General features: G+C 35.6%; 1 protein-coding gene across 1 annotated transcript; it reads left to right on the forward strand.

Annotated features, from left to right (window-relative positions):
- The first annotated feature begins 11,231 nt into the window (after positions 1 to 11,231).
- On the forward strand, positions 11,232 to 60,688 carry Idh3a (isocitrate dehydrogenase [NAD] subunit alpha, mitochondrial). The gene is made up of 8 exons (XM_089107124.1): positions 11,232 to 11,335; positions 24,311 to 24,430; positions 26,580 to 26,752; positions 28,798 to 29,061; positions 44,173 to 44,284; positions 51,610 to 51,747; positions 56,364 to 56,507; positions 60,512 to 60,688. The coding sequence occupies exons 1-8, from the start codon at positions 11,318 to 11,320 to the stop codon at positions 60,599 to 60,601; spliced, it is 1,059 nt and encodes a 352-aa protein (XP_088963250.1). The 5' UTR covers positions 11,232 to 11,317; the 3' UTR covers positions 60,602 to 60,688.
- Positions 60,689 to 60,948: the final 260 nt, after the last annotated feature.

The raw sequence follows: 60,948 nt of genomic DNA on the forward strand, positions 1-60,948 counted from the left end.
GGCCAGCGAGGTTGGCTCTAATATCTATTAATAGCCACAACTGGCAGTAAGTTTTCAGACAGATTATCATATCCTGTTTTCTATTTTTTAGTTTTAGTTTCTAGTTTCTTTTTTTACGCTGAAGACGTTTTTTTACCTTGTTATATACGGGCGAAATATTTCACTGGATTTTTATTGTTTCTCTTGGCTTTAATTTACTGACCATAGACCCGTTTGTTATCTTTATATCAATTTCTTTGCTTTTGTCATGGCTGGCCAGTTCAGCTTTAGATCTTTTATTCGTTAAATTGTTGAAACAGTGCTAGTATAGAATAAGTTAGAAAATAATTATATTTTCAGTCTGACATCTTCCAGTCTTTGTAGCTAGATTCTCTTATACACCAGCTAGGCTTTTCGCTGAGTACTCGGAACGCAAATGATTTTTTGCTGTTAAACCCCAGCTACCCGCGAATATCTTACAACTTTATAGCCTGAAAATTAACTGTCACACATTTGGCAACTTGAACGTTGAGCATCAGCGTCTATAAGTGTCTATTTGCACATTCTATTGCATATTCTACACCTGCTGAAATGAAATGAGGCTCCCCGAGAGAGTTCTTCAAGTTGTTTTTTGAAATCACCACAACTCCAGAAACGAGCAAACCCAAAAAACTGTAATCTAAGAAATTTTATTGAATCAGTGGTATTAGAACATAGAAGAAAGAAGAAATAAAAGTTAGAACAAATTTTAAAATAAAAACACTGAGCAAGTCTTCCCTTTGTCTTTTCTCTTTCTTCTTTTTCGTAAGCCCGGCTGCCATTAACCAAATTCTTGGATAGTACCCCTTTTCATATCCCCTTTTCCATACTTTCGCAAAGTTGTCCTTAGTAAAGTAAATTCTAAAGTAGAAGGGGTTCAAGCACCCCCAATAAACTAAATACGGTCTAGATCCAAAATTTTTGAAAAAATTAATACTGTTAGGCATTCCCAAGAGGACATGGTCGAGGACGCTGTGTATATTTGTTTTTGACTAAAGAGGAGAGGAGAGGGTATTTTCTTGGTTTCAATACCCGGACCACATGGCTATAAAATTGAACTCAATTTCTAAGGGTTTTTTAGTCTTTTCCGACTCTCCTTAGTAGAGATATTGATAAACAATGTTCACACTTCACACAGATTGTCAATTTTCTGACGCAAATTTAATGATGGGAATAGCTGACTTCCTCCCTTTTAATTACTTTTCCAAAGACCCCTAAAATTAGTGTCTATGACACCTTCTGATGGTTCCCCATTACTCATGGTGTTGAATTTCAATACCTTAAGGGATTAGTAACTTTCACTCTCAACTAAATACCAGAGTTTATGATGAGAATTATTGCGACGTTTGCTTGTGTGACCTTTCAAAAAAAAATTTTAATGTGAAATTAGTAAAATTGTTAATAAAAATAAACAAATGGACTAACAATATAAAGAAAACAGGCATAATAGTCTATTGGCTCGTTTAGATACGCCCACACCAGATACACGGCTAGGGTTTTCAGCAACTGGGGACAATATCGATTTCAAACACCCCCCCCCCCACACACACCATAAGCTATCACAGTATTAATAGATCCTAGTATTGTCAACACACCTCATTTTGGTGCCCCTTCGGAGGCTATAATTTTCAATGAGGTGGGCAACTGCCCCCTCCAGACCCCAGTTACCCCGCTAGATGAAGTCTGAGACTAAGATAAGTCTGCATATTTCAACCATCCAGAGAAACAGGACAATTTTTTATAGTACATTTTTGCCTTTATAGTACAATATGGCTCATTTTTCATTTTTCACTGTCATTTCGTCTTTATTTGGGAAAATCAGCTCCAACTTTGCCCCCCCCAGGGTTTTGAGGAAATTACGCCACTTTTATGCCTCTGACCCACATACATAGAACCTGCCTGGCCTCAAGACCACATAGTTTGATCCCAATTTATCTGTAGAAAAAATTATTTTAACTCTTTTACGATTGACGTTATGTCCATTTTATTTTAATATAATTTGTTAGTTTTAATATTTTTTGCTTTAATTTAACCCACTCCCTCCCTCCAGTATTGAAACTAGGGCACATAGGGTCCTTCCCCCTTACTTTAGGTGAACTGTAATTTATTCAATTTTTACTTGTATTTATATGAATATATAAAGCCAAAATGAGTTTACCAAAGTTTTAGCTCCGTCCCAAAGTTCTGGTTCTGTCAAACCTCTCTTCCCCCAGGAAGAAATCCATGTGATCATGTCTGTTTTTTTTAAATGTTATTTATCTGTCAATCTACAGATGTTTCCACTAAATACTAAAATGGTGAACAGTTGAACAAGTGAAAAAATTAAAAGTGTTCGTGCTAGTAAACATAAAGTAAAGAGCTAGTGTATTCTAGTTACCTTTTCTCGTAGAATATCAAACTCAAAAGCAGTGCTGACTGCATGGTGGATTATTAGTTCTAAATACGATTGTTTTTTTTGTTTTTTTTACCAACAGCGCTCACATGAGATCGCAGTGGAACATTTTGTCTCACTTTAAATATCAGTAATAATTCATGAAAAGCACAAAATTTCAAAAATTAGAAAAAACTTTTCGGGCAGCTCCAGAATTCTTAATAGATGGACTCCCTCCCCTGCTTAATTATTCAAAGATTTCTAGAGACGATAAAACCGTAAATTTTAGCAAACTCTTTCCATAATTTCTGTGTTACTACTACTACTGCTAACAACTCATTGCACCACAAAGCCGCGTGAGGCCAACAAAGCTGCCCAGGATTATCCTCTTAACAGTTCTGTTCAAAGCTTCAGTCTTTACCCCCTCCAATGCACAGGTGCCAGTTTAGTTGAATTTAGGTGAGGGAGGGGGAAGTTATGTTTCAATTTTTAAGATGAAAATGCAAGTAATATTTATTTTTTAAATCCTAAAGATTTACTCTATTTTTTAAGTTTTTTCATAGAAGTACCAAAAAATATATTTTTCAAATTACAGAAAGTGATTCCCTGTACCTTTCCCCTATTTGGCACCCCTGCTTCCATGAAGTTCCTTCAGGGAAAAATAATTATTAAACAATACCACTGGAAAACATCTAGTTTAGCTTCCTCAGCTTTCAAAGTGACATTTTTTTCAGAGCCATTCTCAATCACTTTAAATATTGTGGCTTCCAATGTTCTCATCTTCGTTTGAAGACATTTTTCTTCCAAACATCTTCAACTCCGAAAGAAGACCCTGCACCATGGCTATTTCTTTTTCATATGCCTCCATCATCTTTACTAGAGCTACCTAGGTAGGTAAAGCTATTCATTAATGAATTTTCATAGCCATGCTCAATCACTTCATATATTGTGGCTTCCAATGTTCTCATCTTTGTTTGAAGACATTTTTCTTCCAAACATCTTCAACTCCGAAAGAAGATCCTGCATCATGGCTATTTCTTTTTCATAAGCCTCCATCACCTTTATTAGAGGTGCCTAGGTAGACAAAGCTATTCACTGATGAATTTTTATATCCACCTAACATCATCTATTAACCCTCACTTTTTTCTAGACTATTTGACTTTGTCTTCTTAAAATTATTTTCAAACATATTCTCGCACCTTAAACTCTCAAAACCTCCGAAAATTCAGTAATTTCACCAACATTTTTATCTAGGACACTCAAGTTTCATCTGTATAGCCAGAATCTTAGAGAACATTACCTTCCCTATACTATATTCTATGTTAAATACTATGATACTATGTTTTCCCATAGTCTTTGATGTGCTCCTTCAAACATTCCATACACGCCGAACCCCTTATTCCACAATCTGTTAACTACTAGCTCCACTTCCCAGCTTAACCGCAGCAATATTGTTCAAATCACTTTAAGGAACTTATCTGGTTACCACACAAGCATAATGCCTTCATTGTAGCTTTTTATCAACTTAATCAAATTCTTGTTCATAATCTATAAGACTGAGGTCGAAAGAGGTCTTAAGACACAGGTGCTTCTAAATTATTAATTTAAGTGTGAAAATTGGTCAACGGATTCTCTTCCATTCTTAAAATTTTATTATTTTTCTCATTAAACTTTATCTATAGCATCTGTTAGTTTGATAAGTACCGTCCTGCTAAATAATTTTCTTACTTCAGATGCAAGACTGATGCCTCTATCATTACTACATTCAATCTTTTTTCCGTTTTTATATTGTGGTAATTTTTGTGGAATGTAACTATAGTTTTCCTAAAATCATTTTATCAAAGACCATATTCATAAGTTTTGGTATATTACCTCTAAATTCGTAACCACAATATTTGAATTTTATTTCGCAATTTTTACCTTATTCAAATCTTTGAAATTATAATGGCCTCAAAAAATTTTATGGACCCCATGAATGCAGGGCAGGGACAAATAGCTACGTTTCAAGTCCACAGGAAGTGCTTGAGCTAGCCTACAGTCAGACAGCACGAACACCCTGGGGTCCCCAGAAAGGAGGATTTGTGCAACCCTGGTTCCATCTTGGTCCATACTTGGTTTTAAGTACTTGACGATACATACCTTTCAACAAGAGTCAACACCCTGCAAAAAGTATTTCAGGTGTATCATCTCCACCTCCTTAGGTAATATACCTAACGTATCTCAACATATCTGCAAATATTATACTACCACGAGGAGGCAGCCCATAATAAACAACATAGTTAGAAAGAGGTTATTAGCCCAAAAATACCTATCAAAATTAACGAAACCCAGGAGAACTATCAATTATTCAAAATAAAATACGATATCGTATCGTTTATAAGGCTATAATTTCCTCGAGTGCTGCCACTCCTCATGTCACTCTCCCTATAGGGCTGTTTCCAATCATGGTTTTGGTCAGGTAAATTCTTGAAGATTTCCTCCCGATACCACTCTACGGTCAGAAGGGCTGGGTTCCTCGACCGAGAGTTAGGAAAGAGGAAGGAGCTGATGAAAGAGTGGAAATCACTAACCGTCTTAAAACACCAGACCATCTCCATTTTTTTTATTTTTGACCTATCCTCGTCAGGGTGTTTCAAAGCAAGAAGCAGCATTAAAATTTATAATCATCTAGACTAGTCTAAATGATATAACTAGCGTCTCAAACCGATGACTTTGCACCAGAGGTTAAACTAAATTGCAGGTTTTTTTCTCATCTATTCCTGTAAAGAGTTTTATTCAAATAATTTTTATATCCAGGGAGATATTAAATACAAATGTATACGTCCCAGTCCCCTTCAAAAAACTTAAAATCGGTACTAAATACTTGGCCTTCATCCTTTATATTGACCTAATTTTCTAGTTTACTATAAGAAGAATTGACATTGTTTTAAAAGCTTTAAAATTTTAATATTTCACAGAAAGAGCTGTATACAGGTTGAAACGTTAAGGAAGAAAGTGCAGCTAATTCTTCTACGTTAGAGCCCAAATTTTAAAGCCCAAATTTTCAGGGAAATTCCTAAATGGATAGTGTTTAAAAACGTTTCACCAAGGATTTATTCTTTATTCTATATGTATTTTATTGTTGTTTATTTTATATTTTATTTTATTGTTGGTGCATTTTGTTCATCGCCTGGGGAACAATGTTTATAAGAGGAGTAAATAAAAATATTCTGAAACACAAAACAAAGTTTCGTTCGCTTCTCTTTTTTTGTAAAGCCTTTGTGTTTTTGTTTCTTATCCGAATATGAAACCGAGTTTTTCTGGCCTTTTATTAAAACATACGCATAAAAAGAATGTCAACATTCACTACAGTAAAAAAATGTACCTGTTATTATTTTTTCATTTTATTTTAACTATTAGGGATTCCTTGTATTGTTAATTTATGGAAATTAGTTTACCTATGTTAAATTGGATTCTCTAATCATCCCTGCCTTGAATAATAGATAGCGCAGATGTGGTTAGGAACAAAAAACTAGAAAGCTCATATTTCAGGGTTTCAACAGAGTAAGAAAATTCAGTAAAAGTAAAAAAAGCGTAATATAATGTTAATTCAGGAAAATTTGATCCGTATTGGCGAAGAGCCCTCCAAACTGTGGAAGAATAGCAAGGCTGTCAAAGCTCCGAGCGCCAGAATGTCTGAGCAATTGTTTCTATATTTTGAGAGCAAGTTCAGTACACCCAACAAAAGTACAGAGAAGTTTTTTTAAAAAAAAAACGGTTGGATCTTGTCTTTTAAATAAGAAGAAATCTTAACTCATTGTGTCGTCAAGTGAACAGTCTCTAATTCAATTATTAAAGAAAATGCCTTCTTCTGGCTTTGATTCCTTTTCAGCAAGATACCTGCAACGTGCAGGTCCTTTAATCGAGCAACGTTTAGCTCTTATGTTTCAGATGATCCTGGTCCATGGTGTCGTCCCTGTGTAATTTTGTATTGGTCAAAAAACTCCCATGCTCAAAAGGGCGAAGATTACGCGTTTATGTGCAGTTTTTTCTTCACATTTCCGTCTCATGCACTACTTTTAAACTCCTCCAGTCATTTGTGATAGGAGACGTTGAACAAAAATGTCCCTCCCTCCTCACTAGTTCGGGCATCAGCGAAGCTTATGTGAGAACACGCTCTCTTTCAACTTATGCATGTACTAAAGGATATTTAAGACCAAGGGGAATTTTTATTTTATATCTACTTGATGTCAAAAGAGCTTTTGACACCTTTATATTCGCTCATGTTTTGCTTGAGGCTCATATAAAAGGTATCGATCTCCAGTAATTATTTGTCTAATATATATGTACAGAAATCTAAAAGCTAAAATTAAAGATGGTAGTCTGTTATTTCTAATCCTGAAACGTTTTCTTGATCACCAAAGAGCTTTGACTTCTTCAGTTCTCTTCAATAATTGTGTTACCGCTGAAAAGGATAAGTTAAATTGTACTTTCTTTTTAAAGAAGCTGCTCTACCGCTAATCACGTTTGGCAATGATGTACTGAACTTGATTTGCATGTTCCAATGAAAACCTTAATTAAGCCACTTTATAAGAAAGGTGATAAAAGTGAGTGTGGAATTATCGAGGCATTAGTCTGGCCTCTTTAGGTAGCAAATTACTTAGTAATATGATACTTTTAAGACTGAGGGATGCCGTAGACAAAGTAACAATAAAAGACCAGTGGAGTTTTAGAAATGGCAGAGGATTTGATGATCAAATTTTTACTCTTAGGCTAATAATTGACGAGTGCCCGAGTTTTCAAACACTTTTGATCCTCAGTTTTCTAGATTATGAGCAAGCGTTCGATTCAGTTGATAAACGAGCTTTAGTAAAGGTTTTATCCTTGTATGGTATACCAGACAAACACATTAAAGTGATTATCGCTATGTACGAGAATAACACTGCTGCGGTTAAAGCAGGAAATGAGGTTAGCATCTGGTTTTGTATTAAAATCAGGAGTTAAGAAGGGTTGTGTTCTATCCCCCTTTATATAGGTTACTTTGATGGATTTTGTCTTGAGGAGCACAGGAAAAGCAATGGGAGAAAACGGAATCAAATGGGGAGTTAAAAGTCTCCTGGACTTGGATTATGCTGATGATTTAAGCATCCTAGATGAAAGTGTGAGCAATATGAATGAACTTTTAGAGGTTTTGGGAGTTCGGGGTGCTAGAATTGGTTTGAAGATTAATGTTAGGAAGACTAAGTCACTAAGGCTAGGAATAAGTGAAGATGAAAAGGTGACGTTGGGTAATGAAAAGACTGATCAGGTGGGCAGCTTCACTTACCTTGGTAGTATTATTAGTAAAGATGGTGGGAGCAGTGAAGATGTCAAAATTAGAATAGCCAAGGCTCAGGGTGTTTTTCACAGTTAAAAAAAAATCTGGAAGAATAGGAAGATAAGTCTGCAAACCAAGATTAGAATATTAGAAGCTACAGTGGTCAAATATGGCTCTGAAGCATGGACGCTCCGAAAAGCGGATGAAGATTTACTAGATGTTTTCCAGAGAAATTGCTTAAAGATTGTTCTGGGTACCCGGCTGACTGAACGTATTTCAAACAATAGGCTACACAAAAAATGTGGTTCAATACCGCTCTCTAGAGCTATAGTGAAAGAAAGGTTGAAGTGGCTAGGGCACGTTGTCTGGATGAAGCATGACAGATTGCCAAAGATTGTTCTTTTCGGCCAACCATCTAGGACTAAACGGAAAGCAGGTCGTCCCCGTCTGGGATGGGAGGACGTCATAAAGAAAGATTTAAAGGAAATGGGAATCTTCGTGAGCGGGTGTAAAAAGTGAGGCTTTCAATAGGTTGGGGTGGAGGAGGAGCGTGCGTAGCTGTTTTGGCCTCAGGCGGCTTGGTGCTGCGGTGAGTTGTTAGTAGTAGTAGTAGAAGTAGTACTAATAAGGTAGTTTGCCTACCTGAAAGAAACTTCATACCTGGGGCTGAAAAATTATGCTTGTAAGATCTGGACTGTGTATGAATTTCTAGCTTCGAACGTTTCGTATCTGATTGGAGGACATAGATATCAATTATATAATAGGTTAACAGCTCCAGACCTACTCGCTTTTGCTCCTCTCTGGTCTTTTTAATTGTGGTAAGAGGGAGCAAGTTCACCACCTTTATTTGAATTTGCAAGTGATGGAGCTGGCAGCATGCTCTACTAACTCTTGCTTATAGAGAAAGTATCAATTGGAAAAGTTAGGATGTGTCGACCAAATTTTCACTCTTAGGGTTAATAATTGAGAAGTGCCTGAGTTGTCAAACACCTCAATAGCTAAGGCTCGGGGTGTTTTTTCACAGTTGAAAATGTTTGGAAGAATAGGAAGATAAGTCTGCAAACCAAGATTAGAATATTGGAAGCCACAGTGATGACAGTTGTCGAATATGGCTCTGAAGTATGGGCGTTCTGAAAAGCGCATGAAGATTTGCTAGATGTTTTCCAGAGAAATTGCCTACGGATTGTTCTGGGTACCCGGCTGACTGACCGTACTTCAAACAGTAGAATGTACAAAAAATGGGGTTCATTCCTGCTTTCTATGGCTATAACGGAAAAAAGGTTAAGATGGCTAGGGCACATTCTGCGGATAAAGGAATGACAGATTGTCGAAGATTTTCCTTTTTGGCCAACCGTCTAGGACTAGACGGAAAGCAGGTCGTCCTCGTCTGGGGTGGTTGGATGTCATAAAGAAAGATTAAAAGAAAATGAGGACTTCCCAGATTGAACTGATTGTTCAGATGAACAGAGGGTTTTGAACAGATTGGGTTGGAGCAGGAGCGTAAGTAGCTGTGTTGGCCTCAGGCGGCTTGGTGCTGCGGTGAGTTTTTACTAGTACTAGTAATAGTAGTAGTAGTAGTAATATATTCGTTTGCTTGAGGCGTTTGCATGTTTTGCTTGAGGTCTTATATGAAAGGTGCCGATCTGTGGTAAGTATTTGTAACGAACTGTAAGTAAGGAGCGACCCGGCTCAATAGTAGCCAAAACTGTAAAAAACGGAATTTTGATACCAATAGATACATCAAAAGAAGTCAAATTTTAATGCTGATTTCAAATATATAAGTTTCATCAAGTTTAGTTTTACCCATCACAAGTTAAGTGCCTGAGAAAATTTGCTTGATTTTCGAAAAAAAGGGGAAACACCCTCTAAAAGCTATATAATCCTAATGAAAATCATACCCTCAGATTCAGCGTATCAGAAAACCATGCTGTAGAGGTTTCAAGCTCCTATCTGCAAAAACGTGGAATTTTGTATTTTTTGCCAGAATAAAGATCACGGATGCGTGTTTATTTGGGTTTTTTTTATTGTTAGTTTTTTTCCCCAGGGGTGATCGCGTCGACACAATGGTCCTAGAATATCGTGGGAGGGCTCATTTGAATGGAAATTAAAAGTTCTAGTGCCTTTGTAAGGGACCAAAAATTGGAGGGCAACTAGGCCCCCTCCCACGCTCATTCTTTTCCCAAAGTCACCCAATCGAAATTTTAAGATAGCCATTTTGTTCAGCATGATCGAAAATATAATAAATATGTCTTTTAGGAGGACTTAATCCCCCAAAGAGGAGGGCTGAAAGTTATGAACTTTATCCAATGTTTACATATAGTATTGGCTATTTGGAAGTATACAGATGTTTTCTGGGGGAATTTTTTCTGGTAGTGGGGGGGGGGGGTCAGGGATTATGTGGGAGGATCTTTCCATGGAGGAAGTTTCTATGGGGGAAGGTACATTGCTATGAAGGGGGCACTGGATTTCCCAGCATTATTTAAAAAAAACGATCAGAAATTAAATATTTAAAAAAAATAGTTTTTCAACTGAAAGTAAGGAGCAACATAAAAACTTAAAACGAACAGAAAATATTACGTATATGATTGGGTTCACCACCTAGTCAATGCCTCGCTCTTTAAGCCAAAGATTTTTTTAGTACTTTCATAAGAGTTACTTATTCTAATTAACGGCCTTTGTGATTAAGGGGTCATTTTCAAAGAATTGGAACAAAATTCGAACTTTAGCGTAAAGAGCGAGGTATTGACTAGTGGGCGAACCCCCTAATATACGTAGTAAAAATATTTGAATATAGAAGTTCGTTACGTAAGTTAATTCGTAAGTTACGTATATTTATTACTAATAAAAACGTTCGTAAATAAATTTAAACAGCTTCCGAGAAAGCCATTTAACCAAAAAAATATAAAACAATTTCTTTTCGTCCTAAGTTTTAATGTCGCTCCTTACTTTCAGTTTAAAAAACTTGTTATTTTTATTTAATAGCTTAACAGCTCCATACCTACTCGATTTTGCGCCCTCTGGTCTTTTTAACTGCGGTAAGAGGAAGCAAGTTCGCCTCCTTTATTTCAATTTGCAGGTGATGGGGCTGGCAACAATCAAAATCTGCATTAATTCAAAAACGTTCAAAAATTAAATTAAAAAAACAAGTTTTTTAGCTGAAAGTAAGGAGCAACATTAAAATTTAAAACGAACAGAAATTATTCCGTATATGAAAGGGGCTGCCCCGCTCCTCAACCCCTCGCTCTTAACGCTAAAGTTTTATATGGTTTAAAAAACAAAGTTGTGAGACAGAGTCAAACAAACGCGTAAAGAGCGATGGGTTGAGGAGGGGGAGCCCGTTTCATTTACGATTAACTTCTGTTCGTTTTAAGTTTTAATGTCGCTCTTTACCTCTTCAGATGCGGGAAACCACACGGGGGTGATCCCAAGCGGATTGGCCAATATTCTTAATTTAAAAAGCTTGTTGACATAAGCGCGAGCGACGCCAAGCGTTGCGAGCTGCAAATTTTAGGAAAATGACACTTTTTATACAAAATTGACACTATTTTGCCACCATAGTGGCACCAAAATAACCGGCTTAGTGGCAATCCTGTGTACGTTGGGAGAAAAGATTAATTATAAAACACCAAAAAATGGCTCTCAGAAAATTGGTATAACTCTTCTTATTATTTGTTGATCACTCATTTCAGTTAAATACAGTTGGCTCTAGGTTTGTGATTCTTCTATAATACAATAAAGTTGGTCTCTTATTCCTTAATGCCTTTTTGGTAACCTATAAGCTTAGAATTGGGGCTGTTGAGAAGGAAACCCACTGTAATATGTTAACCCCCACCCTTAATATGAAAATATATTTTGACCAAATTGTATACTTCCTATGCCTTTAGCCATGTTTCACTCTTGTTTCAACCCATGTAGGCTACCTGTATATTGAATCAATGCTGATAGGGTCAAGGGTAGGCCTATATTTGCAGTAGGCTAGGCCTATAGCCTATAATTTAGCTAAGATGAAAGTGAGGTAAATAGGCTATATACCAAATCATATTATTGAGTTAGGAATAAAGTGAATACACCATTCTATGTCTTTTTTTATGCTGATTATGAATATAATAATCATTTCTATCGGAAATGAATTTTAGCCCCCCCCCCCCTATATATGCCAATTCAGGGGTAGGTTAGGTATATATAGGGGGGCTGAAATTCATTTCCAATAGAAATGATTATTATATTTGTAATCAGCATAAAAGGCATCAAATGGTGTATTCGCTTTAGTCCTAACTCAATAATAGCCTATGATTTGGTAGAATTTTACCTTGAGTGGTATATTCACTTTATGCATAAGTCAATAATATGATTTGATAGAACTTTACCTAGGCCTATATTTCTACATTAGGGGGGGGGGGGAGTAATTATCTACCAAATCATAGGCTATTATTGAGTTAAGAATAAAGTGAATACACCATTTGATGCCTTTTTTTATTCTGATTACAAATATAATAATCATTTCTATTGGAAATGAATTTCAAAGCCCCCCCCTATATATGCCAATTCAGGGTTAGGTTAGGTTGTAGAAATATGTACCCTAAATTGGTATATATAGGGGGGGGGGGAGGCTGAAATTCATTTCTGATAGAAATGATTGTTATATTTGTAATCAGCATAAAAAAAGGCATCAAATGGTGTATTCACTTTATCCCTAAATCAATAATAGGCTATGATTTGGTAGATATTTACTGGGGGTGGGGGTAAAGTTTAAACTTACCTCCTATTTACATCAGAAACAAAATTTGCCCCCCCCCTAACTTAGAAATATATACCCTGAATTGGCATATATAAGGGGGGAGGGCTGAAATTCATTTCCAATAGAAATGATTATTATATTCTTAATCAGCATAAAAAAGGCATTGAATGGTGTATTCACTTTATTCCTAACTCAATAATATGATTTGGTATATATTTACCACAAGTGAAAATATCTTTCGATGCCTTTTTTATGCTCTATCATAATTCAAGAATTGTTTCTGAGGCTAATTGCATCTTTAGTCTTTAAAGGGTCCCTGAAGGTATTTTAGCCTGTATGAATAATGAAAAAGCATAGAAAACCATTAAATGATGTTTTCATTTTCATCCTATCTAAATTATATGGTCCACTGCAAATTTACCATGAAATCTACTCACCCCACCCCACTAATGTATGTATACCATGCAAATGTATATCCTGAATTGTCAACAGCAAAGTTTTGAATCACAAAATTCAGCACTATTTTTATCAATAGCATCCAAAAAACTCAAAATGGTAGGAAAGTGGTTTATATTAGAGTTGCCTAATAAATGAGGTTTGAATTGTTATAAATAAGTATTTTTAAATATATTACTCTTGGGCAACTTATTTATTAACTAGTGTTAAATACCTCTTTGTGTGGTTACAAAAATGAGAGGCCCCTTTAAGGGCTCAAGATGCAACTAGCCCCAGAAGCAATTCTTGAATTATGAAAGAGCATAACAAAAAGGCATCAAATGCAGGGTTCAGACTCGCCTATAAATTCCAATAAATTCCTATATTTTAATGCACTCCTGTAAAATGCCTATATTTTGGCCAAAATCCTATTATTCCTATATTTTCGGCTGAAGAGCACCAAGAACATTGCTTGTGATTTGCAATTTTCACTGCTTGTTAAGTAAGCCAAGATGTGCTTTTCTTTGCTTTTGACTCTGCTTGTAGACTGTGCTGTCTTTTGGTGTAGATCGATAACTAATTACAACTGTTGAGCAGTTTGAACTTAACTAATGCTTTGTGTTGGGATTAGTAAGCTGCTTCTGCCTGGGCTATGCTGTTGTGTTGACTTAGTAACCTATGCTTTGGTTTTTGTCATGCTGGGCCTGTCTGAAATGAGTGAAGATCAGTGTATAGGTTAGCAGTCTCTGCTTAATGAGACTGTGAGTTCTTGCAACTTATGCGTTTCCTGGCTGAATGCTATAAAAGGCTGATGCAAATACGGCCCAGTTTTGGACATATCCACTTTTTTCTTTTTATGGCCTTATAATTACGGGATGCTATTTTGCAGGTGATGCTTGGTAATTAAGTATGGGGCCTACCAAGTTCAATAGTTCATGGCTTGCTAAGACAGATTGCAGAGGTAGAAAGATTGGCGAATGGTGTAAAACTGGGAACAACCATTACTCGTTCTTTTGCAAACTATGCTTGAAAAATCTTGGTTGCACAGCTGGGGTTGCTCAGCTAAACCAACATGTGCAATCTTCTGAACACAGAGCCACATTTACTGCTCAACCAAATCCACTACAGCTTCACCTGACCGGACAATCTCGAGTCGATGAAATCACCAAGGATAAACCATTAGTTGGTACAAACATGTTTTGTGAGTGTGATACTGCTTATAAAGCTGAGTTAATATGGGCACTTCAGACAGTACAGAGTTCCATGTCTGCTAGCTCTTCAGACCATATTGTTGCAACCTTCCATGTGATGTTCCCCGGTAAGATCCCCAACGGAATGTCCCTATGTGCAAAGAAACACATGTATCTGATCACGGATGTGCTGTATCCTTACTGTAATCAAATGCTTTTGAAGAACATTCAGTCATATTTTGTACTAGAATATGACAAGACAACCAACAATGCTGGTATAAAAGAGTTACAGATACGTGTTCAAAATTGGTCCTCATACAGAAATGAAATCCAGAGCAGACATTTATGCACAAGTTTTATGGGCCATGCGACAAGTGGTAACCTGTATAGGAAGATTATATCAGCCATTGAGTAGAATCAGCTGCCACTTGAAAAACTAATCACGCTTGGAAGTGACAGACCAAAAGTCAGCAAAAGCCTTTGGAACAAGTTCAATGCCGAAAAAAAAGTGATGGGAAAGGGAATGTTGAACATTGGTACTTGCAACATCCATATAATTCATAACGCTTTCTTGAAAGGTCTCCAGGTGTTTGGAGAAGAAAATACCAACTTTGTTATTCTTGTGCATTCATTTTTTGACGGTTGGCCAGCACATTTTGAAGACTATCGGAAATGTTAAAAGAAAGTGGGAGTGCCAGAGAATGCTTTCATGAAGCATGTCCCAAGCCATTGGCTGACGATCGGACGTGCCCTTGCTAGAATCATGCAGCAGTGGCCGGCAATCTTAGAGTACTTCCTGAACTTTGTGCCAAGAGAGAAAAAACTGAAGAATCTTCTGTCCACTCCCAAATTTCTGAAGATTGTGGCTTATATCAAAAGTGCAATGATGAAGGCCCAACTTGAGTTTGTTCTAGCCTCAGCAGAACTGTTCATGAGTTTCATCCAACTGTTCCAGAAAGAAGAGCCTCTCATTCATGTTCTGCACTCAGAGATCAAAAGACTAGTTCTGACGCTTTGCAGAGGGGTCTTTACTTTAGATTTTGTGACCAAGACTGAATATTTCTTACCAGAAATGTTGAACCTTGCTGAAAAATTTGCAGAACAGCTCATAGTTTCAGAAAATGTGGAACAAGCTTTTGGTGAGAAAGCAACACTGAAAGACAAGGCCATTTTCTATATCAATGTACGAAACATTTTATTGCGGGTATTTGCCATATTTTGAACAAATGTCCTCTGGAAAAGGATTTTCTCAAGGCTTATGCTGTTTGAGTCCGATCAACATGAAGGATTCAAGAAGCATTGCAGACACGTCACCCAGGCTGAGTGGCTGCTTTTGCAAAAGGAAACTGGACCCCATGAGGACATTACTTGGATCAATCATTTTTGGAGCCATTATTTTGGACTGGTGAATGAGTGCAGGCACAGCAAGTAGAACTTACCAATCTTATCAAAGCGGTGCTGACATTGGCGCCTGGCAGCGTAGATGTTTAGCGTTGGTTCTCGCGTTCTGATAGGATTCTTGGTGAAGACCAGGCCTTGATGTCTGAACGCGTTCTGGATGCAAGACTCTTGGTATATGACACGTTGAGGCTTTATGGAGGAAAACCAGAACGGTTTGTTATTACAAAAGAGCTGTTGAATCTTGCACGTTCCACACAGTCTCGGTATCAACAATATCTGGATGAAAAGAAAAAAGAAGAGCTATCTGAGAAGGAAAAAGCAGCTTTCGAAGAGGACAGCAAGGGGAAGTTGCAGGAGGTCCACAGCAAAAAGAAAGAAATAGAAGACCTGGAAAGCAAAAGGAAAAAACTTAGAGCATCAGAGCAAGAAAAGAGAACAGTAGCAGATACTCTACTTCAGGAAGCGACCGACAGAATGAAGAAGGCTGCCAAGTCCAAGAGTTCCATAGACATTGCCCTAACTGTTTCTTTGCTCGAAGGAGCTGAGAAGTCCAGAACAAGTGAAAGAGAGCAGATGGCAGAATCTGCGAGAATGGAGCAGTCTCTTGCAAAGAGAAAAACTGACCTCATATCAAAATTGATGCCCAAGAAGCAGCAAGAGTGATTCCAAATATTTTAACTCTATCAGTCAATCGTTAGCACAGTATGTGTATCTGATTTTGTACAGTTTGTACTTAAAAAAAAAAAAAAAAGCACAAAAACTCGGGAAATGACGAATTTATGTGACCAGGCACCCCACGCCATCTACTACAGATCTGATCCCGAGGGTTTCCGAATCCTATATTTGGGCCTGGGAAATCCTATAAAAATAGGACAGAGCCTATAATTTGAAACAAACAGACCTGTCCAAACCCTGCAAATGATGTTTTCACTTTCATCTTACCCAAATTATATGGCCCACTGCAAATTTACCAAATCAAGAATCAGAAAAAGAGGATGGTTTTTCTTTAGTTGTTTGCCTCCTCAAAAATTCTAGAAAAAACTTTGAAAATTCCAAAATACTGACTTAGGTCCTATATCATACCTAAAAGCACTTTACTTTAGTTTACCCCATCTCTCCCCTTAATGGTTAAATATATAGCCCAAAATACATAATTTCCATACATAATTCTTTTATTCAAAATTTGATAGCAAACAAGCAAAACTGACAGCATTAAGCAGCTGGATATGAGTAAAGTAGGCTAAAGTGAAGTTCTTTTAGGAATAATATAACTAGACTATGTTGGAATGTTAAAAGTAGTGTCCAGATTTTATGATGTTTCCTTCTGAAAAGGCAAACCACTAAATCTATACCTACATGCAAGGCTGTATACAGGATATTTTTTTTTGGAGTGTTTTACAAAAGGATTTTTTCAGGGAGGGAGATCTGCACAAAAAAACCTAAAATAACACATAAAAAATTTGTCCATTCATTTTTATTAGGTTTTTGCAACTTGGACATTTTTTGGAGGGGGATTCAAATTCCTTAACCCCCCCCCCCTGAATACAGCCTTGCCTACATGACTGTTTTTGGCTTTGAACAAACCTACATCCTAGTGTTCTATATGGTGTCATTAGGGGAAAGGGTGCATTTGTAAGTGAAACATTTATTATATCTGAAAGACCACAAAAAAGGCACAATCAGGTAGTTACACCTTGTCCTAACATGAGTAACTGAATTTTTTTTTATAAATATCTATGATCAAGTTTAGTACCTTATATTTAGAAATGATATAGAATGATTTTAAAATGTTCTAGTTTCCAGAATTTTAAAGTGTTTCCTTCTACAGAGTAGGAATAAGGTGAGCATAAAATAACAAGTCTAATGGTACTACTTATTTTAATACCATGTTTCCTTAGGAGTATCTACAACTCTCTAGTGCACTCTGTTCAGTTCCAAAATCAACACTCTTTTCAAACGTAATGGTTATAATTATGATAATGCAATCCCTTTTTTCTAATGGTGCCAGATATGGCCCTATGTCATAATTTTTATTTATTGTCTTTCATTTACTTGAATGGTTGAATTTTGTTGTTGGTGGCTGGTTATAGGCCCATTTTTAACTTCTGGTGTATTTGCTTATTTTTGTAATGTGTTCAGCCTATGGAGTTTATTAGTTAATTTTGTTACCAATCAGTACCCAGGGTTTCAGTTCTTGTCTATTGTCTTTTGTGTATTGTTGCCTATTGTTTTGTTTACTGTTAATTACAGTAATGGATTACTCCATTTTTTGTTTAAACTCAAAAATAAAATAAATATGAAAATCTGATAAATAGACACATGCTGCAGCTATGAAGAAAAAGAGGGAGGAGGGGGTCTGTGGTCATGGTAGCAACTATTATATTTAGAAAAAGTTTAAGTTGGGGAATCAAATAGTGATTTTGTTTTGTTATCATTGTTTCCTTCTGAAGAGCCATGATTCTACAGCAGTATCAAAAAGCAGGCTAGACCAAGACATTATCAGCAGACTTTGGCCTCATTAGGTGAGAGGGGGGCACTGGGATAGAATTACACAGTAATTATCAACATACTCAGAAAAATGTTAAATAGGGAATCAAATGATTACTCCTCAAGGTAGAACATGAGCACACCATTTGATGCATCTTTTTATGCTTTTTCCAAATGCAGCCTACAAATTGCTTCCTCTGCAATTTTGAGTTTGCAATTTGCAGTTTGCAATCTAGAATTTGCAGTAAAATTACTGCAAAATAAAAACCTGGTCAGTAAAATTGGTAAAATAAGGTATTCCCCAGAAAATATAGGGTAAGATTACTGTTTTAGAGTTAACCTGTAGCTAGAAGACCAGTTAAGCTTATTTTTTTTTGTCTTATCATTTTTCCAGCTTTTAGTAATATCTTTGAAAGATTTTGATTTTCCTAGGCTTAAAAAGGCTTTGATTTGCTTAGGGTCCAAGGCAGGGGGTAATTTGTGCCCAATCCCCTGACACTTCAAATTTCTTTGAATTTCTGGACAATCCCAGTCTAAATTTTCTAGCATTTTCTTTTTTTTAATTGTACTCTCTCTTTCCAGGAAAAAAAAAATTCATTTATGACTTCCAATTTACTTTTTCTTGTTTGATATACCCTCTGCAAACACACTCATTCATCAGCAGTGAAAAAAAAACAAGTGTGCCCACTTTCATTTTGTTCTGCTTCCATCTTAGTGTGGGCATTAAAATGAATAATTGTTTGTTTTGCCCTATGTTTATTGTAGTGGCAATAGATAGCTGCATTGAATCCATTAATGTTTGTTTTACCAAGATTTTTTTTTTTTTTTTTTTTTTTTTTTTTTTTTTTTTTTTTTTTTACAAAGCATATCAGAATGCTAAAGTGTATTAAAGTAGAAGTAGCTAAAAATTTTAAATATTGGAATATTACCTGAAATAAAGTTCTGTGTGCAATTAAAGATAGTCTAGAGTCTTCACTGTACTCATAATTTTACTTCAGGTGATATTCCAACATTTGGACATTTCATACTGAAGAGAAGGAAATTGGTGCCAAAAACGGTTTGTGTGTTCTAGGCTTTAGACTGGGTAACATTGCTACAGATCCATAGGCCAAATGATATTCCTTTCTGAAACTTTTTTAGTGGAAACATTACATAAACTGTTCATTAAAAGAGAATAAGTATATGTAAATAAGGTTATATGCTGTTGGAAAAGTGCTCATCAAATACCAATTTGACAAGCACTTTTTTTCAATTATGTTTTTAGTGAAAACACAAAGATGTTTTTGAAAATTTGGGGGAGGGGTGGCGATTTTGTTTCTTTCCAAATTATTTTTTCATTGAAAGTGCTGAAAAATGTATTTTCAAAATAGCTTGTATAGGCTACTTGGTGAGTTTAATAAGCAACAATATTGATTAGGTGTCTGGAAATAGAAAATTAAGTTGGTTTGAAGCAGAGGCAATGGAATTTAAGACCGTCTTTAATGAACATATTGTCCTTTTTGAAGATAAATTCTTCATGGGATGTACCATTTTGAAGATTTTAAGAGGTTGCCAAATATGACATTTAATTTTTGGCAAAGTAAGAAACTCAAAACTCTTGCAACCAGAGCACTTCTGTTGGCAAAGCCAACCAAACATTGCTGGACACTTCTATCCAATATTAAACTGAATTTGGATTCTAGAGATACCCCTTATTTTTTTTTTGACCTGACTAAACTACTTTCTCAGGTAGCACCAATCCCCTCATCTGAAACATTTTGATAGTTACTTCAAAAAATTTCATTAACATAACTCAACTACCTTCCTGGCGAGTCACCAAAAAGCAATATTCTTTCCATTTATCTTCATGAAAAGATACAAGAAAGGGTACTTTACCTTGAGCTTCATGTTGCAATGCCAAATAGAGCTTTTTAGTTAGTTTTCAGAATCAGAAAAGTAATCTGGGGGAATTGCCCCTCTTTATTCCCTGGATAGCAAACAGTGCCTCATCTAGAATTTTACCAAAGATGTACATGTTGTTCAGTACTATGGTATCTGTTGTCCATTAAAATGACAAAAATTTCTCTTCCAACACTTCTAAAAACTTGAACTGCTGTTCAATCTAATATTTCTTGATAAACAAGTCATCACTCACTTTCCATTATGTTGTCTTGCCCTGTTATCCTGCCCTTTCTCAAATCTTGCCCTTTATGCTAAAGTCTTAAAGCTCTTTAAAAATACATGTCATTCAAATTCAACAATTCTTGTGTTTAAGCAGTTTTTCTTAAAGGATTGTGACAAGAAGTTGAAATTTAGCATAAAGGGTAAGGGTTGAGGAAGGAACAGTCCCTCTCATATATGGAATAATCTCTGTTTGTTTTTAGTTTTATTGTTGATCCTTACTTTCAGTTTAAGAAAACTTGTTCTTTTTGTTTAATTTCTAAGTGTTTTTCAAATCATGCCCGGATATCCCCGGCCCTCCACCTTGTACAAAATTTACCCTGCCAAATCCCTGATGGAAACTTTCCTCCCCATAGAAAATTCTTCCCATGGTAAGTCTCCCCCCCCAGAAAAAAATATCTGTATATTTCCAAATAACAAACATCATAGCCTATGTGAACAATAGGCAAATTGCATAACTTACAGCCCTTTCCTCAGGGACTATGGGAGTTGTCATCCCCAAAGGCATAGCTATTAGGCCTTTCAACTATGCTGAATCAAATGGCTATCTCAAAATTTTGATCAGTTGACTTTAGGAAAAAAGCCTAAGAGGGGAGCTAGTTGCCCTCCAATATTTCTGGTCACTTAAACCTGGCACTAGAACTTTTGATTTCCAATTTAACAAGTCCTCTCCCAATATTCTAAGAACACATGTTCAATGTGATCAGTTCCGGGAAAACCAATAAAAAACAACAAATAAATATGCATCAGCAATCTTTTTTTTTTGCAAAAATTGTAAAGTTTCCTATTTTTGTATAATAGGAGCTTGACCTTTAAAGTATGGTTCTGTGATATCCTGAATCGGATGGTGTGATTTTGATTAAGATTGCTTGACTTTTTGTGTGTGTTTCCCCCCTTTTTCAAAAACTATGCAAATTTTCACTGGCTAGCTTTTTATAGGTAACATATTATATATTTTGAATCAAAATAAAAAGCCAATTCTTTCGGTGTATTTATTGTTTTCAAAATTTTGTCTCTAGAGTTTTGTTCACTATTGAGCCAAGTTGCTCCCTACTTACAGGTTGTTGCCTCAGAATGTTTAATTAGAAGTTTCTGTTCTTTTTGTTATCTGGTGGCATGATAGACTTATTGTCCCACAGCAAAAAGTCAAGGTTGAGTTGATAGAGTCAAATTAAATCAATCAAAATTCATGTTTCTAAAGATAATTAATTATGAAATGTCTATTACTGTCTAACTGGGAGGTTGCTTAAGCAATTCTCTTTAATTTTTATAAGTCAGATTTGGGCTGAGAATGCTAATCCAGGTTGCTACTAGAAAGTATTCTTGGGTGGTAGTTTTTAGAATGATTCAGAATGAAAAATTTGTTGTTGAGGTTTTTTTATTCAATATTCTGAATTTTCATCTTGGTTCTCACAATTTCAGCTAGGGATTTTGTTTTCCCCTAAAATGTATGTCATAAGGGTGATTTCGCAAGTTGACGTTCCTTCCTGTTTACATTCATTGTCAGCAGAAAGCTGCCAAACAAACAATTGTACTTTGGTAGCAATTGGCTGCACAATAAAGGCAAATCTGTGTTGGCACAAAATTTCTAAGGACAGTGTTTTTTTTTAGTTTGAATTTTTGACAAGACAGTTTTGTCTAATATTCTTTTTTGTCCATTAACACCTCATGCAAAAGCACCTTAAAATTTTGATTTTTTCCAAGCTAGCTAGCTAAGTTTTTTCAAGAATTCAAAGAAACAATGTATGCACTTTTGCAAGAATTTGCTTGACTAAAAAAGTCAGTCATGGTAGAAACTGTTTGTGGTCTTTAGGGGTTTATGTTGCCTCCCTCTGCTTGCTGTAGATGACAGCTCAAGGCCTTTGCCAATGCACCCCCTCTGTCCTTGTTGGCCCCTGCTTTTCTTAGATAGTGTTTGAGCCTATGGCCCCACCAAATATATCATTATTTTGCTTTGGTGTTAAGTTCTTGCAGTTTTTGGTCACTTTGCTTACCGTACTGCAGTTGGCAGATAATGCTTTAAAATTTCGAGGGGCTTTCTGGATTATTTTTTATTTGTTCTGAATTTTTGTGTAATTTATAACCACACTCTGGACTCCAAGACTGTTGTCTAGAAAATGTGCGTTTCTAGATAGTGTAGCAGTTACCTCAGTGTTCATTCACACTAGATCCTGGCACCGCGTCGGCTTATGCATCGAACTCCACCAACGAGATGCTTGGCCGACTGCCACCGACAAGACGCTCGGTCGAGAGCCGCCCAAGTGTCGTAACGCCTCGGTGCGCCACTGCCTGATGAGCTGGTGGCGTTTGGCTAACTTTGAATTAATTTGCGCCAATTCTTTATTGCGTCAACTGCAATGTTGGAGCTTTTCTTTTCTCATGTGGTTAAGGATTTCGTTTTTCCTGCTTAGAAATCGGGTGTGGTTTTCAAAATTAAACAAACAAGTTCGAAAACAAATAGTTTGCAAGAATTCCTTGTGCTTCCAGGGTGAGTTTTTATTCAGTACTAGTTCTTTTACTGCACCCATTAAATAGACAATTGTCTTTTGAATAGACACCAGATTAAATTACAGGTAGGAACTTGAGATTTAAGGACGTCTCTATTTCAAGACTCCTTGGTATAGCAAAGAATCAATATTTCTAGAGTCCTTACCATAGGCAGGTGTTTATAAATGCTTTCATGTACTAGATATGACCTGGCTTTTCCACTCACTTTCACACATTATATCTCCCACCATTCATAGTCATCACACGGACCTTTGCAGCAGGTTCTAAATTCTCCCCAATGGCTCTCATGTATGACTTTTACAAAGTTGCCAACTGCAACCCAAATCGAAACTTAAGTCCAAATTTTTTTCAGTATCTTGCCCAAGAGAAATGTCTGAGCTGTCATAAACAATCACTGTCTGAACCTTTTTAGTTTCGTTTTCACCCTCAATGCTGTCTTTCACCATATCTCTTCACAGCCTGCTTCTTTGTTTTGCTTGCTTTTGTTGTTTCATTTTTTCTTTTCCACCTCTTCTTTGCCTGCCTTGTAGTAAAGGCAGCTTCAATCTTGGTCTTCAACTGATGTATCAGTGAGAAAGTTGGTTCCGTCCTCCTTTCTTCCTTGAAGCATTTTGTTTTCTTGGTGGTGCTGGGATGTGGGTGTACTTGCTCAGATATGACAATGCTATTTCATAATGGCTGCAGAATCACAGGGCTTATTGAAAGCATTGGGTAAGAGGATGGCAGTGCAGGTAGGGTTGGGCTGGAGTTTGAACCTCTGAAGAATTTTGCAGCTCAGCTTGCTGTCAGCTTCATGGACTTAGAAATATTTGGTTGGTCTGTATTTAAGAGCACAGATCATCATTATCAAAACAATCTGGATTGAAAGGGGATATACCTTCCAAATCCCTTCTGGAAAAGTGATGGTGTGAAAGCTACGGGGAAAGGTTTTCATACCAACCCAGCTGTGATGTAAATGGTGAAAGTTCTTCCAGGATTGTTTACCATCCACATATCCATGGATCGGATTTACTGACACTTGGGTGGGTCAGAAATAGAAATATCCAATGGTTGCATGCAATGACTGTAGTGGGGTGGTATTGTCAGCTGTATTACCAAGAAGAAATATCAAGAAGTATTACCAAGCAGAAATATCCAATGGTTGCGTGCAATGACTGCAGTGGGGTGGTATTGTCAGCAGTATTACCCCAATTCTCCTTGGCATAGTTTATCAAATTTGGATGAAGATGAGCGTTAGGCTTCTCTGGTATGAGTAGCCTCTTAGTATCAGAAGAAGCATGCAAATGCTTCACTAAATATTTGATAGATAGGACCTTTGATCCACCTATGAAGATAAGACTTGCTATTCCTAGTACAGTGTTACAAAGATAGCCGCTTTAAATCCTTACTTTCAAGTTTTCAAATAGATTTAAAAAACATGTAATTACATAGTGGACCAGTGTTATAAATTTTGGTTTGTCTACTCATAAAAAAAAATCCGTTAACAGGTATTTCAACCATGGAAGGCCTGGGCTGCAGCCAAGTATGGAAGTAAGACTTATTGGCCCTGCTGCTGAGGCCTTCCCTTATTGGCGCAGTGCCAGGGTCTAATTCACAAACTCACCTCATTTTACATATATTGAAGTATGTTTTTTGGTTTATAGTATCAATGTCATATGTGTACTGTATGTTTGTTATAAATAATGGTAATCATTTTTTTTTTACAGGTTGGGAAGCAGTTAATTAGAAGTTTTTCCAGTGATAGTAAATTAGTTACATTAATACCAGGTGATGGCATTGGTCCAGAAATCTCATCAGCAGTCCAAAGAATATTTTCTGCTGCACAGGTCTGTATTCATAAATATTTTTACTTACAAATTTAGTTCTAAGAGTTCAATTATTTTACTGAGTGCTTTAAAATGCTGAGTAAGGTTTGTTAAATTACAGGTGTTGTCTAAGGATAGTGTTAGGTACTCGCTTGACCAAGCATGTATCAAATGATAAGCTGTATTAAAAATAATGTTATTTTCACTTTCTAGAAAGCTGAAGGTAATAAAAGAAAGGCAAAGATGCCTAAGCCATGTTTTACACATGGGGAATGACAGATAGCTATTTTTGTGCTTTTTGATTGTGCTTTTTGGCTATTATTCTGGACCAAATAGAAAGCCGATTATCCCCAATGGGATAAGAGATAATGAGGAATGTTAAAAGAAATTAGAAATTCTTAGGAGGGGACAAAGAGTAAAGCTTTGAATAGATTGGGGCGGAGGACAAGTGTGCTCAGCTGCATTTGCCTCAGACAATTTAAGGCTGCAGTGAGTTGTGTGCACTAGTTGCACACACTTGCACCATGTGCACACAGTTATTTTATTAGGACAAAAATGGCAATCCATGGAACTCACAACAAACTAAAGACAATACAAAATGATGAGGATAAGAATAATTCACAAAGAGGGAAAGTGCTAAGCAAGTGCAAATGATAGCATGTAAAGTGCAGCATGGTATACTATGCAATTCGAAAGTCTCTATCTACCTTTTCCCTTCAAAAACTAGATTTAGAAAGCCATTTTTGAAAGCCTTACTATATAAATAAACTCATAGGAGCCATTGACAATACAAGTGTGAAATCACCAACTGAGTATAGTAAATTTTATATTTGATAGATGTCTGAATCTTCTTCTATTTTTAAATAGACAATATTAGCTGTTAATGATGCATTCGATTTTTTTCTTTTTGGAGAAGGCTGAGACTTACCATTCTGGGTCTAAGATGACACAGTGGCCGATCTAGGAGGGGTGCTAGGGGCGCGCTTCCTCCCAACGTAGTTTAAAGTAGTGTAATTTACTTAATTAACTCAATTTGCGTTAATTAAACTTGCTCATAACACAAGTCTATCGGATCAACCTATTCTGCGCCCCCCCACCCTAAAAAAATCCTTTATCCGCCCCTGAGATGACACGAGTATGCTAAAGTGTAATATTTATGGGCTCAATAAACCTGTCTCAAGTGTTGTTTAGCAGTTTTAGTGGTGGACATGGTGGTTCTGGCACATGATTTCATAAATCAGAAGTTTTTTATGTAACACAATGTGACACTTTCAATTTGTTTTTTTCAAATACCAATCCCCTCTTCAAAATGATGTCTTTGGGGTGAAGAGCCTCAAGCCTCCAATCCCTGATTTTTGTGCCAATGGAAAGTTGGGCTTTTAGGAATTAAGACCTTTTTTCGTGAGCTGGAAAGCGAAGCGGGCTAAGCTTTCTATAGTTTATTTCTATTATTTGCGACTAGCAGAAAGCTACCTGACCATTATTGGCAAGAAGACAAGAATTGGCTAGACTTGGATAGCGAATCCTGAACGCTAGTGGAAAGTGATTCTGGGTAGTGATTTTTGGTGCTAAACTTAAATTATTTTGACTTTTTTCTTTATGTTATTATCTATTACTTCAACAAATTAATAGTATTTATGAAAACCTTGCAAAATTATGACTGAGACCATTAACGCTGCTTGTTTATTGTTAGAAATTGATCATGAGAATGGATGTGGTCAGTTTTTGAATAACTTACATTTTCTCTTGTTATTTGCGACTAGCCGGCTTAAGTTTCTCTACCCTGTCTTATAAGTCAGCTTCACTTTTCCTTTTTTTTTGCAAATGCTGCTTTTTTGCTGTTAAGACATGGCTTGTCGCGAAAACTCCCCTTAAATCTGCATGGTTTTAATCTCTTAAATCTTATCCCTTAAATCCTAAACTCCCCTAAAGGGAGTTTAAATCCCTTAATCTCCCCTTAAATCTGCATGGTTTTAGGCATTGCTTGTTAGCCTCCTACTGATTCAATAAGTGTTTTGACTGTTTTATTTTCTCCAAAATTTATTGCAATTTTTAGGGGGAGGGGGTCTTTGAATGGCAAATCAGGGCCAAATTCCATATTTACTGGTATTTATCTTCATATATAGATAGGGTTGAGACTAATGATTAAATATTCTTGTTGTTTGTTCAGGTACCAGTATCATGGGAGACTGTAGATGTCACTCCAGTACGGGGTCCAGACGGTCAAATGGGTATACCCCAAGAAGCTATTGACTCAGTAAATAGGAATACAGTTGGTCTCAAGGGACCCCTAATGACCCCAGTGGGAAAAGGACATAGATCCCTTAATTTGGCTCTTAGGAAGTGAGTTGGTGGATTTTGCTACACTTCTTTTGTATTTATTCTCCTGTTATACTGCATTTGTTTATTATTAGAATTTTTTAGTATATATTTGTATATATATTTTATACAAATATATATTTTATACAAATATATATAGTATATATTTTAGTATATATTTAGCATTACTGCTTGATACTGATACTCTTTACCTCTTGATGCTTCTTAAATTAATGTCGTTGAATGCTATTTTTTTCAAGCGGACTGCTTCAAATTAGTGTTTTTATTCTCTCAGTAATTCAAGCGCCGCTCCGAAAAGCGGAGGATTTGCTACATGCTTTCCAGAAAAATTGCCTACGGATTGTTTTGTGTATCCGTTTGACTGACCTTATTTCAAACAGTAAGCTGCACGGAAAATGTGGGTCAATCCTGCTTTCTAGGGCTATAATGAAAGAAAGGTCGAGATGGCTAGGACATGTTCTGTGAATGAAGGACGACAGATTGCTCAAGATCATCCTTGTCAGGCAATCGTGTAGGTTGTCCGAAAAAGTAGGAATTGAAAACCAAGTATATGCAGTGGGCATCAAGACATGGCTAATTGTAGAAAAAAGCCAACACAGAGTCCGAGTAATTGAGAGGCAAAAATGTATAAATGGCACGGGTACATGGTGGGAGTAAGTATGACTCTCTTGTTGGACAAGTACTTGCGTGTTAGTTTTTGGAAAGGCACGCCTGCCTAGAGTGATTGGCAGGTTGACCAAGAATTTAAAATTGACATAGGACTATTAGATTGCCTGTAATGAGAGGTAAACAAGGCACGCCCGCCTATGGTCTTAGGAAGGTTTACCAAGAATTTCAGAATTGACACAGGACCATTAATTTGCTTGGAATAAAAGGCAAACACTCGTTTAAAGCCTCCCACTTTGCGGGAGGAAGTCGTGAAGAAAGATTTAAGGGAAATGGGAACTTCTTGGGGGGGGGGGGGGGGGTAAAGAGAAAGACTTTGAATAGACTGGAATGGAGGAGGAGCGTGCGTTGCTGTGTTGACCTCAGGCGGCTTGGTGCTGCAGTCAATTGTTAGTAGTAGTAGTAGTAGTATTCAAGCTTTCAAAACAAATTTCAGGAAGAGCTGGGGAAAAGGATGGATAACAACTTTTTTGGCAAGAAAAGGGTGTACTTGTTTTTGGCAATGAGCGGGTTGCGTGTATTTTATTGATGTTTGGCAATTTAGGATGGGGGGGTTGGAATCTGGAGGCATTCAGTCTATCACAAAAGTCCTGTGTGTATTTATTTATTCTTAACAGCAGTAGTTTTTTAATTTGTTTATTGTGTTTTTTAATACACATGTAACATGATTTACTGCATTAGCGCAAATTCACGGGAATGTTGATGTAGGGGGTAAGATTTATTTTCATTTTCAAAAATGAAGATACAAAAAAGGTATATTTCTAAACATTAGGAGCATTTTTTCGATTTTTTAATGAAAATACTAAAAAAAGGGATTTTTAAAAATTTACACAGAATTCATGCATCATTCTACAAAAGATATCAAAATCCAATAGGAAAATTTTTGTTTATTAAAAATGAAGATAGCAAAAACGGTATATATCAAATCATTTTGGGAGGGGGGCGTTTTTTTTGTCTTCTAATGAAAATACCGAAAAAGGTTTTCAAAATAAATCATAAATCTATATATCCAAATTTCAAAAAGTATGAAAAAAATTTCAATTTTTTATGTAGGGCATTTGGCCCCTACCCCCATTTAATTGATGCCCTTGTTCACTATGCCATGATTGTCTTATAAGGATTTTCTTTACTCTTTACAATGATATTGGTGAATTAAATTTTTTCATTTAGGCAACTGCCATATTTTTATATGATTTTTATTATATTTTATGTGATATCTAACTATATGTTTTTGAAATAATTTTATTTTTATTCATTTATATTATTATTTTATATATATTTTTATTATATATACTTATATATATTATGGATATTATATATTTTATATTAAAATTATCATATTCTCTTTAATATAATATGTTGTGTAAGTTTACTATTTTCAGGGAATTTAATCTATATGCTAATGTTCGGCCATGTCGATCAATAGAAGGCTATAAGACGCTCTATGATGACGTCGATGTTGTTACGATTAGAGAAAACACTGAAGGTGAATATTCTGGAATTGAACATGAAATTGTAGATGGCGTTGTCCAAAGTATCAAGCTGATTACAGAACCGGCTTCAAAACGAGTGGCCGAGTTTGCGTTCAAATACGCTAAAGCTAATGGGAGGGAAAAGGTCACGGCCGTTCATAAGGCCAATATTATGTAAGTTTATGTTAATAGAATTTCTGTGGAACCAAGCCCCTCAATCCTCGGGGTACGATTTTTTCAAGTTACGTCTTACTTTGAAACACGTAATTTGAAATTTGAAGGAAACTTACAACCTTGAAGGTGATTTTTCTTTTCCTTTTTTTATTTTCGGAGAAAAAGGTCATGGGAGTTCACCAGAAAAAGGACATGGGAGTTCATTTTATGTACGAGTCCTTTATTGATTAAGAACTTTTTGTCAAATCCATTCATAAAATCAAAATACCTTTTGTTTGTAGTTGTTTGTTTGTCAATGGTGACAAAAGATTTATCAACTTTTACATACTTAACTTTTTTTTTAAAGTATTTTACACAAAAAGAGTTTTCCACAAAAAAAAAAAACAGAAAAAAAGCGGTGGCCTTTATTATAGATAATAAACCTTAAAATTACGAGCATCAATATGCAGCAATAAGATAACAAAAAGACGAAAATGAGCTTTCAACTTTTTTTTTGAAAAAAAAATGAACTTTTTTTTTTACAAGGAATGTTTTGTGAGTTCAAACGACAGATTACGCCTCATTCTCTATTATCTCAATTCTCATAATGAGTTCTTTGTTTAAGGGTGTTATTTGTGAACTGGCTAGAAAACTAAGCCAGCTTAGATTTTCATATGAAATTCGCAACTTGGAATCCGGCCTGCTACTGGATAGTGTTTCTGGGTTGTGATTTTTAGCGTCAAGTTTATATTATAACACTCATGGCTGTAAAATAACCTACAAATTGAAACAACATGATGTTACAAAGACAAATATTTTAACTTATGATAATTATAACTTAGACCCAATTACTTTGACGACTATGTAGAAATAGGCGGATTAGGACAATGGAAGCGTGGTCAGTTTTCAAATAACTTGCTTTTGTCACGAACCCCCTTCACTACCTAAACTTTATGAAATTGAACGCGGCTAAAAAAACAGATGGTTTAATTCAGACCACTTTCCACAAGTCCATGGGCCACGTTTGCTAACTGGTAATTGAAGCATTTCTGGTTACATCTCGGAAATGAGTTTCACTTCTGGTCCAAATATGTATAATAAACTACTTACTATTAATAATGTATCATAGATTAATTATGTATAATTAGATATATTAATTTTGTAAATTAATAATCACATTTGAAAATTCATCTATAATAATATAGAAATGCTGAAGCAATAAATGAAAAAAATCTGAAAAAAATGAACATCTACAATAACAATATGCAAGTTCTTTTTAATTTTCACACTAATTTCACTGCATGACTAATTAAAACTATAATACATGATACAACGGAAAAGAAAATATTTACAGAAGGTGCCTACAAAGTGAATTATACCCGGAAACTGGCACTCTTAAACTACAACAACAACAAAATAATAGTATAAAAGGAATGAAAAAAAGAAATAATATTAAAAATACTCAAGATGAGAAGAAAATGAGACACCAAGTTCAACTCACAACCCACACTCAGGTTTGCCACCCCAAGTGATTTATCACTATTTTTAGTGATTTTTTATATTGCTTAAACAATAACAGCACTAAATTTATGAATAAATCACTAGATTATTGAAGAAAATCCCTAAATCAGCCAGAAAATCACTAAAATCTAGTGATTTTTTTACACTGGGTGGCAACCCTGCCCACACTCCGTATGAAATATTAATCTTAGCATAGATAAACACCAGCACCGAAATCCATGATTTCATATTAATTAATAATTATCAATTAGATATAGTTTTAAATTATTTCTTGAAAGTGAAATACAAGATCGTGAATCTATGTAACTTTCATAAATATTCCAAAACTTTGTTATTGAATTTTTGGCGAAAATGTAGATCATTCAGTAAGAATTCTAGGGCAAGACAATTTTGTTGAATGTTTTCTTAAACTCTACCTATTCTGAACAAAGGAAATTAGCGAAAAATTAATAGAATCAAGAGAGATTGGTAATATATCTTTAATTTGTTTAAGGTTCAAATTCATTTAATTCAAAAACAAGACATAGCTCTCGTGGGCAAAGCCCAAATATGATGTCTCTTAGTCATAATTAGCAAAATAAAATTGTCCGATAAAACTTCGTCAGGATAAAATAAACTAAACAATAAAAACACTATAGATCATAGTAATATTTCACAAAGCTTGGCACAAAGCTTTTACTGTAGCGCATGGTGTTACAGTGGATTGGGGTTAGTTTCGGAACCTTCTCAGCCACTTCCCTGGGTGGAGGAGATCTTATAGGGACAAAAGGTGGGGGAAGGAATGATCGGTAGATGGGATGTTGAAGGAGGGAGGAGCCAAATCTTTGGCATAATTTTCCTCGGCGGGAAGAAAGGGATTCAAGTTTAAATTCTTTGAAGTAAAAGGAGTAAGGTAGAGGGGAACCGCCATAAATGATTTGCAGTGATCTCTTCTGAACTCGTTCTATTTTATCAGTTTCATCCTGGGTAAGGGCAAAATGCCAAACCGGACAAGCATATTCAACTAAGGGGCGGATGAAAGTGTAAAATATTAGTTTCAGCTTGTCCTTAGGAACTCGAAATTGTCTCATTGTTTTTAGCATTTGGATTGCGCCGTTAGCTTTTTTTACAATTATCTGTATTCTCCAGCCATGAGAGGTCAGAAGAAATCACCACACCAAATAAAGTTATTTTATGGCTTATTAGCTCGGAAGCGATAGGAGGCTCGAAAGACGGTTGAGTATTCTGAAGAAAAGAAAATGTCATGACCGAGCATTTGTCTTTATTCACGACCATGTTAAGTTCAGCCGCCTCTGAGGTAACTTGGTCGATGAAACCAGCAGCATTGCTCTTCGAATCCTCAGATACGACTTCCGTTGGGGACAAGTCGTCAACGTATTTCCATCTATCCTCCAGGTCAGCAGCAATTCCATTTATCATGAGGATGAAGTCCAGCGGCCCGATCACAGTTCCTTGTGGAATTCCACAAAAAACTGGCAGAGAAGTGGAAAATTGGTCTTTATACTTCACAGTTTGCTCTCTATTTGTCAAGAAGCTCTTAATGATTTTAATAATAAACCTGGGTATATTTTTTTCCGTCATTTTTTCTAAAAGAATTTTGTTATCAACAAGGTCAAATGCGTTTTTGAAATCAATTGTAATTAAATATATCCTTTTTCCAGGTTCATCCAGATGTTTTAAAATTAAAATCAATTAAATTAGCGAGGTAATAAACTGTCGAACACTTAGGGATGTTACCAAATTGCTTTTCATCAATTACTTTCAAAAGATATTTTTTCAGCCATGCGGCAACAAAGCTTTCGTATATTCTGCTAAAAACTGACGTAACTGTGATCGACCGGACACCAGAGAAATCATTAACTGCTCCTTTTTTGGAATGGGGGTAATAAACCCTTTCTTCCATTTCTTTGGAAAATATCCTGTTTTTGTTATATTATTGAGAATTATCTTAAGGGGAAATAATAATTCTTTGGCAAATGATTTAATGAGAGCAACTGGAATGTCAAAAGGGGCAACGGAAGTTCTTTTTAACGAAGAGAGTTTACGGATTATAATTGCCGATGAAATATCAGCAATTAAATTATCATCTGAAAGAGTATATTTACTGGAGGATCCACGGGTGGAAGAGGGGGGTAAGACTGCACAATTGAAGGCAAATGGGCATTTAAGTCATTCGCAGTTTTCTCTAGAGGCTCCTCCTTCATGAAGTCAACTGGTTGAGAACTTTTGCCAGTCAGACTTTTTACTTTACTGAAGAACTGCGAAGGCTTGGACTCCAAAATATGGTCAACTTCATCCTCATAGTAATTTGCTTATGCCTCTTTGATTTTTCATTTTATTTGGTTTGCCAACTGTTTTGCTTAGTTCTCTTGACCTTTTTTGTATAAGGTGTAATTTATGTTTTATCAGTTGCTTTATTTTTAATTTAAGTATTGTTTATAACTAGAACAGAATTTAGTCTTACGTTCGGGAAAGCACTCGAGAAATTCTGAATTTACCTTATTATGGAATTCTTTTACTTGGGAATCCAAGTCTTTAGCTGAAGAGACCGCGACCCAGTTTTCTCCCGTTATCCAGTTACCCAATTGCAGCAGACCATGGTCAGTGATCGTTTTTGAAGTAACTTTGGTTACTTAATATTTAATTTTTACTTTTTCTAAGGGGTTCCACTGTAACATATTATGATAACTTCCACCAAGGGGTGCTGGTTTACTTGTATTCTGGTAATATTCCGAAAGATTTGTCAGGATTACATCCAGAGAAGTATTTCCCTTAGTTGTTGGGAAATCGACTAGAGTTATAAGGTTAAGTGACCTGGCCAGCGATTTGCTATCGAGTTCGTTAGCATCTCCTAGCATTACTACTCCAAAATATAGGTGAGTTCTCTGGGCGTAATCTGTCTATTCCTGCAGCTTCTCCCAAAAAGCCTTTCTTGCCACAGCTGGCTGACCAGGTGAATAATAGAAAACACATACTGCTATGGCAGAAGGCAGCCTAGGGAGTTGCGTAGTTTTGGCTCTAAACCAAAAAAATTCATAATTATCTTAAAGGAAAGGTATATTTAAAAGCTGAAGTTTAAAATATTTGTGCATCAGGTTCATAATTCCTCCTCCTTTTTTGCTAAGAGGATGGTCATCAGGCTGATGTTTCATAAAAGAAGAAAACCTAAGAACCTTCAATAAATTAAGATCTTGCCGGTGGACCTTGGAAACACAGATAACGGAAGAGCCAAGCATTTGAGCCGTGGTCTGAAGTTCAGTAAATTTCTGTAGATTTAAACTTTCGGCATTGCTGTAAAGGACAGAAGGAAATACGTAAGGTTTTTCGTGAAACTCCCGGGAAAAAGGTTTATTTTGGAATTTCTTGCCCCCTATCGCGACAGGAGCAGCAACAGGATTATTTAAACTGAAGTCATCAATAATTTTTTCCTTCTGCAGGGAAAGGGGTAAAGAGGAGGGGGAATAGAATAGGGACGGGGCTGGTTGTTGATTTTCTGTTGATGAAAATGGATAGGATGTCGATGAAAGGGAATTCGATACCATAAAGAAACAGCCTATTTCGTCCATTATAAATTTTTTCAGTTTGTGTGGCCAAACTGTTTAAAATTGATGTGGTGATCTTGCCATAATCTATAGAACTTGGATAAGCAATTTGAATAAACGGCAGAAAACTAAAAGCCGACATCTACTCTCCCTGAAATCTTAGAAAAACCTTGTAACTTCTCTTGTTTTGTGCTGGAGATAGATATATTTAGTTTTAGTGAAATTTATATCATTAGAAAGCGTAGACTTTGTCTTTTCGATCAGACGGAGCAGAATTTTCTTTTTAAAATGCAGGAAAGGCTTGTCCCTGAAAACGTTTTAGTATATTTTCCAAAATCACTTCAAAGAAATGTCATTTGATGAGTTTAACAGCTCTTCGAATTGTTTGTGGTGCAACCCGCTTTGATTGACAACTTTGCTGACAGAATTCCATTGTCTTTTCAATCAAATTCCATAACTAAATCACAAATTCTCAACAGGTTTCAATGATAAGTAGTCCCCTCGGAGAATTCGTTAATTGACCCTTTGCCTTTGAGACAGTCAGCCGACATTGAGGCTCACAAAATAATGTTTAAGGTATCGATTCCTCTTAAGTCTAAAAAGGACACAATGAACAGAAGGGCCTCATCAACTGGCAATACTCTCAAAAATGTATAACGACTCTTTGTAGGGGATTTACCAGGGAGTGCTGATGGGGGAGGAAGGGGTACTTTGAATATGCAAAGGGCACAATAAATCAAAGAAGAATACTAAACCACTTTTGACTTGATGTTTTCTTTTTGTCTGTCATGGAGTTTTGAAACTGAAATTGTTGGGTCTTTGATGTTATGTTTATTAATCAATCTATTAATTTATTAATTTATCAAAGTGAGTGACGTGTCCATAATGAAATTTGGGTCAAATATTTTGCAAAATAGGAATTTGTGGAATGTTTTTTGCATTGGACTCGGACTTGTAATAGCATATATTGAAGATATAGATGCTGTTGGAATACTTCCAAGTAATTCCCATCATATACTGGAAGCAAGAACTAAATTGAATATCATTGTATAAAGATAATTGAAGCGTGGTCAGTTCTCAAATAGCTTACTTTCGTTGCGAAACCCCTTCACTAACTAAACTTGATAAAATTGAACATGGCTGAAAAAACAGTTTATTTCGAAAGCAAATTTCAACAGTTTCCACCAGATCATGGGCCGGGTTTGCTAACTAAAAGTATTTCTGGTTACATCACGGAAATTCGTTCCACTGTCAGTCCAGGTCCGTTTAATAAACTAGTTACTATTAATAGTGTATCATAGGTTAATTACCTGCTTTCTAGGGCTATAATGAGGGAAAGGTTAAGATGGCTTGAACACGAACTGCGGATAAGGGATGACATATTGCCAAAGATTGTCCTTGTCGGCCAACCGTCTAGGGTCAACGAAAAGCAGGTTGTTGCTGAATGCTGAATGGTGGAAGGATGTCGTAGGGAAATATTTATGGGAAACAGCAACTTCTTGGGAGGGTGTGAAGAGGAGGCTTTGAATGGATTGGGATGGAGGAGGAATGTGTGTAGCTGTGTTGGTCTCGGGCGGCTGGGTACTTCAGTAACATGTTAGTAGTCGTATAGATTAATTATATATCATTAATTATTTCAACGCTAGGGATTAATAATCACTTATTCGAAATTTATTCTATAATCAAACAGTTCGTGGTAACGAACTGTAAGTAAGGAGCGACCCGGCTCAATGGTAACCGAAACTCTAGAAAACGGTATTTTAATACAAATAGATACATCAAAAGAATTAGATTCTAATGCTGATTTCAAATATATAAGTTTCATCACGTTTAGTCCTACCCATCAAAAGTTACGCGCCTGAGAATATTTGGCTGATTTTCGAAAAAAGGGGGAAAGACCCCCTAAAAGTTATAGAACCTTAATGAAAATCACACCATCATATTCAGCGTATCAGAGAACCCTACTGCAGAAGTTTCAAGCTCCTATATGCAAAAATGTGGAATTTTGCATTTTTTACCAGAAGAAAGATCACGGATGCGTGTTTATTTGTTTTTTTGTTTTTTTTTTTTGGTTTTGTTTTTTTGTTCCCAGGGGTGATTGTATCGACACAGTGGTCATAGAATATCGTGAAAGGACTCATTCGAACCGAAATTAAAAGTTCTAGTACCCTTTTTAAGAAACCAAAAAACTAGAGGGCAACTAGGCCCCCTCCCACGCTCATTTTTTCCCCAAAGTTACCCGATAAAAATATTGAGAGAACCATTTTGCTCAGCATGCTCGAAAATATTATAAGTATGTCTTTTAGGATGACTTAATCCCTCGAAGCCCCCAGGGGGAGGGCTGACAGTTATGAACTTTACCCGATGTTAACAAATAGTATTGGTTATTGGGAAGTATACAGATGTTTTCTGGGGGAATTTTTTCTGGCAGTGGGGGGTGAGGATAGGTCGGGGGTTCTATGGGAGGATCTTTTCATGAAGGAAGTTTTCATGGTGGAAGGGACATTGCTAGGAATGGGGCGCCGGGTTTCTCATCATTATTTTAAAAAAAATCAGAAATTAAATATAAAAAAAACAAGTTTTTCAACTGAAAGTAAGGAGCAACATCAAAACTTAAAACGAATAAAAAATATTAGCTATATGATTGGGTTCACCTTCTAGTCAATGCCTCGCTCTTTAAGCCAAAGATTTTTTAGTACTTTCATTTGACGAATACCATTTGACACCAGTTACTCTGGTGTCCTCACTGAAGTAACTCTATTTTAGCATCTTTTCCCTACGTGGATTAGTTTGCGCCGATTGTACATTTTTTTTTTTTTTTTTTTGGTTGTTGTTTTTTTTTTTTTTTTTTTTTTATTGTTTTTTTTTTTTTTTTTGTGTCTTTCGTGCTGAATAAGCCTTGTTTTTATAAAGGCGAAATATCCGCGTTTTTTTTTTTATGTTTTTTTACTTTTAGACCCACTGGCCACATTATCGGTTGTTTTTTTTTTTTTTTAGAGATTTTTCTCTTTGTTGGTTTTTTAGTACTTTCATAAGAGCTATTTATTCTAATTAACAGCCTTTGTGATTAAGGGGTCATTTTTAAAGAATTGGAACAGAATTTGAACTTTAGCTTACAGAGCAAGGTATTGACTAGGGGGCAAACCCCCTAATATACGTATTAAAAATATATGAATATAGAAGTTCGTTACGTAAGTTAATTCGTAAGTTACGTATATTTATTACTAATAAAAACGTTCGTAAATAAAATTAAACAACTTTCGAGAAAGCCATTTAACCAAAAAAAGTAAAATTAATATGCAAATTTTGTTATAATTATTCATGGAAGGTGGCCAAAATCAAAAACTGCATTAATTCAAAAACGTTCACAAATGAAATAAAAAAAACAAGTTTTTTTTAATTGAAAGTAAGGAACGACGTTAAAACTTAAAACAAATAGAAATTATTCAGTATATGAAAGGGGCTTTCCCTCCCTCAGCGCCTCGCTCTTTACGCTAAAGTTTGCCTCTCTCACAGCTCAATTTTTTCTAAACAATAAAATTTTGTTTTAATTGTAAATTTTTTTAATTAACTTTAACGAAAATCACACCATCCGATTCAGCTTATCAAAGAACATTATTAAAGAAGCTTCAAACTCTTGTCTGCCAAAATGTGGAATTTTGCATTTTAAAATAAAAGCTGCATTAACTAAAAAACGATCAGAAATTAAATAAAAAAACAAGTTTTTTTAACTGAAAGTAAGGAGCGACATTAAAACTTAAAACAAACAGAAATTATTCCGTATATGAAAGGGCTGTCCCCTCCTCAATGCTTCGCTCTTTACGCTAAAGTTTGACTCTGTCTCACGACTCTATTTTTTAAAACAATAAAAAACTTTAGCGTAAGAGCGAGGTATTGAGGAGGGGACAGCCCTTTCATATACGGAATGATTTCTGTTCGTTTAAATGTTTAATGTCGCTCCTTACTTTCAGTTAAAAAAAACTTGTTTTTTAAATTTAATTTTTTACAAAAGCTTGGAAATAACTGATTTGTCAACAAAACAATTGTGTTTTGTAGCTCTTATTGATACTCAAGGATTTCAACTCTCAGAGGTCTCCAATTTCAGTCAGCAGACGATCTATATCTGCAGACGAGGGTGGACGAAAGTCTCACAACTTTATTTTTTAAAATAATAAAAAACTTTAGCGTAAAGAGCGAGGCGTTGAGGTGGGGACAGCCCCTTTCATATACGGGATAATTTCTGTTCGCTTCAAATTTTAATGTCGTTCCTTACTTTCAGTTTAAAAAACTTGTTTTTTTTATTTAATAATATAACAGGGCCTGAGAAATAAATGAAAAAACGTCGAAAACAAAAAAAAATGAACATTTGCAATAAGGAAACAACATGTAAGTATAATCTAATATAAGAAGAAGAAAGAATAACTCGATTGCAAACAAAGAAGAAGGTGTAAGTGCAGGGTTAGTCCAGTACATAAGGAAACATGTTCAGAAAACAATTCTTACTTCATAATATGCAGAATAATCCTCAAGGGGTTAACATAATTTTCAAGGGGAGAACCTTTATCTTCACTTCTTCCTTCTTTTTCCAGTTTTGCCATAACATTTAAAAAAAGCCAAGCTTTTGATAAGCGTTTTGTCTGTTTTCAAATTGTGCTGAAAGAAATGCCATCCTACAAAATTGTCTTATAGATTCTTGTCGTTTGTATTAGACGCGAAGTTTCTAGAAGTGTTTTTTTTAATAGCGACGCAAATGAAAAATATTTGGCGAAACAGATTTCTTATAGATTCTTGCCGTTTGTATTAGACGCGAAGTTTCTAGAAGTGTTTTTTTAATAGCGACGCAAATGAAAAATATTTGGCGAAACAGATTTCTTATAGATTCTTGCCGTTTGTATTAGACGCGAAGTTTCTAGAAGTGTTTTTTTTAATAGCGACGCAAATGAAAAATATTTGGCGAAACAGATTTCTTATAGATTCTTGCCGTTTGTATTAGACGCGAAGTTTATAGAAGTGTTTTTTTAATAGCGACGCAAATGAAAAATATTTGGCGAAACAGATTTCTTATAGATTCTTGCCGTTTGTATTAGACGCGAAGTTTCTAGAAGTGTTCTTTTAATAGCGACGCAAATGAAAAATATTTGGCGAAACAGATTTCTTATAGATTCTTGCCGTTTGTATTAGACGCGAAGTTTCTAGAAGTGTTTTTTTTAATAGCTACGCAAATGAAAAATATTTGGCGAAACAGATTTCTTATAGATTCTTGCCGTTTGTATTAGACGCGAAGTTTCTAGAAGTGTTTTTTTAATAGCGACGCAAATGAAAAATATTTGGCGAAACAGATTTCTTATAGATTCTTGCCGTTTGTATTAGACGCGAAGTTTCTAGAAGTGTTTTTTTAATAGCGACGCAAATGAAAAATATTTGGCGAAACAGATTTCTTATAGATTCTTGCCGTTTGTATTAGACGCGAAGTTTCTAGAAGTGTTTTTTTAATAGCGACGCAAATGAAAAATATTTGGCGAAACAGATTTCTTATAGATTCTTGCCGTGTGTATTAGACGCGAAGTTTATAGAAGTGTTTTTTTTAATAGCGACGCAAATGAAAAATATTTGGCGAAACAGAAAAGGGTGGAATGCATTTTTGAATTGAATCCGGATTTCGCATATATAGAAGATACAGATGCTGTTGAAATATTTGCAAGTAGTTTTCAGTAGTATGCTCAAACAGACTCCTAGGCAGATATATGGGGACTCATTTAAATGATGGAAAACATTAAAAATGAAATGATTGACCTCCTCAATATCATTTTACAAAACCTAGGTGACACATTATTTAAGCCACGACCCTTTTTTGCTCATTTTCTGAGTCAGACTTTACCTCCGAACTTCTAGAGAAAGAATAGAGTCCCATTTCTTATCGAAGAATTTTCAACTTCTGTAAGCAATCCGTTTTGTAATAGATCAAGTTTAAGAGAAAATTGCTGGAAATTGCAGCATTTTGAGAGCAGCTTTTTCCCAAAGTAGATTAGGTATATTGAAACGACGATGCTCCCCACGTGTGATGATTTAGTTTAGTTTATTAATTAGAAATAGAACTTGACAAAATGCATACATATATGTAAATATATAATACATTAAAAAAAAACAAGTCTTTCAACTAAATCTTCTAGCCTGCCCATGAACTTGCTAAGGCAAGTTGTCCTAGGGGCGTGCCAGGAATAGAAAAAAAGAGAAAATTTTAGTACTAATTTATAGCACAAATTAAGTATACCAGAAATACTGATAATAAAAAAAAATATGTATATATGTATACGTGTATAAATAAAATACATAATTTCCTTGCTGAGTTACTACTGGAGTCACCGTAACGCCAACAAAAAAAGGAAAAACTGTCCAAATAATCCACTATACTCCTTCACACACCTCAAACAACAAAAGAAGAAGAAGAGAATAAAAAACGAATAATAGCTTAGGACTCATTAATAGAATACATTTTTTCCTTGACTTTACTTCTAAATTTTTCCAAACCATTTCATGCCATTAATAATCATATTATTACTAATCCATAAATTTATAAATCAAATACAAATAAAAATTTCAAATAATAATTTAAAACTCATAATTAGAATGCATTTTTTCCCTAACTTAATTTCTAAATACTTCAAAACTTGTTGTGTCATTAATTGTCTTATCATTAGCATTCCATAATTTTATTCCTCGACAAATAAAGGAGAATTGAGACCTTGTAGTAATGGCAATTGGAGCAGACAGTGCCTTGCTTGTTCGAGTATTATGATTGTGGCAATCAGACCTAACCTTAAACATGCCTGAAAAGCATAAAGGTAGATTATTATTATTTTACTTGAACATAAATAACTGGTGATAAAAATCCCATAAGCCAGCAGCTGGTAAATTGTTTGTCTATACTCCAATCTCACAGAATCACCATAAGATTTATTACAAAGTAAACGGATCGCATTATTTTGGAGAACTCGAATTGGATTAACTAGTGACGGAAATGTCCCTAACCATACCGAAGAACAATATAAAATATATGGATGCATTATCAAGATATACAACAACCTTAAAATGCGATGCGGGACAAAGTATGCGAGTTTTCTAAGGATTCCGATGTTCCGTGATAAAATCGCTGACGTGTTCCCAACATGTTTCCTAAACGACAAAGTTTCATCAAGTGTAATACCTAAATACTTGACACAAGACTTCCTTCCAATCTCGCCATAACTGTATTTTAATCGAGAAATCCATGGGTAATATGTAGCTATGATAACTATGAAAATATGATAAAACTACTCTTAGCCGGGTGAACTTGTAGTTTATTTACGCGCATCCAAGTTGAAACTCTGTCTAACTATTGTTTACTTAATTCAAATAATCCCTTCTCAGTTCTTGCGAGACAAACAAGTGACTTGTCATCAGCAAACATCGGTACTGTCACTTCTTGAGGATCATTGAATAATTCACTGAAATTGTTTTTTATACTAGATATGGTTTGATTTAGGTCATTTACAAAAATTAGTAATAATAGCGGTCCAAGAACAGAGCCCTGTGGAACTCCACATGAAACAGAAAAGTTTGATGGACGCTTTTAGTCAATCTAAGCATACTGTCGTCGCCCTACAAAAATTGCATGAAGAACGTTAACCCCAGGACCTCATATGCCGTAAAATTCACACTTTAGAAGTAGGAGATGATGATCCATTGCTTCGAAAGCTTTAACTATACCTAAAAGTACTGCTAAGACCCTGCAGACATCATCTTACGCTTGGCTGACTATGCTGCTTAGATAACCAACCGCTTGTTGTGTTATGTAGCCATGCCGAAATCCGAATTGGGTAGGATTTAACACATTGCGACGCTCTAAATATACATAAAGACGGGCAGCAAAGCAGTTCTCTAAAACAGGTGATAGCACAGGAAGATCGGCCTATAAATCGATAGTACAGGAAGAACAGAAATCGGCCTATAATTTCCTAAATTATGTGTCTGACCACCATTATGAATAGGAGTAACACGAGCTACTTTAAAACAAGACGGGAAGAAACCCTCTTTTAATGCAGAATTAATTGGGGACAAAAAAGGCTTCTGGATTAGTGGCAGAATAAACTTAACCACTCTTAATGATATAACATCACTACCAGCAGCATTACTTTTCATTTTGTATATGCTCTGTTTCATCTCACTTAATGATACAGGTGCTAAATACATTGAAACCTCAGATTCATAATAACCAAGGTAGTCAAAAATGCTTGGATCATCTAACATTGGACAGATTCCTTCAGCAACAGGCTTTCCTACCGCTGAGAAATAATTTCCGAATACCTCCGAGACATCATCAGCACTTTTGGGCTTTTTGCCCTCTTGGTTTACTTTTTCAAGCGGGATCGTATTCGCTGGCTGCTCAAGTGCTTTCTCTAGCACGTGCCATGTTTTTGCCGGACATCCCGATACTTCCTCGAGTAAAATTATCTTTTTACTTTTCTTAATAATCGATTCAGAGCATTGCGATAATTATCATATATTCTCTCGTTTAAATCGCATTTGGGATCGATCTTTTTTTTGTAAAGTTGGTCTCTAATACGCATCAATTTTAGAAGGTCTCCAGTAATCCTTGGCTTATTTGAGTTTGTCCTACGCCGTCCTTTTTTCCTTTTACAATGCTTTTCTAATTCACTTCGGATAATCTGGTAAAACAAATTAAATCTTTCTTCATTATTAGATGCAATTGATAAAATATTATCCCAATTCATTTGAGATAAAACCCTCTTATAACGCAAGATAATTGTTTTATTCACATAATGCCATTTCACCAGAATCACCATTTCATAATGCCATTTCACCAGAAAAAAAAATGTGCATTTGAATTGCATTTGAGTACATGGATCCGGTCGAATAACCAAGAAATAACCATGGTTCTTAACTAAGGGAACTTCCATTATGTCCATAATGGTATGTGGAACAAATATTTCACGAACTAGCCAATTATAACTTTTCGCTTTGTCGTTTTTAGTGAATATCTTGACGAAAGGCATAAAATTCAGGTGTAAGATGACATCGGTGGCAGCGTTGTAAAGACTAGCGAGATTAAATCGGTCGAAACGACGCTTCTTGGAAATATTTGAAACACCTGAGGCAGATTAAGGACGAGAAATGCAGATGATCAAAAGACTAAGTTTGGTGCTGATAGGGAGGCGTAGGTACAAGATACTGTCAACTCTCGTAATAACGGAGGTACCGTTACTGAGCGATATGGCCTGTGACCCGTAATCGGTACCACAGTTAAAAAGAAAAACTACTGAATTTTAGTGCTGACCTAATTATGAATACCTCTTTAGATTATACCAAAGGGTGTAATTCCTTCAACTTTGTAATCTACCCTTCTACCTCCCAGAAGCTTCAACAATTTGAAATTAGTTTATTAAATGTTGAATTGTAGTTTTGACTAGATTCACTGTAGGTGATTTTTCGAATTATTCGTTTTTTCTCCTATATTGATCCTAATTACCCCAAGCTTATATTTTTGTAAAAATAAAGGTCGTATTCAAGGTCAGGCAGCATTAATTTTGCTTGTTGTATTAAATGCAATGTTAGAACGTTTTAAAAACTGATCTCCCTTTATTTTTAATGTCCCTTTATTGTCCCCTTATTTGTTTTAGGACTTTTTAATGTCACTTCATGTCTCTTCCCACCTCACTGGACATTTGAGGGTTGGCTGTTGTAAACTCTGATCAATATGGACCCTATTCTACATGATAGCATCAAAGAGCAAATTTGCCTTGAGGTGAAATAGAAAATTAATTTTACTAATCCGTAGTACCCCAGGAGGAGACTCTCGAGACTCTCGAGACTTGTGGAGACTCTCGTACGTTTTACCCAAATTTCTGCGGTAAAAATCTCCGCGTCAAAAACTGATACCTTGCACATGCTGTCTCCTTACTTTTCCCTGTTGTGACATGTTTGGTGAAAATTAGCACAGACGTTGGTGGCTTAATTAGATTTCCATTGATTGTATTTTTAAGATTTTGCTTAAAATTTTATACTCTTTTAGGCGAATGTCTGATGGTCTATTTTTGCGGTGTTGCCGAGAAGCTGCTGAAAAATATCCAGATATAAAATTCGAAGAGAAGTATTTGGATACTGTCTGCTTAAATATGGTTCAGGTAGGTTTACTTGTTTTAAGCAGTTTTGCTGATTCTGCTCTTTTCAAATTGGCCTTATTTGGCATTAGTTAGCAACTGTTGGTGAGAAATAAGCGCAAAAGAGAATGGAAAATTCCCAAGGGGGGACTGGGCCAGAATTATGACGGTAGCAAATATTGTGTTGCGACAGCAACACTTTTTTTCCTCCTAGTTCGCCAATTCCATCTTATTGCTAAACGACTTTTAGGGTCTAACATCCGTGGTTTTTGCGTAAAATTTAGACCCGATTCTGCATTGATAATATGACACTATATTTTGGAAAATTGCGTATAGCATTTGCCTGGGGCCAAAAAGGATGATTTTTCCTAGTAATTGAGCCTCAGTTGAATTTGAGTTTTATATTCTATATTGGAGGAAAATATGTGAAGTTGTGCTGCCACTTCTTCGTTCCATGGAGCCATGTTTCTGCTTCGGGCTGGAAAGCTCCGTTCTAGAAGCCAGCCACCAGTTTCAAATCGACGTTTTACTAAAATTGCAAGAGTTCTTAAAATGTGTGATGGTTGCCTGGCCCCATTGCCAAAGAAATTGGAGCTTTCACATTGTTCATTTCTGAGTAGGACTAAATAAAGATTTGGCCCGCAACAAGAAAATCAACTTTTGAACCAAGACATTAATTTTTTTACGCTGATCAGTAGTCCCTGATAAGCTGATGATAGTGTATGACATTGGTTTTTCGTCAAGAAATATGATCCAGGGATACACCATGTTAAAAACTTGAAGGGTTTGAAAACTGCGGTGCTATAGTACACATTGGGAAAGAAATCTGGGTTAAATTACAAGTCCAGGGGTAGGGGACTTAAAAGTAACATTTTGCTGTTTTTCCCTGGTCATCTCCGCGATGAGGTGTTGGCATATTTTGCTAGTTGGTGTGCAAATTATTTGCTTTCGATGTATTTAAAGATGCGAACAATTCGGTTTCATGTCTGCTACAGAAAGGGATATCCGAGTAAGAATAAGGTGTTAGAGTAGGGCCATCTTCTTCGTTAAGGACTTAGAAACTTCCAAATATTTGTTTACTTTTTATTTGATCAAAAGAATTGGGAAAAAATAATTAAAAGATAAGTAAGAGGGGTTTAATTAGGAAATAGTTGTTAGACCACGGTGTCTTCAGGGATGAGGGGCTATACAAGTCTAGTCCCCGGTGTCTTTATTATATTTTTAGCAGCGTTTATTTATAGTAGTATGATTATGAAAAGTGACAAACTTCTTTATAGAACCAACTAGTTCGATAACATGATATTTCAATTTTTGAGATCTTTCATGAAATATACCATTTTAACGGTTTTGAGGGATTAACAACTTCAATTTTAATGTACATGCTAAAAGAAAGTTTTTGGATTTATAGCCTGAGACCATTTAGAGACTTGAAATAAACATTCGGCTGTTAGTCCATAGTCATCTTTGTCTATGAGGGGCTTGCAACTTTCAATAGTCGGTGTACCAATTATTGGTTCCTTATTTTAGGCTACAACGATTAAGTTGTCTCCATTTTCTTTGTTTTCAATACATTTGATGAAGATGAAGAAAATACATTCTTTTGCGGTTATGCAGCGATTATAAATGATAATGCAGCGCGACGAAGTAGTAATTCAATGAAGAGTAGCTGTAGCAATATTATTCTGAAAAGTTAGGAATAGCTTCACGGTACAAAATGATCAATAAGAAAATCGATCAACAAGATCTTATTTTCAGCTTTTATCTGTCTTGATGCCAATGATACAAAATCACAAGTTCAACTGGCTGGAAAGTTAATATATTATTTTTAAATCCTTTCCTCGGATACTTTCCTCGGAATCCTTTCCTGGGATTTCTTTCCTGGGAATCCTTTCCTGGGAAAGGATTCCTCGGAATCCTTTCCTGGGATTTTTTCAGAAAGTAATCAATAGCTAAGAAAATCAAGGGGTTAGATACTTGTGTCAATTTTTCTACATTTTATTTCTTTTTGATACGTTTAAGTGAACATTAGATAAGATATTTATTTCGAAATATTACTATCACAAGCCCCGAAGGGCGGAATTAGAATTTCGGAGTCCATAAAAAAAAGCCAGAAAATCATAACAAAAGCACAACAACTAAAAACGGGCAAACACTTTCAAAACAAAAATATTAATATGATATATCATTCGTTAGTAAAAATTATTAAAAACTGCAAAATGTCATCAAGTTAAAAAGATAAAAAATGATAAACAAACAAAAATAATATATACATTAAAAAAAGGTTTAAAGAAGAACATAAAAAGTGAGAGGAAAAAAAAAGAAACAAGCGAATGAACATAAAACTTGAGTATCACCCGTACCAAATAATAAAACAAAGGAAAAACAGCTGTTTATTTTATCTGTAATAAAGGGGACTAAGGTTTTTTGATATCTGGAGGTAGGGTGGCAAGAAGGGGCAAGATAGGAACGGGTCCAGAAACAGTCCATGGCAGGCGGTGTCTGGGTAGGGAGTGTCTTTTCGGAAAAAGGTTTTCCGTGCGAGGGTTTATTATTGCATTTTTTTGCAAAACGGAGGCACAGCATAACTCTCCTTGCTCAAGGGTTTCCAACTTGGCCCTTTTTTTAGAAGGAGCAACAATGGTCTTCTTTGAAAATTATTCTCAGGGCTTTTTTTTGAATCGGTTCAATTTTGTCTGATTCATCACGGGAGATGCCAGGATGCCAAACTGGACAAGCATATTCAAGATGCAGGTGGACAAATGACGTATAAATCCTTAAAGAATGGGAGGTGGACTCCGAATTTATTTAAGAGCTTAAGGAGGGAAATGGACGCATTAGCTCTATGGACAATATCTTTAACCTGGATATCCCACTTTAAATTAGAGGAAATTGTAACCCCAAGTAATTTAAAAGAGGGCGCAGAACTATTTAGGGAGATAGGGTTGTGGAAATGGGGTGAGGTTTTAAGGAAACATATCGGCATTATCATGGATTTAGAGAGCTTACATCCAAGTCCGCAGCGTCGTCTGCAGTATCATTGAGGTTTTCTGGTACACTTAAAGATGCATTACGTATATACGTTTAAGATTCAATTCTTTATATTGGTTATGTTTAATAAGATTCAAATTGTTGCTTCCGCAACAATTTTGCTGGTGAAGCAGACAAAGAGTTGCTTCTGCTTTACATTGCCTAGTCAACGCAAATCTAGTAATTTTTGGAAAGAGTATTGAATAGAGAATCTAGTGGAATGTTTCTTTTTTCCCTTCTAATTCGTGCTCATTATTTGTGCTACCTTAACGGAACTAAGGCCCCCCCTAAAAAAAAGGGAATGGTTGTGATCAAAGCTGCATCATAAAATTCAGCATATCAGAGGACCCTGCTAGAAAGATTTCAATCCTTTATAGGCTCATGAAAATGCGAAATTTTGTAATTTTCTTAGAATGGTCATAGATGCTTTTAATTTTCTTTGCCTGTTTTAAGTTTGACTCTTGTCTTTGACTTTTTGAGTTTTTTTCAATTTTAAGGTTTAGTAATTTGACTTTTTTAACTTTGATAAAGAGGAAATAGACCCTCAAAAGAAAATGATCTTGATGAAAATTGGGCCATCAAGTTCAGCACATCAGATACTCCTTTTGCAGAGATTTCACTTCCATACCTACAAACATGCGAAATTGTGAATATTTTTGAAAATGCTATTCACGGATACGTGTTTACTATTATCTTCTTTTTGTTGAGGTTTGCGTTCTTCGTGCAGGTTTTTTTGTATCTTTTTTTCGATATTTTCTTTCTTTGTTTTCTTTTCTGTTCTTTCTTTGGTTTTAATTGTTAAGAAGAACAAATTGCAATCATTCGATAGCTGAGATTGCTTTTTAACCATCTACTGAATTACGTTTTTGAAATTTGCATTACACCTCTTAAATATAAAAATACCCCGAAAAGGGGCCGAAAATCGTTGAAAAAGGAAATTATTCTATTTTTTATAAATCATTTACTAAGTAAAACCGTAAATTATATCATAATATATAATCATAATATAAATTATATTATATAATACAATATAAATATATCATAATTCTAGCTTGGTGAATGGATATATCTGAAACTAACGATTCCAATGATATAAATATATTGTCCTTTGTAGATTTGTCGCAAAATCGTACGTTTAAGCATGAACCCAAACCTTAAAGGTAAAAGCTAAGAGCTGGATTAGAAGTATTATAACCATAGATATAAGATATAACCATAGATATAAGATATAACCATAGATATAAGATATAACCATAGATATAAGTATTATAACCATAGATATAAGATATAACCATATATATAAATATTATAACCATAGATATAAGATATAATAGAGAGCCAACGCTAGTCGTTTAGTATTGAAAACCTTTGCACAGGAGAAACCCGCTGCAGCTGGCCTTTTAGGAAAGTTCACACATGTAATTTTGGTTTAAGATGAATTCGGAGTTACGATGTTTGTTAATAATAAATAAAATTGGTAAGTTATCAAATCTGTGAAATGAGATGATAATTTGTGTCATTACTATGATAGGTGATTTTGATTTGTGAAGCAGTGAACTGAAGTGAAGCAAATGCAAAGGTATAATCTTGTTTTAGGCCATCAGAGATTCTAAAAAATAGGCACTTCATTTTTTTAAAATCAAACTTTGGAAATGAGAGCCCAGGTTTTCCATCAGACTTTTTATACCTCATAATATAACCGTGGTTCGCTATTTTAATTTGAGTGAAGATTTTAGAATGACAGATTTTAATTCATGAATTATTTTAGCGGGAATCGCAAGTTTTTCGAAATGATCGCCTTGGAACCTCCTTAACTTTCTAGAAAAAGCGTAAAAGTCACGGGATCGGCACTATATTATTCATAAATAATAAAATGAGAAGTGCGTATCTAAACCAGATAAATTAGGCTTTAGCAGATTTTCAACAAATTCAATTTTATTTACGTTCAAAATTTTTTATTTTAAGTTTATGCTCAGATATGCACGCAGGAGAGAGGGGGGAGGGGCTGTCGGAGGAACCTTGACCCAGTGTAAAGGTCTAAAGACTCCCTTGATTTTGTTGGCTGGAAATATTGAAAACACACTAATTATTAAAAATAAATAACTTATTTATTATCAGTACCCTATTCTTTGGCAGGGGGAGGGGGGTGACTTAAAAATATTTGATATAAATAGTCCCAGTTAAACAACAAACAGTCCAAACTAACTAGAATTTGGCTTCACGGATTTTCAAAATTAAATTGATGGAGGGTAAATAATTTTTTTTCTTAGATGAAGGGGGTATTATTTTTGAAGTTAGAGAAGATTTCAGATGGGGAGGGCAGTTTTACTACATTGTATGATGAATTTCGGGAAAGCTGGAAGGCGCAATAGTAGTAGGAACAAATCCGTTGTGGTAAAGGCTTTAAACATGCTCTATTTTATTGCCAGTAATGTATCCAAAACGTAATATGATGAGTTGGACAATGCTCAACTTATCAATTTAATGTGACACTCGACGAATTCCGGCTGACACTATTGTTATTATCTTTGTTAAAAAGACTAGAAATTTCCTGGAATATCCCTTTAAAAACGATCATACGTTTTAAATAAGAAAGCTTTTGCTTATTATAAAAAAATTGAACCCCCCAGCCAGTAAGTAGTTTGTTTTTTTTGAGGGGAGAGGTAATGTAATCTGGAGTGTATGGTTTGCCCAGACAGGAAATTAAAATTTAATTGAATAATTGAATTTAATTGAATTACCTGACATGCAAGAATTGCGTGCGTGAAAAGTAAATTTTTCAATCTAGGTTTACAGACAAAAGCAAATTGACTACTTGACCGGATGAATAATGTTTTTGTAAGGATTTGACGACTGTTTGAGCGATCGAACTCAGGAAATTGAGACGAAGTTACGCCAGAAAATTTCTCGTCCTTTGTAAATAACCCTTTATCAAAACCTAAAGGCCTTTTTATAAATCAAAGGGAGAATTACCCCTCTCTGAATTATCTTTTAAAGTTGCAAATTTTGTAACTTTGGACTGGCACGGAAGCCAACCGAATGTTGCCCCGGATCAAAAGTTTTTGTCAGAGTTTTAAGATTGTTTGAGCGATGATGTCTCCACCGCTGGTATAGCCGAAGCTAAGATCGAGAAGAAATTTTTCCCTGAGATTTTTTTTCCTTTTTAATAATAATTATTTATTTTTAACCCATGTCAAATACGAAACTGACATTTAAAAAGAGAGAATATGCTAAAAAAAAAGGAGACTTCATATAAACAATAATGAAATTATCTTAACAGAGGGGCTAAGTCATGATGGGACGAAAATCGATAAAGAGCTGAGTCTAATAGCTCTCCATGCAGCACGACCACCTTTGCTGTTGCATCAGGTGTTCCAAACTTATGAGTCTTTTTACTATTACTCTGCTAAGGGGGAAGATATGGTAAAAATATTCAATATTTGTAATCAAGGGGCGAATGTACTCCTCTGGGTTATTTCTAAATAGTGAATTTTTCACTCCTCTGGATTAAAACGATTGTTTTCCAGAATTTAATGATTGTTTGAGCGATAATGTCTCCACCGCTGGTCATACCCAAGCAAGAATGGAGAAAAAGTTTTGTCTGCAAATTTCTTACTTTTTGTACATAACTCTTTATCAAGACTTGTTAAGCTGTTTCTTTAAAATCAGGAGAGGTCTATCATCCTGTGGCTTATTTCTAAATAGCGTATTTATTAACTTTGTGTCAAAGCCAAGTTAGCCTAAGATTTGCTGAGAATTTTTTTTCGTCTGGTGATGTTTAATACGACCGACTAGGCGAAATGCCACTTATGTCAGAACCCAATTTAGAGGTGTTCTAAGAATAAAAGCGTGAGTGTAAAAATTTGAGAATCAAATAATGAAGATCTTAATTTAATGATTGTTAGAGCGACTTTGTCTCCACCGCTGGTCATACCCAAGCAAAAAATGGAGAAAAAGTTTTGTCTGAGAATTTCTTACTTTTTGTACATAACTTTTTATCAAGACTTTTTAGGCTGTTTCTTTAAAATCGGGAGAGGACTATCATCCTGTGGCTTATTTGTAAAAAGCGCATTTTCAATTTTGGGTTAACCTAAGATTTGCTGGATTTTTTTTTGTCTGGTGGCATTTAACACTGCTTACTAGGCGAAATGCCACTTTTGTCAGAATCCAATTTAAAGGTAGTCTTTGCCCCCCTCTTTTTTAATTCATACCTAAGAATAAAAGCGTGAATGTAAAAATTTGAGAATCAGATAATTAAGATCTTAGTTCTCTGATTACAAGGGATGAGGCCTATTCTGAACGTTTTCCATTCTGTTTTCCAGGATCCTTCACAGTACGACGTACTAGTTATGCCAAACCTTTATGGTGACATTTTGTCAGATCTGTGTGCTGGTTTAGTTGGTGGACTAGGACTGACTCCTTCAGGAAATATTGGAACAAATGGTGCTATCTTCGAATCAGTAAGCACATTAATTCACTTTTTGAATAATTGTTGTTTCTAGGTGGCTCTCAAATCATTTATAGCTAGTTAGTTGGTAATTTTTTCCACATTGTTATATTGCATATGCTGTTAGCAGGACCGTTTCTTGGGTAGGTGGTGCCCATGGCAGAAACAACCCCTCCCCCAGAATTTTTTTTAACATCCCTCATTTGGAATGCCCATGATTGTTAGGTCAATGAAGGAGGCATTAATTTTTCTTTGTAGAGGAGGTTGACTGAAGACCTGCTAATTTATTTAGATTGTCTGTTATTACCCTTTTGTGCCCATGTGTGCCATTTCTCCCTAACTGTGCCATTTTGAAAGTTTGCATTTACGAAGGACAAATACACCATTTTAGGATGAATAAGTACTGGATAGGTGCTCTCTAATTTTTTTTTATTGCTTATTATTAATACCCTAACCGTACTAGCAATCATATACAAAAACCAATGAGTATTGGGTATATCCGGGTATATATTGGGTACCTCCATTAACACATTTGTTTTTCCGCGTAAATCTCTGTTTTGTGTTTGCTTCATTTTTCTTCTTTATTTACTATGTTTTAGAAGAACCATTTAAAAACCTAATTGGCCTCCTGTTATCTAAGGCAAAATTTTCAGTTTTTTTTGTCATAGTAAATTATAGTAAGTTAATTAAAAATTCGCTTCCACAATGTAAGGAGTGATGTTTCATATATCTGCTACAGAAGTTGCCTGAAAGTCATATATTTATCGAATTTTTGGTTGAATTTATATACTCTGAATCTGCAAGACTTGCCTGTGACCTCTTTATTTCCTGAATCAATTACTTTCTTCGTAGCTCCAGAGTTCTTTCTTGATCCTATATGTGCGTAGTTTGCAGAAGTTACAATTAAGCTCCACACATTTCCTGAATCTATGTTATTTCAATCTTCGTGAACCTACTGAACTTGTCTATAAGCTATATATAGTAAGGTTTGTTCCTGCTCGGACGAGAACTAACAATTGACTCAAAATATTGGCAATACTATAGTAAGAAAACCCTATGAGTTAGATTTCCCTTGGGGGACATGAAGTTACACGAAGAAACTCTTTCTCTAGCTAAATTCTACCGACCAAAATAATACCATTGTTAACCTGTCTCACCTAATCCAACTTTTTGGTGCCTTCCATGAAGAAGCGAATGTGTTGCCAAATTCCATGCTGTCAAATTTCTATCTAAAATCTGTTAGCTAAAATAATATTGTTGTTAACTCATTTTCACCCGATCCATCTTAAAGGTGTTTGTGCTCCATGGATAAATAGCGCTTGTCCTATCAAAGGAAAGACACGTACATATTTACAGGATATTCATCATTGAGACGACTATTATCACCAAATTCTGTTATTGTTCGTCATTGGGACGACTATTGTCCCCAAATTCTGTCATTGTACGTCATTGGGGCGACTATTGTGCGTCTTTGAGTACGGCATAATTTCTGTACGTCATTGGGACGACTATTATCCGTCTTTGGGTAGGACATCATTTTTGTACGTCATTGGTACGACTGTTGTTGGCAAATTTTGTCATTGTTCGTCGATTTTTGTCGCCAAATTTCGTCTCTTGAAAAAAGAATAATGAAATCCATGTTCCATGAAATTCCGTAATATGAAATAGGGAAAATCAACTTTTGTCTACTAAATAAAAATTGTAGTGATATACTGTCAAAAAAAACGAAAGGAAATCGGAAGTCTAAAAACAAATTGTCCTAATTATCGTCGACGCGGTGTCCTAATTGTAATAAAAAAGAGCTATCCTAATAGTCCTCTTTTTATATAGCGTCGAGAACGTACCAGCCAGATCAACTCCATTTATTGTCACAGGTGCATCAAGTCAAATCATTAGTGGTTATTAATGGCTTTTTTTAGGACTGAAGGGGATACAATGAAAATCCGAAGAACGACGATAGTACTGAAGGGGTTATGATTCATGGAAGATGGACACTCCTGAAAGTACCAAGGAATTTAAATTTATTGAGAGCAGTATCTGAAACCTTATGACTAAGCTATATGTCTAAAATTATTTGGAAATACCAAGGACAGTGAAATTGAAATCTGATTTTTTGAACTCGTTAGGAGGAAACTTGCACAGTCGTACATATCATAAGTAAAAATTGGGAATTCAAGTTTCAAGGAAAAAGACCTCCATGAGTAGTTTTGTAGTAGCGGGTGTGAAATTGAAAAAAAGGCAACGTGGATAAGAAATAAGCTAAAACAGATGGCACCAACAGGTGAAGAAGGTGTAGCTTTTTTTGAAGCTGTAAGTATCTTTGGGAATCAATAGATTGTCAGTGCTGGAAAATTTACGGACAAAAAGCTTTGCCAGATTTAAATTATTCACGCGGTTTAACGTGCCTATACTGACGAAAAACTGAGAAAATCGTGGCTTTCAGGTAGGAATAGATCTGTCCAACGTTTATATTTCTTTTTTTTGTATGTCCATGGTGCTTTAAAGTAAAATATTGACTCCATTTGAAGATTGGCATGAAAATTTGACAGATAACCTACGTATAAAAACTATTGTTTATAGACATAGACGAGACAAAGGCTATTCAACTTTGCCCAACTCGGCATCAAGAAGCTGCTTCGCCAAATGCTTCCATTTAGTTCTCTGCAAGGGCTTCAAAGGCACAGCAGCTTCTTGGTTGCATCGCCAAAATATCGTCTTAGAATAAGAAATAACGATCTTACTGACCCATAACATACTGACCCGTTATGCAACTGCTATATATAATAGCAGTACAAACCAAGAAGCTGCATAAGTTTTTTTTTTTTTTTAATAAGCATAGGCTTGTTTAAAACAAACAGTACAACCTGTCCCTTTATGTAGGTACCTGCTTCGATCAGTGTATATCTCGTTAAGGTAAAAATTGAAGCAAACGCAACTACAAAATTGGAGCCAATTGTAAAGTGTAGCGGGTCTGCATGCCTAATATGTTAGGTACAATTACTCTGCATATTATGAAGTAAGAACTGTTTTCTAACTCACACTGTGAAGAATTCACAGCTTCTTGCAAGTTATCAATTCAGTCGACGTTCAAGAGAACCTTGTTTTCTACCGCCAACAAACTTGCTTACTTAAGACGAGGCACAGGCTATTCAGCCCAACTCGGTATCAAGAAGCTTCTGGGCCAAATGCTTCCATTGAGTTCTGTCTTCTGTGAGCGGTCGAATAAACTCCAGTCATGCCTTGTCCCGCTTGTGACCATGCTTTCGGAATTCTTTAAGCAGTTCGACATCCTTTCTGACGACGTTATGCCGAGATTTCATCTGGCCGTCTGGTTTTTCTTCCATGAGGGAGTGGTGGCTGCTAGTAGTACCTGCCGTGTCAGGGTCTCTTCCGAGCGCCTCATTACGTGACCTAGCCACTTGAGACGTTTTTTTCTTTGATCACGGTGGAAATGTAATGCTTTTGTCCGCATACTTTCATCAGCTCTTGGTTGCTGATTCTTTGTGCTAGCCGTATGTTGCTAATAGCCCGTAGACATTTTCGGTCAAAAGTGTCAAGCTGACGCTCTTCCTCCCTCTCCAGGGGCCAGGTCTCACATCCGTATAAGAAAATTAAACGGACACATGCTGAGTAGATCTTGAGCTTCGTCACGAGGTTGACTTCCGTTCTAGTCCAAAATGGTTTTTCAGAGCTGGAAAAAGACGGACCAAGCTTTACTAGTCCTGCCTTAAATCTCACTAGTTGCTCTACCTTTAGCATCTATCGAAGACCCTAGGTGTTTGAACTTTTCCACCCTCTCAATAGGTTCTGCACTGATGCATATAGAAGTGTTCTCTTTGGTTGAAAGATACTTTGTTTTAGGGATACTGATCGCGAGTCCTGTCTCATTAGCCGTTTTTGCCTCTCTTTCTGTTATATTTTGTGCTTTCTGAGCGGAGTCTGCGAGCAGAGTACCATCGTCTGCAGATTCAATGTCAGCAATTCTTTCTTGTGCTGAAAAGGCGACATCATCATCTTCTTTCAATGCGTTTTTCATAATCCAATCTATAATATAGTTGAAAAGAATTGACGATGCTGGACATCCTTGAAGGACGCCATAAGAAAATGTACGTTACTCAGGGTATTCTCATAACACGCTTTTAGCAGGTCGACTATTTTCGTCGGAATACCGTCTTCAAGCATCATTTTCCATAACAAGGGTCGTAATATCGAGTCAAATGCAGTGATGAAGTCAAGAAAAACTGTGAAGGTATCCAATCCGTAAATGAAACGTTGGTGAAGAAGAAGTCGTATGGTAAAGATATGGTCTACACACCTATTCCAGGACGAAAACCTGCCTGGTTCTTCCTTGTCCGTTGCGCTCGCTATTTTTTAAAGCGGTTCACTAAAACAATTGCAAAAATCATTCCAGCCATGTCTGTTAGTGAGACTCCCCGGTAATTTTTTCTGGTTAGGTTAAGGCGTTTGCGTCCTAGTTCATCCATCTATTGCTTAGCCTAGAGTTTTGGGTTATTTATTCCAGGTCGAACAGATTTATTTCAATTAGAATATTAATCCGAAAGCTGTTGACACCTTTAATGTACAAGACTTCAAAATATAATTTGTGTCAGTATTTTTTTCTTCTTTTAGGTGCATGGTACCGCTCCAGACATTGCTGGTCAAGATAAAGCCAATCCAACCGCTCTTCTGTTGTCAGCAGTTATGATGCTAAGGTATATGGAGCTAGGACAATTTGCCAACAAAATTGAAAAAGCCTGTTTTGACACAATCAAGGTATTGCATAATTCCAGTAATATATTTTCGACTTCTTCTTAGTGATAGACTAGATTATATGGTATGTGACAATTTATAGCTCTTGCGCAAGTGCAGTCGCTTTCCAGCTCCTAGTATGATTTTCTGCACTTATATAATAATAATTAATAATTTATTTTTGACCCACTAACAATTATAAAAAAGTGGAGTAACAAAAGAAAATAAAAAGTAAAGACATACAAAAACAAAACACATGCAAAACAATATCAATATAAAAACTACAAATTGAATAGGATAGGATGAAAAAAGGATAAAGATCCTCCTGAGCCATTGCCGGTGCATAGGGCGTCGAGTTGACGTTTCAGTTGCCGGGTGTTTTTTTACAGGGACAAGTATTATTTTTTTGAATACTTTTAAAACTCATATTCTTCCTCTTCAGAGGCAACAAAATAAAGCTCTGCGTCTATTGAAAAATTGCCTGTCTAGCCCGTTTTCTTACCCTGGTAAATCGTCAACAAAAAGTATGTATCAAATTTTAAATATCCTTCCACTGGATCTTTTCTCCTCTTTCCATTCTGTTCTTTATATGATTAAACTCGTTCAAGGTCTTTTGCCTGAGTATTTTTATTTGCATAATAATTTTTTGAGGATGAAAATCAGGTTGTGCATGCATATTGGACCCGTGGCAGTTCTGTTGTCCGTCACGCTTTAATAAAATCTGAAAGGTCCCGTTTTTCACCAAGGCATAGTATTATATATAATTGGAATAAATTTCAGTTTTATAGATTTGAATAATTCGTTGGTTAATAATAAAATTAGATTAATGAATCACTTAATCAGGAATTATTAATTTGATTTATTTTCTGGGGTGGATGCTCCTCATTTCACTTTATTTATTTGGTTATTTTGATTTTATGCAGATTTTGTTTGTTGTTACCGTACTTAGAGTTGAAGAGCAATCTTTTTATTCCAGTATCTGGAGATAGTATTATTTATTTATTGTTGAGTGCATATAAACCCTCACACGAGTTATTCTCACTATGGGTCATTAATTTGATAGTTTCGTCAAAACATTTTTTTTTATTGATTAATAAAGAACTTGAACTTGAAGTAGCAAGCTTGTCGCCCAACCTTGCTGCAGCAGGGATCGAACCCTAGTGCTCCGTATTGGCAAGCATTTTATTGAATGTTACCAAATAATATATAAGGAAACATATCCAAACAGAATAAAAAATTAAACAAGAGAAACGGGTTTTAATTTCTATAAAGCAGTGAATACAAACACTTAATTAAACAAAAATACTCCGAATATTTCGGCCCCACATCCGGGAGCCTTTCTCAACGGAAAAAAAAATGAAACAAAAAAAAGTTCTTTTTTAAAAAACCTTAACTTACATCAACATAAAAACATACTAAACAAACAAAAGAAAAAATATAAATAAATAGGAAAACAAAACTCACATATTAAATAAACACTTCCATTCACTGGCCAGTGAATGGAAGTAGTATTAACCCAGAAATAAGTATACAATTGAAAGTACTGGTGCATAATGAGGATACATTTATATTTTATACAAGGAAACCAGTCACGAAAAACCCGTCAAACAGGCGCCAAACGCATCCCATACAAATTACAGCCATGTGAAACGCAAAATTTAAGAAGTTGAACTGATTTTAATTGTGTAAAATCAACTCCAATGAACTAAATGAACTTCAGATCAATCTTTTTGTGCTTGAATTAAAAAAGAAGTAAGAATTCGATGCGCATGTTGGCATCCTATATTTGGTTTAAACCCAAATTCATTGGACACATAATCAACTTTTGGAAGAATTTCAGGAAGCAGACAATATTCAAAAACTTTGCTCAGTGAACAGGCTACCGTAATAGGTCTATATGATGCGCAATTAGTCGGATCTTTCCCACGTTTAAGAATCGAAGTGACACTCCCGCACAAAAAAGAATCAGGCACCAAAGACGTACATAGACAAATTTGAAATAATAACTGCAAATGATAAATCAATTCTTTCGAATCAATATGAAGGTTAAAAACACTAATACCATCAATATCACATGATTTAGATTTTAAATTCTTAACACAACGAATCACACGGTCAGTGGAAACAGGAGGCACATGGCCTTGGTAAATTTTCGCAGGTGATACATTAGAACAGAGGCTAATAAACTGAGAGTAAACTGCATAATCCATAATATTAAAAATCTTATTATACTGATTAATCCGAGAGACATTAGGGATCCAATCGGCATTAGGAGGCGAATCAAATTTCGCAACATTAATCACTTGTTTCTACTGACTAGAGGTCTTCGTAAATTCTACACCATTGTACCTTACTTTACGAAGATAACGTTTAAACTCCGACTTCGTTTTCTGTTTAATGTCAAAAAGGTGACCCCTTAAAGGGCGGCCGCACGCTACCCAAATTCTAAGCCACAATTTTGCACGATTTTTCACAATTTTTAACTCAGGGTCAGATTTTCATATTGAGCCTCTAGTCTTAAGCTTAAAACGACAAAGCGGGACAGCCACTTCTTCGGCTTTTTTCAGACAGGAAACAATCTGGCTGTAATAAATATTCAGCTGAACTCGTGCTTGTGGGGATATAACACTGGTACAGAGTAAATCAAATGGAACTTTAATCGTAGACAGAAGAAGAGCAAGGGTAGATAGATATAGAGGCCAGTCCGCTTTATTCCAGTCTCTTTTGGTTATCCACTTTTTGTAATTAGTACATAAGTTCTGTTCAGCCCGAGTCGTATTGATGGTGACAGTGGCTGAAAGGGGCAGATGGTCATAATCACGTTCATCCTGGTCAATGTGAATATCACTAATAGAAATACCAGAAGAAACAACACGGTGATCAATATCAGACAATGAACCGCTATTATGTATGTATGAATGGGATGCATCTTTATCCAAAACCCGATAGCCATTAGGTAGCGAATCAAAAAATAAATCAGTTCGTGTTGAGGTAGAGTTTATATCACAGTTCATATCGCCTAAAAGGATCCAATCCATTACTTTCAACATTAATAAGAAGGGTCTTTAGCGATGCATATGCTTTAGTATACTTTGTTAGAGAGGGAAATGATCTTTGGTCGCATGGGAGGTATACATTAATAAGAACTAGGTTAGCAAGACGGATTGCAATGAAATAATCTTGAAACGAGTTAAACTTTCATTTCTAGTCTATACCAGTGGAAAATTTTTTCCATCGGAAAAAATTTCAACGGGAAACGAGTTCCATTATGCCACTCCTTGCTTTCACTATCCCCGGATTATTCTAGAATTTCCAAAATTTCCACCAAAGAAAATTGGTTTGCAAATTGATAATAAAGCTGTAATTGACGTTTCTTATATTATTTGTTTGTAAATGTTGATATTTCTGATGATTTTTTGAAGAAATATGTGTATAGCATAATACATAGGTGTGGACAGATCAGATCTTTGGGAAAGAAATAAGAGAAGGGGGGAGTTTCCCTTTTGCCTATGCGCAGGCGTGGGATAGCAAATTGATAATAAAGCTATAATTAACGCTTCTTATATTATCTGTTTGTAAAATGTTTGTATTTCTAATGATTTTTTGAAGAAATATGTGTATAGCATAATGCATAGATTTGGACAGGTCCGATCTTTGGGGAAGGAATAAGAGGAAGGGGGAGTTTCCCTTTTGCCTTTGCGCAGGCGTGGGATAGCAAATTGATAATGAAGCTTTTTTTAGAAGTGAATGTTTAATGCAGCTTTATTATCGTTGGCTTAAGATAGTTTAATTTTTTTTTATTTTAAATATTTAAAATATCCTTGTCTTAAGACTGGCTCATTGATTGTAGTTTTGTTAGTAAACTAATAATATCTTATTATGATCTGCAATTGCTGATAGCGTTTAGAATAATTTCATTAAAAAGTAAATTTAATGATTAGCTTAAGTATTGAGAGGGCTGTTAGACCCTCTTCCTTCCTTAGATAGACTAATCAATAATCTGTCATTAACTATTCATTTATTTTCAGGATGGACGTGTTTTGACTGGCGATCTCGGCGGGAAGGCAAAGTGTAGTGAGTACACAGATGAAATATGTCGACGTATTGTTGACTTGTAAACTATTAGTTTTCTAAGCATTGAATGTACTGCGTCTAGAATTGAACATACGGCTAACTGTTTTTACAATAAATTGAGTCATTACAAGTCTGAGGCTACTTTATTTTATTTTGAAGGGGGAACGTCCTCACGTTTTCAGGTTTGGATAGAGGAAACAACACCAAACGAACGATTTCTCTGACTAATTCGGAATTTTGATTATTTTTCAGTTAGTGTCAAGCACGTCAAAATTAAACAGTTTTGCCCCTTCTCCTCGGACTCATCTTAGGCCTCAACCGCGATTTTCCAAGTTTTGTTTTGGCTGTTCAGATTCGTGAAGTTTTTAGAACAGTGCCACATTTTTTTTCT

The sequence above is a fragment of the Artemia sp. Qi Xiang Cuo genome, chromosome 21, assembly GCF_049724085.1.
Source record: "Artemia sp. Qi Xiang Cuo chromosome 21, ASM4972408v1, whole genome shotgun sequence".
Taxonomy (NCBI): domain Eukaryota; kingdom Metazoa; phylum Arthropoda; class Branchiopoda; order Anostraca; family Artemiidae; genus Artemia; species Artemia sp. Qi Xiang Cuo.

What these genes read in the sequence shown, in the direction of transcription:
- Idh3a (XM_089107124.1), top strand. An exon ending in CTTAATTTGGCTCTTAGGAA is followed by an intron (nt 26,753 to 28,797) that starts GTGAGTTGGTGG and finishes TACTATTTTCAG; the next exon opens with GGAATTTAATCTATATGCTA. An exon ending in TCTGCTTAAATATGGTTCAG is followed by an intron (nt 44,285 to 51,609) that starts GTAGGTTTACTT and finishes TCTGTTTTCCAG; the next exon opens with GATCCTTCACAGTACGACGT.